At 34.0% G+C, this 72,089-nt stretch overlaps 1 protein-coding gene and 1 pseudogene across 1 annotated transcript; one reads left to right on the top strand and one right to left on the bottom strand.

Annotated features, from left to right (window-relative positions):
- The first annotated feature begins 8,737 nt into the window (after positions 1-8,737).
- LOC133321346 (limbic system-associated membrane protein) lies at positions 8,738-55,554 on the top strand. The gene is made up of 7 exons (XM_061530438.1): positions 8,738-8,762; positions 9,291-9,629; positions 30,279-30,548; positions 30,606-30,703; positions 30,774-31,076; positions 31,135-31,305; positions 55,393-55,554. Exons 1-7 carry the CDS (start codon positions 8,738-8,740, stop codon positions 55,552-55,554), a joined length of 1,368 nt encoding a protein of 455 aa, XP_061386422.1.
- LOC133321344 (RNA transcription, translation and transport factor protein-like) lies at positions 53,013-54,601 on the bottom strand (annotated as a pseudogene).
- Positions 55,555-72,089: the final 16,535 nt, after the last annotated feature.

A 72,089-nucleotide genomic window follows, 5' to 3' on the forward strand; every position in this document is an offset into this window, starting at 1 on the left:
ATGTCTCCATATTTCCTCACTCAATAAATTAATATTATAGTGAGCAAAATTTTGCACAATACTTACCAAATTTATATTATTACTGTCGACCTCAAACAAAATTGTATTTGAAAAAAATTAAGTTCACTTAATATTTGTATCACTTCACTTTTTCATGCGGTATACGACTTTACACTCTAATAAATATTGGTTATATACACTAAAATAGCTGTACTTCTTATATTTTTTATGTAATTACATTAAATTTACTATTTTCCCATTGTTAATTTCACAATGGTAAACGTTATTTTAACTAATCACAATGTTAAATTAATATGATTAATTTAAAATGTTGTTTCAATATGAGACAATGTTTTTTAATTGTTAAAATAGAAGAATGTCATTTCAATATTAATAGCTATTATTTTACTATTGTCACAATGTTAATTTAACATGAAATATTGTTATTTTTATTATTGTCAACATTGTCAAAAATCCACATTTTGCAATGTTGATTTTACACTCGCTTTTTTCTGTGTGTAGACACCTTGTTTCACCATTGCAATTTAGTAAATGTGCGGAACGTCGTACTTAGACATATTTCTATGCACAAACTTTGTTCCACGTAACCTAAAGTTGAATTTTCACTAAAATTTAGCACCCGGAGAAAAAAATGGCTCATTGTGAGAAATGTAGCAATACAACCTATAAGTACATTTACATATAATAGAAAAATCCGGATTTAGGACTTTTGCGTCATTTATTTCCTAAAATAAATGACGCATAAAAATGACGATTCCAGCGACATTTATTTACAACAACGCAAAAAAAACATCATACTATGCCTTATAATCTTGTTTTTGTGCCATAAAGTTGCAACTGTTCTCATTAACCCTATGGTCAATAACCGGGTACATTTGTACCTTTTTTAGAATAAAAATGCTGAGGAATCATACTTGAGGTATTTTAACCTATAATCGCCGTTATGTATTCTATATTATATAGTCGAATTCATATTATTAAAGGAAATTAAAAAACAACATATCTTCGGATTTCTCAACTTTTCATTTTATTGAGTTAACCGATATTGCACTGAGCGACTGAAAAAACTATAAATATCAAATTGCAATACAAAGATGGGTTAAAATCATACTTTTTGTACCCTCCACCATAGTATGGAGGTTATATTAATTTTGTCATTCCATTTGTAACTCAACGTAATATTCATTTCCGACCCTATAAAGTATATTCTTGATCAGGATAAAATTCTAAAACGCTATCTTCTGAAGGAATTGAGATAGATCGCCAAAATTTTTGCATAGAGTCGTCTTTTATCTGCAGGTGAAGTTCGAAGCGTTTTTTTACAATGGGTTATTATTGGGTAACAAATGTCTCCACTACAAATTTTAAATTTCGGTACACTTTTTCAGATTTTTCTGATCGGTATTTTGGTGGGTTTTAAGCGCGTTTTTTAACCAAATTCTCTGAATTTTGGTACAATGGTTTCTTATTTTAAGCGCGTTTTAAACCGAATTTACTAAAGTTTGGTACAATGTGTTTCCACTACAAATTTTAAATTTCGGTCCACTTTTTCTGATTTTTCTGATCGGTATTTTGGTGGGTTTTAATCGCGTTTTTAAACCAAATTCTCTGAATTTTGGTACAATGGTTTCTTAGTGAGTACCAAATTTCTTCACTAAAATTATATATATATATATATAGGCTAATTTGTTCGGGTAGCCCCCATATAAGACACTCTCAATTCCGGTATTTTGGGGTTCTTGAGCGCGTTTTTAAACCTAATTCGCTGTAATTTGGTATTTTGTACTCGCATATGGTAACAAATCTTCCTACCAAAAATTATTAATAGTCGCCTCCTTATAGGGGTAGTTCCCATATAATCTCCTTCTTATATTAAAATATTTAGCTGATTAGTTCCGTATGTAGAGGTTGTCCCCATATAGGCGTGTTCGATCATAGTATAAGGGATAGTCGTTACTCGAAATACAAATTATGGAATTCTAAGACGAATTTACTAAAGTTTGGTACAATGTGTTTCCACTACAAATTTTAAATTTCGGTCCACTTTTTCTGATTTTTCTGATCGGTATTTTGGTGGGTTTTAATCGCGTTTTTAAACCAAATTCTCTGAATTTTGGTACAATGGTTTCTTAGTGAGTACCAAATTTCTTCACTAAAATTATATATATATAGGCTAATTTGTTCGGGTAGCCCCCATATAAGACACTCTCAATTCCGGTATTTTGGGGTTCTTGAGCGCGTTTTTAAACCTAATTCGCTGTAATTTGGTATTTTGTACTCGCATATGGTAACAAATCTTCCTACCAAAAATTATTAATAGTCGCCTCCTTATAGGGGTAGTTCCCATATAATCTCCTTCTTATATTAAAATATTTAGCTGATTAGTTCCGTATGTAGAGGTTGTCCCCATATAGGCGTATTCGATCATAGTATAGGGGATAGTCGTTACTCGAAATACAAATTATGGAATTCTAAGACGATTTAGCCATCGGTTGTAATTCAGTCTCCCCCTCGGATGCTGATGGCGTCCCGACGAGCATCCGTATTAGAAGGTTGTTGAATGGGGCAATGACTATGATGTCCTATTTCATTCTGTGGAATGAAGATGGCGTTCGAGTATTCATCCTGTGGTTGTGGGAGTTGGTTCGGCTTTGTTGATCAGTATCGATACTCATCGGCGTCCTCCCCCTGAAGTAAAACTGCGAACTATGTGTCATTTGGAAATTCGGCAAAATAGGCGTATGTATGTCAATACTATATATAGCGGTATGAAGATACTGTCGAGATATTCGTCTCCTTCTTTCGGCTGTGACTTGACTGGTGGTCCAAACAATCTCGATGTATTTCCGGGTGTTGTCTCATTCGGTGGTATCGCTTCTCGGAAGATATTTTGAATTGAGTGAGGCGACTAATCATTGTTCTCTTGAATAACTGATGAGGTAGATGGTATCACAGGAACAGGTAGCTTTTGAGCGTTCACTTTCATAGAAGATGACGTAGATGGTCTCATAGCAGCAGGAACACGTAGCTTTTGAGTGTACGGAGGATTGTTTTGTATTTCTCTCAAAACTCCTGGTGACGATGGCAGGGGTGAAACCTTGTTTTTACCTTCCACAAATTCAACGAACTTCGATATTCCACTCATCGTTTTAGTTGTTGTGTTGTGAGTTGTTGTGAGTTCTTTCTTGGCTCATCTTCATAATACCAATATCGTTGTGCCATATTAAGTTTAATGCCACATTGTTCCATGAAATCCGTTCCAATTAGAGTGCGATTCTTAGTAGCGTTAGGTAAGCAAACAAATCGGATTTTCCTTCTTCTGCCACCAATCACAGCGTCGCATATCGTTGATTCCACGACCCAGGTTCGTGAGGAACCATCCAGATTTATTTATTTTCCCATATTCAATTTACAAAGTTATATTAATGCGGAATGAGTGACTTCTTGTTCAGATTCAGATTCAGATTCAGATTTATTTATTTTCCCATATTCAATTTACAAAGTTATATTAATATTAAGAACTTAAATAATAGTAGTAACTCTAACACAAATAATATTTGTTTATCTAGAGGTATAATATGTTATATGTAAAATAGGCAAGGCCAGCCAACCTTTAAAAGTGTATTTGTAAGCAGTTTTTTTTAATAGGTTTTCTCGAAAAAAGGGAAATAAAAACGAGATCTTCATTAAAATTTTTTTTTTATTTAAAAAATACTTAAATCTAGTGGGCTTAGCCCCTTACTACTAAAGCTAAAACTAATTAACAAAACAAAATAATAAAAGGTAATTCATTCATTTTTAATATATTACATATTTATATATTTATGTTGTTTACTTACTCTATATATTATACATTATTTCGATAAATCATTGATCAGTGGAATAGACTTTATTTTGAAGGTTATACGAACCATATCTCCTATGGTAAAATACAATTTTATCATTTTCATCATTTTAAATTAATCATTAAGCTTTAGGGATAAAAATAGTCCAAATAATGCCTCTGATTTTTCCTGTTCGGTTTTAAGGTTTTTGTAAGTTATCGCAAAATCCCCGATTTTTTGCATGCAACTAATAAAATTTTTCCCCAGGAGTCTTTGACATTCACTGTCGAAATTTCCTATGGCCTGTTTTATTTGTAGAGCCGTTTGTCCACTATTATTAGTAGTATTTACTGTATTATTTTTTACCACATTTGCATATGGTACGGTTTTTAGGACTTTTTGGCTGTTATAAATTGGCCTAGTTGTTTGAGAAATTGTATTTTTAGAAGTTTCCTTTTTTTGGGCAATTTTTTCTAAAATTTCTAGCCTTTTAGGGCATTTTTTGTAGCTTGCTACATGACCAAAAGCTTTACAATTTACGCATTTGACTGGTATTCCTCTTGATTTAATAATTTGGCCTGTTTTCGGGTCGGTTGTGACTGTTTCTTCAATGTTTTGTTCTTTTGGTGGTATGTGGCAATTTTTAGACTCATGTGGTCCTGCACATTTAACGCAGTTTGGCTGCATTCTGCAATTAACTGATATATGTCCATGCCTTTGGCAATGCTTGCATTGAACTAATTCTTCACTTTTATATTTCATAATGCTAACTCCACAGTTTAAGACGAATCTCAAACGAATGAGAGACTTTACATCAGAGTCATTTGTGATTTGCACCAGCCATCTTCTTTTTTGAAGCTTCACTATTTTTATAATTTTTAAATTTAATTCTGTTTCCTCTAGAAATTGTTTCAAATCTGTCTCGTCATATGTATCAGAAACACCTGATATAAGCATCGTATATGGTTTTAATTCTTTTGGTGTGTATGTAAAAAAAGAGATTTTTTGTGTTTCTAGGAATTCCCTAATTTTTTGATGGTCCTCATTTTTAATTAATTTTAAGTGTATTAGATTTTTGTTAATTATATTAATTGTGAATAAGTTATGTTTTAATATATTTTTAAGTTTGTTTGTGAAGTCTCTGACGTTAGTGTTGTAAATTTTAATTATTGGTGGGCTGGCCTTACCTTTAGGTTTGTTTGATGTTCTGTTGTTGATATCTTCTTCTTTCGTGTCATATCCTTGATCGGGTAGTTTAAGTATTTCATTGTTTTCGCCATTATTCCCTTTCGGTGCTATGGTCATATCTTCTTCTTCTTCTTCATCGGCTAACATGAGGTCTTCGGCTGCCTCTGTTGCCCAGTTGTTTTTGTTATTTTCTTCAGTATTTGTCCAATCCTTAGGGATATGGACATCCACACTCACATTGCCAGTGGCTATTTTATTTATCAGTTCTTGAATTGTATTTTTAAATTTTTCGTTATCTTCTCTTAACTGAATGTTTTCTTTTAAAAGATTTTCACATTTTATGTTCAGTTCGCACAATTGTTCAACGATTGGCTTAGTTGGTTTGTTTTTTCTTTTTCTTTTAATTTCAATGTATGTGCCATTGTTATTCGAATTTTCTCTACTTGTGCTTTGATTATTGGCACAATCGTCACTTTTTTGCATTAATTCAGTATTTAATTTCGTCTGTGTGTCATCAGCATTTACGCCGTGACCAGACATTTTTAATGACTTTCACTGGAGTTTATACTATGTTATCTCTTAAGTTGAGATAATCAGCAAAGCACTTCACTTTATTTTATTTCAATTTTTCACTTTTAATTTATTTTTATTTTTAAATTCACTTATCACTTCACGAATGCACAAATGCATGTGGAAAAATTGCTTATTATCCCAAATAACGATTTCTTCCGTATTTAGGGATTTCTTCCGTTTTTTTTAGTTTCCTTAGTATCAGTTTGTTTACTGACGAAAATTTGGGATTTTGTTGCATAATTATAATTTACAATATCGTTCACATATGCCGTTTGGTTGCATAAGTTATAATAGATATTTACGTTCTCTTTATTTTCAGATGAGAAATTCTTGGTATATTTGTCAGTATTCCAAGTATGGATTCTTACTGCTATTTGCATCTTTAATACAATTGCCAAAAATAGGTGAGTGGTGATAATGATTTTTGGTTATTTTATTACAAAACTTTTGAAAAAATAATAATAATGTGGAATTGGAAGCCTAGAGTTAGGAATGCATGGTTAAATGACGAAAACTGAATGACATATTACAGATTTTCCCAAATTCGAGTAGATAGCATAGCTGTTTTTTGCCTCATAGCAAAATTTGTATTACAAACATATATGAATAATCCATAAATTACATCCCAGTTGTTCATCAATATTTATAATATTTATAATTTTTGGTACGGACATGTGCTTTATATATATATAGAACCCAAAATACTTTATTCTAGCCAAGTCGGTTGAAAAACGTCTCCAAATCCATAAAATACCGAATATTGAGAGGTGACGTTATATGGGGGCTACACCAAAACGTGGACCGTTTGCAAACATCCTAGGAATAATGGCAATGTCTGTGAAAATTTTCAAAGCTTTATTGTACATATTGCAATCTCTATAGGAATTTCAACAGAGGGGCATACACATAAATCGATATACATAGATTTTTTTCTTATATTAAGATATTTAAAGGTTTGGGTTTGATTTGTTGGGTATCGCTGTAACGAATTGGGCTCTCATTATACGAACGTCAAAATAACTCACTTGCTTCATAGCTTTCGAATCGACTGCATATGCGTATTTTGTTTTTATTTTGCAGTCGATTCTCGTTTATAGAACGTTGTTGTAAAAATATAAGTTCAACATGGTACAGTTTTAATTTCGTGATAGAGAAACAGGCTGTAAATCTTTTTTATAATTTGTATGTTTTGTTTACATTTGTTGATTAAATGATATTGACACTATATTACTTGCAACAAATTTCTATGTGGTTGTTGTACAACAACACTTGTTGTTGCCTTATTTTATTATACCATGCTAATCAACATGATTATTGTTGATGTAGTTATCGAATGCAAAAAATTAAATAACTTTCAAGGTCAGCAGACCACACATATCCCGCTTCATTATTGTCGGAAGCGCAACCCATGATTTTCGTCTATTGAACGTGCCCACATTGACTGTGAATTGCTTGACATCCAAACTGCTTCGATCATGTTCTCTGGCACACATATAATTATTGCGAGGTTGTGCATGGCTACCATCTGATTACAATTTTTTCCTAAGGTGGCTTATTCTATCAAATCAAAATACATATTGAATACCATGCCAAATAAATTGAAATTTATTTAAATTTAATTGAAATGAAAATTATTTTTAGATGAAACAAAGATTTCATAGTATTCCCTACTGGATTTTGACGAACTTCCTTAGTTTTTTACTTAGTTTGTGGCGAATTTCCAAAAAAAATTTTCAAAGGCCCGCCATTTTGTTAACTTTTGAACGAAGTCAATAATCCTAGTTCATACGAGAGCCAGACATGTACTCTTTCTAACACCCTTGGAAATTCCGAATTGCGTTGTTCCAGTGAGGAGTTATCATACCGGCCATAAAAAATAAGGACTTTTCATTAAACACCAAAAACAACAACCAAATTTGGGAAATTATTTTTCTTGTCTTTTAAATCTTCAATTATTTATGTGTAAAGTTACAAACCATAACATGTATTGGTATTCATTTACCAGCCCAATGAAAATCTTGGGGGAGGTCCCCTTATTTCGTTTGGGGCATTAATATGGGGAGTATGTAATGGTGTTTTCATCATGTTTCATGTTCATATGGGGAGTATGTAATGGTGTTTTCATTATGTTTCATGTTCATCCTCCAAAAAATTGCGATCCAAATTACAGACTTTTTGATAGAAGACTTGAGATCACATATGTAAAAATATGATAAATCATATTTGAACTAATTCGGTTAAAAAACATGCCCAAACTCCCCAAAATACCGAATAATGGATGTACCATTATACAGCCTACCCGGAAAATTGGGCCAATTTCAATAACTTTTGGTAGGGAGATTTTTCTACTCAATGATAATCCAAAATATAATGTTACGTGTAATTAGGTTGAAGCATTTGATGCTAACACTTTTGTAAGCTGCAAACTTTACAAAAAAATGTCAGCTGTATAATCTGAAATAATATACATTTTCTATGCTTATATCTCCAGAGGGGTTGCAGATTCCAAGCTATGTGAAGAATGAATGGCCAGAAAAGAACAAATTTTTTGAATCTTTTAATTTGAATGAAATAATTTAATATCTATATAAAAAGGTGTACTCCACTGCATAATGAACATTCACGTGTTATAGTTCCAAATTCAATTCGTTCCTATGTTTTGAATATGCTGCATGACGGACATTGGGGTCAAGAAATTGAAAGAATTGCTAAATTTCTTGGGGTTCATGAAAATTTTATCCAGCTTCTAATGGATTAGCTGAACGGTTTGTTCGAACTTTCAATACAGCTTTTAACAAAATCATTAAGGAAAATCCGAATCATGAAAAGGCATTATGCGAGTGACATACAGACAGGAAAATCCGCTGGGGGAATTTTTATAAGAACGACAGCCTCGTACAATTTTAACGGCAATGTTTGCGAAAAACGAAAACTTAAATATTTCTTCAAAATTGTCTATTGTCCAAAAGGATATGTACGCTATTTTTGTGGTATGAAGCGCTTTATAGTGGGAGAAGTAAAGGGGGAAATTAAAATTTGTATGTGTTTGGTAGCAGAGAACAGCGCAGGGAGAAGTTTGAATGCATCAAAATCAAATGAAAATCAGAATAGAAACCAGTACTGATAGCAAAATGCGCAAACAATTCCAATTACCATGTAAAAGAAACCTGATGATATTGATATATTCATTCCGGATAACCAATTAAATCAATAGACAAGAGAATAGAGAGCACATACATGCGCACACCTTATCGAAATCACAAACAACTCGGCAAGAATCAAGCTATAACCAAAACTTTATCAGGGTAAACCCTCAAAATTTGCAAAAAACCGAACCCGCTAGGCAAGAAATTAATGAACCACCTAACAACCATGATAGCTTCATGCAACGACGCATCGAAATACGTCGGCAACAGTTAAAAGAATTCGTTAGAAATTTATAGGGAAAGCTAATTAGGAGCAAGGGAATGTTGGAAATCTAAAACTACTTTAGTACACGAAAAGTTATTTTCGTTTGCGGACTTAAAACAAATTTGAGGTTAAATCTGTTTTAATTAATTTATAACTTTTATTAGATTTTTTTTTAATTTGTCTTATGTTTTCTGTGAACGATCGATGACTGGTGCATATATTACAAATTAGTTATTTATGTCATTTCACATATCAAATTTTATATAATTTTAGATTCACATACTGATGGAACATATACTGCAGCAGAAAATGAAGCTCCTTCTGTGGCTCCAAAATTCTTATCTCGTGGACATCTGTACAAGGTTATTGTTGGGGAAACTATTGAACTACCATGTAAGGTCCAGAATTTGGGCTCATTTGTGCTTCTATGGAGGAAAGGATCGTCAGTCCTAACAGCTGGTCATTTGAAAATTAGCAGAGATCCAAGATTCAAAATAGTTGGGGATTATAATTTGCAAATTAATGGTGTGAAAACACAGGATGCGGGAGACTACATTTGTCAGCTTGGAGACCAGGAAAACCGAGATCAAGTTCATACAGTTGAAATATTAGGTATGTATGCAGAATAAAAGATTTTATTGCTATTTAACAACCACTTTACGATAATAACTACTCTGTTACTCTACTGATCCGCAAAACGTTGTCTACACTCAGAGAAAAAATTACAAAATGCGCACAAATGTTGCCAATAGTGTAACAATACCGTTTGTGAACACTACGATGCCAATTTGTACCGAGATTTTAACAACGGGTTCGATCACGGACGTGTGCAAATTGACAACGTCTGTGGTCATAAATTGTCACCATAGCGGTGTCCATGATCAGTTCGGGTGAAATCATTTCACCTCTAACATGGCCTGGTAATTGGATCATGGCGGTTTCGAATGGACATTCTTTGGTGGTGGTCAATTTTGAAATATTCATACCGTTCCATTCTCATTTTGTAAGCAATTACTTTAATTTATTTCAAACATATTTTATTAAAAGAAATACATAAAATTTAAAATTTTATATTCTATGATCGTGTATAACAACTATATTTAGGTTATTGTACCTTTTAGAATATTCCTTCGACCTTGAAACAATTTAAACCAGGCCATATATTTTAGAAGGCACTGACATTGTTTCATCGTATATTCAAAGCTATTAATATAGTAATACATTTCATAGCAATACAAATATACACGCTCATTCCAAGTGGTGGTATTGCCTCAAATAATTCTTTTTTATACACTCCACCATAGTATGGAGGGTATATTAATTTTGTCATTCCGTTTGTAACTCATCGAAATATTCATTTCCGACCCTATAAAGTATATACATTCTTGATCAGGGTAAAATTCTAAGACGATCTAGCCATGTCCGTCCGTCTGTTGTAATCACGCTATCTTCTGAAGGAATTGAGATAGGGTGCTGAAATTGTGGATAGGGTTGTCTTTTGTCTGCAGGCAGGTCAAGTTTGAAGATGGGATATATCGGTCCACGTTTAGGCATGGCTCCGATATAAGGGTACCCCCAATTTTCGGTATTTTAGGGTTCTTGACCGAGTTTTTCAACTGAATTCGCTGAAATTTGATACGTTGGGTTCTTATTGGATACTAAGTGTCTCCACAAAAAAGGTCCACTTTTTCTGGTAGCCCCCATATAACGGCACCCTCTAATTTTCAGTATTTTGGGGGTTTTGATCGTATTTTTCCACTGAATAGGCTGTAATTTAGTATTTTGAGTTCTTAATAGGTACCAAATTTCTCCACAAAAAATTATGAATATAGGTCCAATATTCGGTATTTTTGGGTTCTTGGGCGCGTTTTTCAACCGAATTCGCTGCAATTTGGTATTTTGTTGTCGTATATGGTAACAAATCTCCCTACCAAAAATTATTTATATTCGCCCCCTTTTTGGGGTAGTCCCTATATATCCCCCTTTTTTATATTAAAATAGTTATCTAATTTGTTCCGCGTTTTGGGTTTGGTTCTAAGAGTCTGTCGTAATCATTTAACCTGCGGAGGATATCGAGATAAAGTTCGAACGTAAGGTTCGATAATGAACTATACATAAACTATAACCCGCATTTAGGCCTAGCACCTGTGTGGGAGGTATCAGAGGGAGTGGACCGATAGTCCACATTTTCGAACCTGAACTAAGTTTGGAAGAATAATAAGATAGGCACAGGTTGGATGAAATCAACATTTTCTGGAACATGGTTCACATTATGGTTTTGGTATTTTCCCTACATTTTCATTTCAACTACCTTTTAGTATATCTATGGTGGAGGGTATCCAAAGTTCGGCCCGGCCGATCTTAACGCTTTTTCACTTGTTTATACTCCGAATGTTATCTGTGCTGCTAAAAGATTGAACAAAAAATGAATATAACTTAGTAAATCTAATTTACTAACCTTTTAAGTATTTATAAGCATAATGCATATTTATGCTTGAAAGAATTTTATAAGTTTACTAGCGGGCCCGGCAAACGTTGTCTTGCATAGCATTATTGTTGATGTATAATTCACAAATATAATATATAAGATAGCCCAATATTAAGCTACACTCCACGATTTAAGTGCTCTGAAATTTGCACATACATTGCTACTACTCCTACGATATTTGGTATTGAAAATGTTGAATATTAGTTCACTATTTAGGGTATCCCCATATAACGGTAACCTCCATATGAGAAATTGTAACGATTTTATCAACAGAATTGGTTGTAATTTAGCAGAAAGTGTCCGTACCAAATATTATCAATATTGGCATGTGTTTCGGAGTACCGCCTATATAATGGTAGCCCTAAACATTCAGCATTTTGAAGATCTTGGGCACGGTTTTCGACAGCATTGCTTTTAATTTAATATAAGGGATAGTTCTTGAGCAGAAAATCTCTCTACTTAAAATTATCAATATTATATCAGTATTTGGCTGTAATTTTATATTTTGGATGATCATCGAGTAGAAAATGTTCCTAACAAAGCTTCCGAAATGCCTCCATATAATGGCACTCCACATACGATCCTTTGGGGATTTGGACACGTTTTTCAACCTAATCAGCTGTAATTGGTTGTTTTATTTGGTAGCATGAATCCTACTAAAATTGTCAATATCAGTTCACTCTTCTGTATTTTGGGGGGTTTAGCCACGTCTTTCGGAGTACCGCCTATATAATGGTAGCCCTAAACATTCAGTATTTTGAAGATCTTGGGCACGGTTTTCGACAGCATTGCTTTTAATTTAATATAAGGGATAGTTCTTCAGCAGAAAATCTCTTTACTTAAAATTATCAATATTATATCAGTATTTGGCTGTAATTTTATATTTTGGATGATCATCGAGTAGAAAATGTTCCTAACAAAGCTTCCGAAATGCTTCCATATAATGGCACTCCACATACGATCCTTTGGGGATTTGTACACGTTTTTCAACCTAATCAGCTATAATTGGTTGTTTTATTTGGTAGCATGAATCCTACTAAAATTGTCAATATCAGTTCACTCTTCTGTATTTTGGGGGGTTTAGCCACGTCTTAGAACAAAATTGGCTGTAATTTTATATTTTAGATGATCAGTGAGTACAAAATCTACTTACTTAAATTATCAATATTGATTCAAGTTTCCGGGTAGCACCCATATAAGGGTATCCCCTCATTTTATCATGTGGCGTCAAATCTTCATACCAACAATTAATTAATCCCCATTCCCATTGTATGTCTAAATATAATAAAATATGTCATTTCGGGATATTGGGGGTGAAAAAGTATCTATTTAGGACCAAATTTTGATATAGCATATAAATACAGGTTTCGGTTCTATAAAGACATTGACCGGATTCCTGTGAATTAAAAACAGCATCCCAGAAATTATGGACTATAGAATAACGTTTTAGAAATAAGTCATAATTATTTCCCGTTCAATTTTCGGTATGTTGAAGTTCTTATTCCCGTTTTCCAACCTGAGTGTGATATGATATACTTCTCAATTATTTGTTGTATTTTCCTTAAAATGTTTTTGTACAATGTCAATCCAATTAAAAAAAAAAAATAATAAATATTTAGAAAATTTCCTATAATTGACAAATGTAGGCTTAAAGGAATGATACGCTACCACGACGTGGTGCAATTCAAATAGCTCGATACTAAATTCGTGAAAATGCAAATATGTTGCAAAATACTTTTTGCAAAGTTTTCGCGGTTTTTGACTTTTTCTCACCTTTTTAACCTTCCCTGGAGCTCCACGAACATTTCAACATTCAACATTGCCGGCCCGGCAAACTTTGTCTTGCATAGCAATATTGTTGATGCATAATTCACATAACGATAGCCCAATATTAAATTATCTTTAAGATAGTGCTCTGAAATTTGCACATACATTGAAATTGCGCAGAAAGTGTCCGTACCAAATATTACCAATATTGGCCCATGTTTCGGCGTACCACCCATATAATGGTAGCCCTAAACATTCGGTTTTTTGAAGATCTTAAGCGCGGGTTTCAACATAATTACTTTTAGTTTAATATAGGAGATACTTATCACTACATAAAATTATCAATATTGGCCCAATTATCCAGATAACCCTATAATATTCGGTATTTGGCTGTAATTTTACATTTTGGATGATCATTGAGTAGAAAATGTTCCTAATAAAATTTAGTCCAAAATCTCCTTACAAAGAATTATCAATTTTGGTCAAAGTTTGTGGGTTGCACCCATATAATGGTATCCCCCCTAATTTCTCATGTTGTGTAGAATCTTCCTACCAATAATTAAAATGTCTCCATTCCCATTGTTGTAGTTAAAATAGTTCATTCCGGGATATTGGGGGGAGACACATTTTTGCGACTAAGTATCTACTTAGGTCCGACTTTTGATATAGCATCTATATAATTAGGCATAACGAATTCCTGTGAATAAAAAACATCATTCCAGAAATTTTGCACTACAGCGTAACGTTAAAAAACGCCATAATTATTTTCAGTTCAATTTTCGGTATGTTGAATTAGCATGTTAGTTAGCATGTTCAATACGAATGGGTAACATCGGACGGAGGTTTTCGTATAACCTTCAAGTCGCTTCGTCATCGCTAATTTTTATAAAATTGCTGGTTTTTTGTATGTTGTTCTCTCTCCAGCTGAGCTTAATGATAGATTTTTGCAAAGAAGATATTTCGTATATTGCACTGTGATAAACATTTTTAGTGTCGGATATATGCGAGGTGTTTATAAGTTCAAAGATATTGAACAACGATTAGGCATATAACCGCCTGATTTGATATTTCCCATGGCATAGCAAAATTTCAGGAACTTTAAGGAACAACATGTTCCTATTATTATTATTTTCAAACAAATTAATCAAGGGCATGGATCTTAGAATCAGAATACCCGGAATGGACACGATCTCGATTCAGAATCTCTTCTGATTTTCCATCCTTGCATTAGTCCCAAAATGTACTTGCATTCTATGGACGATCTAAGTCAGGTCGTCATCTCCTCGGCATCTTAACGTTATTAATTAATGAGGTTAAGATGCCGAACAATAGTGTAACCATCACAGGGTCACTATCTCAAAGGATCACATAAGTAAAGAAAGTTCTCGCGCACGTATCGGTAATCGAAACTTAATCCTTTCAGAAACTTAATTTGTGACAAAATTTAAAATTTATCAAACTTAAAAAAAAAATTCTGACACCAAAAGCAAATTGAATGTATGAATCTACATTTTATTTAGAAAACATTTGTATGAAAAATATAAATGTCAGCTTTTTAGAGATTTCCCGGCATTTATTCGATCTTTTCTCACCTTTTAAACCTTCCCTGAAGCTTCACGAACATTTCAAGACTAAGATAACAAAAATCCGTTCAGCCGTTCTCGAGTTTTAGCGAGACTAACGAACAGCAATTCATTTTTATTTATATAGATGATCGTCATCACCATCCTCTGGAACTTTGGCGTTTGAAATACTAAGAATTGTAAACGCCTGCAGACAAATAAACAACAAGCGTTGTTAAAACCAAAGCGATAATGCATGATGAAAAATCGACAAGGAACGGTGTTAATTTCGCAAAGTGTGTTCATGTTGGCAATATTGTTAAAGAATATTTTTTAACGTTTTAGATTTGTTTTTCAATTTATACTTACACTTGCAAACACATTGTGGTAGGTAAGAACTATTCATAAAAATGGTTGGTAAAGATACAATTTTATATATTCCCAATACCGATATTGGTTGTCACAACAGAAGGTCGAGAATTTAATATTTTATTTAGTTGTATTTATTAAATACAATACTGTTATCTAATGGAACAGAATGTCTTTATCAGATCAGATATTGACGTATTTGTAATTTTATTGTCACATGTTCAAAACGAATTGGTAACATTAAGAGACTCTATGCTATAAAAAATGTTTTTGACGGAGGTTTTGGTATATCATTCACATTAAATATTATGCTTATTTTTTAACTCTCCAACATATGGTGTGATGTATATTCAATTTGGCTTTCCGTTTGCAACACCGCTTGATAGGAATGCAGGATTCGTGGGGAGTCCACTTGTCCTAAGGTTTAGGGGTTCGGATGTTTTATTAAATTATATTGAATAATATTTTATTTATGGAAATATGACGTTACAGACGTTTCCGTCCAATAACGATTTTACTCCCTTTCAATAAAATATTATTTTATATAGGGTCAAAACGACAGCAGATGTCCAATTTCGTCCTCTCTATGTGCTAATTAAATAAAACTTCGGTCTTCTGTTCTTATGATGTTTAATTTATCGCTTCAGCTAACAGAATGACAATTTTTCGTTTATGCGTCTTATTAAATAGAATCAAAAAAAGAGATGATGGAGATGAGGAATACAAAATCGAGAGTGATTGAGTTAAAACAAAACAATCACAAAAACAATACCACATGCACGTGGAATAAAAACAATCACTCAAACGGTACAAAATAGAGTAGAGATATTATCATTACAATAAAGCATTATGCGAGAGCACAAGAGATAATTATCACTCAACAAAAAATGTGATCAGTCTCATTAACATAAATTATAAATTACTCATTGCAAAATAAACACTCGATTATTACATTGAGTTTACAAAAGTAATTTTATATGAGAATTTCCATAAAAATAAGTTTGAGTTAAATAATAAAATATTTATATATAAAATAAATACATTCAATATGATAATAAAAATAATATTGTATCCGCTGCAGCCTCCCACTCAGCCTCAGAAATCGTCCCAGATGATGTGGCTGCAATTTATATCTTCTGAATGTTTTCGTTTCCTTTTGGACCTTCTCAGCGCTATACGTGTGGTATTAGTTTCTGGATTTCTTGTATCTGGAGCATTTTCTTCCGTTGATGCATTTGTATTTTCTGTTGGTATTTTCGTTATCATTGGTATGGTTTGTGTTGCGTTTTTTCGGTTTTCCTCTTTGTCGTAAGGGATGTAATGGAAAATCTTCACGTCCATCATACAAAAATAAATCTGACGAATGGTACGTTCCAAGTGGAACTTCTGGATTATCTAATGAGCAACCACATATGAGTTAGATCCCTTTTTCTCGTTTATCACATAGGGGCCTTCACGACGTGGTACAAATTTCGACGATAAACCTTTATCCTTCTTACTTAGAATATGAGTTGAAACAAGAACGCGATCACCAATATCAATTTTCTTCTGTGGGATTCTTCTTGCATCTACGCATGCTTTATTCTTATCCTGCACAATTTCTTCGTTTTCCTTAGCTCTTTTCAATGTATCTGCCAATGTAAGCAGATGTGTTGTTATTTGTGGGATAAAATTCTCTGCATTTATTATGGCACGAAGATCATGTTGGACATCCACTGGTGTTCTAAGTTCTCTTCCGAACGTCAAATATGCGGGAGTATAATTAGTAGTAGAACATTTAGCAGTATTCATTGCAAATCTTATTCCTGGCAGATTTGTATCCCATAATGAGTGATCTTTGCCAACATGAATAGACAACTGCACTGTTAAGTCCCTGTTTCTCCTTTCTACAGGATTAGCTTCCGGATGGTAGACAGGTGTAAAACTTTGTTCGATTTTTAAACAATATGTCAGCTTCTGCATTACTGATGATACAAACTGAGAACCATTATCTGAATGGATCCTTCTTGGAATGCCATATCTTAGGAATATTTCATTCAGTAATGTCAACGCGCAGTTTTTAGCTGATGCTTCACGAAGAGCAAATAATTCTGTCCAGCGGGTACATATGTCTTCAATAATCAGTATCCATTGGTTTCCTCTTTTTGTGACTGGCAAGGACCCAAAAAGGTCAACAGCAACAATTTCAAATCTTTTGTTACTTGATACTGTTTGTAGTAAACCAGATGGTTCCATATTTGTAGCTTTATATTTCTTGCATTCATACGACTTATAGTCCGTTCAATACCATAGTGTCCAGCTGTCGGCTCATCATGGTGATTATATAAAATAATATTCCTCATTGATTTTGGAACAACTAATTGCCCATTTTCAGAGTCTTCTTCATGGCAAAATCGATATAAGACTCCATCTTGATGTAACGAATCACGTTTTGATCGTCTTTTTCAAATGAATCTATTATATTTTTTTAAATTTAAATCTTCCATTTGAGCTTTTCTTAACTCTTCAGCCCTTTCCTGGGAAAATCAATTCTAATGAAACAAATTTCACAAGTGTTTTCATTGTGATTTTCTTCATGGCATGGAGGTCTCGATAGAGTATCCGCAACAGCATTTTTACGTCCAGGTGTATAACCATAGGTAATGTTATACATTTGGAGTTGTAATGCCCACATGGCGAGACGTCCTGTAGGACTTTTTAAACTGAAGAGCCATTTTAATGGTTGATGGTCCGTAAGCACTTGTACTTCTGATCCTTCAATATAGCCACGAAACTTTTGAACGGCCCAAACCACCGCCAAGGCTTCACGTTCTTTGGTTGAATAATTTCTTTCGGCCGGAAGTAACAATCTGCTGGCATATTCTTTAGGAAGTTCCTCATCTCTCTCCCCCTGGATTAATACAGCCCCCAAGGCATAGTTACTCGCATCTGTCATTATCTTAAAGGGTTTTGTCTCATCTACTTGTTTTAGAATTTGAGGAGAAACTAGAAGATGTTTTAGTTTTTCAAATGCATTCTGTTCTTTTTCTCTCCAAATCCCCTTCGCATTTTTCTTTGTGAGATCCGAAAGAGGTTTTGAGACGTCTGCGAATTCTGGAATAAAGCGTCTGTACCACGAACATGTTTGCAAAAAGGATATGACTTGCTTGGGATTTAATGGCCGTGGACGACTTATAATAGCCTGGGTTTTCTCGGGGTCAACTTTTAATCCTTCTGTAGTTAATACATGCCCAATATATTTAACTTTTGGCAAACAAAAATAACATTTTTCTCGATTTAAAAGGAAACCAAACATTTTTAGTCTTTGAAATGTTTATTTCAGGTCTATAATATGACTTTCTAAGCTGCTTGAGCATATAATATATCATCAAGATATGCAAGAATGGTGATGTTTGGTAATTGTGTGCGAAATTTGTCTATCAAACGCTGGAATGTCAGGGGCGCGTTCTTCAAACCAAACGGCATTCTATTGAAGACAAAAATTCCAAAAGGTGTGGTAAATGCTGTTTTCATTTTGTCCTTTTCAGCAATTTTAATCTGCCAATACCCAGATCTGAAGTCAAGAGTGGTCATAAATGGTGTTGTTTTTGCGTTATGTAAAAGATCATCCATTCTGGGAAGAGGATGCGTATCAGTTATTGTTATAGCATTCAAAACGTCGGTAGTCTACACATAGTCGAATTTTATCATCTTTCTTCGGTATAAGGACCACTGGAAATGCCCAAGGAGACTCCGTTTCTGATTCTTCCTTAACATTTCGTCCAACTCTTATTTCAATAATGCTTTTATTTTGGGAGATATGCGATATGGTGCTGTTGAAATGGGGTTATGTTCGCCAGTATTAATATAGTGTTCAACTTCTGATATTGGAACATCTATACCTTCAAATATTCGGTACTCTTCTATAAGCAGATTTTCAATAGATTGTTTTTCCGAATTATTCAGATTAGTCGCCTCATTGGATCTCAAAACATTATCTATTGAATTTAATTCTATTGATTCGAAGATCTCCTTACAGTAATCTTCCATCATTTGTTTCTTTAAAGGAGGGAACAAATCTGAGGTGATACATGTATTAACTTCTTGAGACACTGAATCAGCGAATATTTTATTTGTATATCCTGGAGAATATTCATTATTTTGGGAATTCAAGGATTCAAAATGTCTAAAGAATTCTCTTACATCCTCTCTATACTTCCTCTGTGGGTCTTCTATCATAACATTGTTTATTTGTGCAGCTTCTTGCGTCTTGAATAGGGAATATTTGTCAGGTTCGTCTTTAAAATGTCACACTCTTTGGGCTAAGTCAAGAACAATGCCACATTCTTCCAAGAAATCTATACCAAGGAGTGTTCTGTTTTCTCTGGCTTTGGGCAGACATATGAATTTAATACGTTTAAACCTTTTTCCTATTATAATGCTGGCTGTGGTTGAAAAAACAACTTCGTTACGGACGATTCCATCAGCGAGGACAATTTGAGCGCAAACCTTTTCGAATGGCATTCCATTTGCCTTAAACTTTTCAAATAAAATATGTCCTGCTACACTTGTTCATGCTGCCGTGTCAAAATATGCCTCTCCATTCATAGCCTGTATATTAACTTCTACAACTGGGACGTTTCGACCTGCTAAACAGGTGCATAGGGAATTAAAATCCAATTTCTCGGTACTACTGCCACCCTCTTCCTTATTACAAAAAGGACAATTTGATCGGTAATAGTCAGCAGCACCGATTCCATAGCAATTCAATTTTGTTTCTGGAGCTTTTACATTTGAATGCTTATCGGCCTCAAGTTTCTTGTAGCAATTTTCAGCAGTGTGGTTGTTTTTGCGACATTATGAACATTTAACTTGTCTCTTGTTGGAATTTTCGTTTTCAAATTTCCGACCTGTTTGTTCTTAGACATTTTCATTGACCAACATTTCGATTTCTCTGGCTTTTGACAGCAGATCTTGAAATGATACAACGCTGTTCCGAGGTATTCTTTCGCGAATTTGAATTTTAAGTTGAGAGAAAATCATATCAATCATTATCTTTTCGGGCAGTTTATCAGATAACTGTGCAAACAAAGATATTTTTCTGCATACAAAAGCATCGGTATTTTCTACCACTTTTTGCTTGTCTTGAAAATTTTCGCTATAGATACGCCAATCTGGCTTTGGTGGAGCAAAATCTTTTTTCAGAAGATCTATGGCCTCTTCGAACGTTTTAGATTCGTCTTTAACATCCTGCCACCTCGTGGAAGCATAACCCTCGAGAGGTAAGGGAAGACTATTTAAAGCATTGGCATCAGTAATACCTTCCGATTCTTTATATACCAAAATAGTCACTATAAAATCTTAAATTTTTGTAGAATTTCTTTCTCCACTAAAACGAGATGTACATGTGCTAAAGGTAGTATTTCTTGGACGCTCTCTAACAGCTAAGCCACCCAGAAGATTTCTAAACATTTCTTCTGTGACATTGAAAAATTTTGATGATGTTGACGAGCTTGCAGGAGTACGTTCGTTTAATAAAGGTGCATTACTAACATTTGTACCATTTCTATTTGGATCTACATATTGTTGAGGAACAGAATTTTGAATAACACCTGACACACTGGGAACTTCACCATCCGCTTGGCTCATTACACCTTGACGGACCGGTGGTGTATTTCTAGGGCTTCGTCTCATATCCCACAATTTTCCAAAATAAAAGAACTTGGCAACCCTTTTTCAAAAATTTTTGACGCAGATTTCTCAGCAACTTCTCCAACGACAACACAACAACCAAATGATACCTTAACCAACAACAACAACCAATCACCTGCACCAAAATTACGTTTGCCGACGGCAAACTTTAATTACGTTCAATTTTATGTTATATCAAGACCAGAATTTGTATAAAAATTTGAATTTTGATTTCTGGAAATATATGATTTTGACGTATTTATTTTAGTTGGGCGCCACTTGTAGGATTCGTGAGGAGTCCACTTGTCCTAAGGTTTAGGCGTTTGAATGTTTTATTAAATTATATTGAATAATATTTTATTTATGGAAATATGACGTTACAGACGTTTCCGTTCAATAACAATTTTACTCCCTTTCAATAAAATATTATTTTATAGAGGGTCAAAACAGACAGCAGATGTCCAATTTCGTCCTCTCTATGTGCTAATTAAATAAAACTTCGATCTTCTGTTCTTATGATGTTTTATTTATCGCTTTAGCTAACAGAATGACAATTTTTCGTTTATGCGTCTTATTAAATAGAATCAAAAATAGAGATGATGGAGATGAGGAATACAAAATCGAGAGTGATTGAGTTAAAACAAAACAATCACAAAAAGAATACCACATGCACGTGGAATAAAAACAATCTCTCAAACGGTACAAAATAGAGTAGAGATATTATCATTACAATAAAGCATTATCACTCAAAACAAAATGTGAGCAGTCTCATTAACATAAATTAAAAATTACTCATTGCAAAATAAACACTCTATTATTACATTGAGTTTACAAAAGTAATTTTATATGAGAAATTCCATAAAAATAAGTTTGAGTTAAATAATAAATAATATTTATATATATATCTATATATAAAAATTACGTGTATGTTCGTGATCGCTAAACTCAAAAACCACTGCACCGATTTCCACCAAACTTTATGTACGTGCTCTATGGGGCATGAGGAGTGTTTCCGCCAAATGGCGCAATATTTATTTTTTTATGTTTTTGCACCGTAACCCAAGGTCTACTACACCGATTTTGACCAAACTTTATGTACATGCTTTTTGGGACGTGAGGACTGTTTCTGTGTAATTTGCGAAAATACACATCATGTTAACAGAATAAACATGTTTGAAATAAACATTTCTCGTTTATGTTTATCATTCATGTTTTTACAAAATAAAATTTGAAAAAAAAAACATATACATATCAATTTTTATTTGAAAATTTTTTATACTCAATCATTTGATTGTATTTGTGTATTTTGTTTGTATTGTTCATTCGATTCTTATTGATAGAACATAACTTAATTGTTATAACAATCTGATTCGAATTCGAGTAAGTACCATTCGTTCAAATATACCCTCGATCGTCTTAGAGAAACAGGCTGTTATATTGAAATACAATGCCACGCCCATGTGCAAATATAGGTCGTCGTTTACGACACGCAAATCGTATGAATGTGCTGTGCTCCATCGGTAACATGGATCAATTATGTGTCCATTGCAAAGCATTTAAATATAAAAAGGGAACACCTGGCTTATGTTGTGCAAATGGCAAAGTAAAGCTGTCAGAACTAATTCAAACGCCGGAACCATTGCTTTCATTGGTGCCTGGAACAACATAACAATAAAAACATTTCCTAACCTATATACGATATTTGGTAACAATTGTTACCAAATGTTTTCTGTTTACACAAAAATCCAGTAAAAGAGAGTCAAGTGAGAGAGCAAGTTTGACAGTTGAACAACAACAAAGTTGCTGGAGTTTACTGAAAGAATTTTATTCAGTAAGATTTTGCAACTCAGCCATTTTCTGATCAGCTGTTTTCTGACCAAACACAAAAATTATTTAAAATATTTTTTTTTAATTTGCAAAGTTCAATTTGAAGTTAATTACAGAAAATGGAAGAAAATTCGTAAGTAATGCAAAGTTTCATTAAATTAGAAACTAATTCCTTATATATTTTTAGGCAAGTTCTAGATAGAGGGCAATGTATTGATGCAGGGAGCTTAAATGTTCCCGGGGAACATACCAGATAAATTTTTCTTTAATTATTCATTTTATTTTTAATATTAAATGCAATACAAATAATTGTGTTCGTCCTTTGTTTGATGTTTATTTTGGCGCAAATCAAATGTTTTCTTGAATCAGCTGTTTATTTGCTAAATCTTACTAAATGTTGTCTGTTTACTTTTTCAGTATTATCGCAAAAGAGAGTAAGAAAGGCTTACTCTCTGAACTAGAACTTACTGAATAAATGTTACTGGAAAAGTAACCAGACACACTTATTGTTTTCCAATAACGTCATTTGGTGCTGGCAATATAGTTAGTGAAAGCCAACATTTAACGTCCAAGGACAAATATACCACAAAGCGGGATCCTTATTGCCTATTCCTGATGAAGAATAAAAATTTTTGCACATATATTTCCTTGGTATTTCTGAAACAGAGATCACCACCAGAAGTGCAATTGCCATGGGACTACGCCGCAACATTGTACAATTATTACAATATTTATTCCATCAGCATAACGAATTGGTGAAATTATTTTAAGTTGCAATAGACCGAATGCCATCCGATAATCATAAAATAGTTATAAAACACCAGTAGGTGAGCCATCCAACGAGTACCTAAAACACATCGCTCATATGATGCGCTCCAATACCCAATACTGTTTTGGCAAGGAGAAGATGGCTACCATTTTCAATTCAAATTATTAAACTAAACTACTGGTAAATTTTAAAAAATGTTATTGCTGACAAAAGTTTTATTTACATAGGTTATTTATTATAGGTGGAGGAACAAATAAAAAAATAAGTAGTGAAGTGAATTACCATGCGTACAGAATCATGATTCGGGAGAATATGGAAAATCATATTTTCAAATGCCGCCAACTGTATCTATTAAAAAATCATTATTTCTGCTTCAGTATACGGTATTTAAACAACAATAGCTAGCTCGATTTAGTTCACCTTTCGTTCTTCTTCGCCATGACTTTGCAACTTATTCAGACTTGCAATGAAAATAAAATTTTAAGGCAAAACAACGTTTGCCCGGGTCGGCTAGTATATATATATATATATATATATCACATTGTTATTATTTATACGATTAAATTGAAATATAACCATAAACATGCAGGGTGTATTGTGCATCAACGAATCTATTTAAAAAAATATTATACTCACTATTTAATACAAAATATTTCTAATTCCATAAGAGATGATTTCAAAAAATCGCGATAATTCGAAAAATCTAATACATTACGGTCCTATCGATAATTCGTAATATTTCTCCAATGAAATGCATAAATACCTGTTATAATTCGTAATTTGTCATCGGAAACTGCAAATGTTTTGTTCATGTTTTCACTGCCTTCGTGCGGGGGTCCATTATTTGAATGAAAAAAATTCAAATGTCACAAAAACTGTCGCATTACAAGGTGCTAGACATCGTTATGCGAATGCTACCACATCTCTCATATTTATTCTTTAAAATAGAGGCAGGTTAATTTGTGGAGGTAGAGCAATCACTTGTTGCCAATTGGAGGACTGCTTATGATAGCAGTATATTCACGAGTGAATAAAAACCTCGGTAATGCGAATTTTTTCTTTCTTCCCCCACTAATTCGTATAAAACGATCGGTTCCTTGACATTACGAATTATAGAGATATTACTGTATATGTGATATTTCAGTTTATCAATATAGCATATAGCTATAAATTATCGACGATAGATCAAATATCTATGCCTTTTTTACAAAGTCAATACGTTTCTAAAAATCTACGTAATTTAAGATCAATTAAAAGTCGAGGTCCGGTTGGCATTCCTAGCATAATTCTAAAGTACTGTTCAGATACATTAGCTATCCCATTAACGCTGCTGTTTAATTATTCCCTGAAGTATGGTCATTTTCCTACCATCTGGAAGTAATCCTATATAGTTCCTTTACACAAATCGGGTAGCTTAACTAATGTCTGGAATTATAGAGGAATTGCTAAATTAAGTGCAATTCCACAATTACTCGAAAAACTAATTACTGATGTAATTTCTCATAAAGTTCAGCCAATCTTAAGTCCATATCAACATGGTTTTCGTAGGGGCCTCTCAACCATTACCAATCTTATTTAATTTTCCTCAACCGTCATAAAAGGTTTTATTTAGCGTAATCAAACAGATACAATTTACACTGACTTCAGTAAAGCTTTTGACAGGGTTAACCATGAACTTTTATTATATAAATTAAATCAAATTGGTTTCAGTATAAATTTAGTTAAATGGATATCATCTTATTTGCGAAATAGATCACATGTAGTTTTGTTTGATGATTGTCTCTCCAAATCCATTAATGTTCCTTCCGGTGTTCCCCAAGGAAGTCATTTAGGTCCACTCCTCTTTCTTCTATTTATAAATGATTTACCAAATGCAATAATCCATTCCATTGACGATGTCAAGTTGTTTATCACCCATAATTCCATGAAGCAAGCTGATTTTCTTCAAAATGATTAAAATAGCCTTTTTCAATGGTGCGAATTAAACTGTATGGATTTAAACCTAAACAAATGTAAGCACATGTGTTTTTCCAGATCTTCTACTTTAATAAGGCAATACAATATTAATGGTACTGTTTTATCAATTGTAGATTCATTTGTTGATTTTGGTATTTTAATGGATCCAAAATTAAATTTTAATAATCATGTCATTTCTATGGTAAACAAAGCCCACGGTGTCTTAGGATTTATAAAACGATGGGCTAAATAATTCTCTGATCCCTACATTACAAAACAACTTTTTACATCTCTTGTGCGACCCATATTAGAATATGGCTCTGTTGTATGGGATCCCCAATATACAATATATTCCGATAAAATTGAATCAGTGCAGAAACAATTTCTAATTTTTGCACTGAGAGGTTTACATTGGAATAGTGACTTTGTGTTGCCTTCTTACTCTAGCAGGTTAAAATTAATTCGATTGCCTACATTAAAAAGTAGACGTATTATGTTGAACACTATGATGGTAATTAAAATACTAAACGGCAATATACCCTCAGACTTCCTAATTTCATCCATTAAAATATATGTTCCTTTTCGATTAAGTAGATGTTATCAACCATTATACGTAGATTTTCATCGCACAAATTTTTCTGTGGGAGATCCACTTAGTAAAATGTGTATTGATTTCAATTATGTGTATTCTAACGTAGACTTTTGCATAAATATAGAACTAATAAAATCTAATATAATTATATTTTTAAATTAATAATACAACTTAATAACAAACTGCCTGTTGAAGTAGATTTCTGTAGCTGGATTATGGTGTGTACGCGATCCCTACGAAAGGGGAGGTCGCCCCCTCGGTCGGCAGGGGTGGGAAATTGAGGCGTGGGAACGAACGTAATAAAAAAATCAGTATATAACTCGCTATATTTAGGTTGGACTCAGTTTTAGGTATATTGAATTTCTAAACCATTTATTGATCATTCGGAGTGTTATTCAGAATATCTAGTAAAAATTAAATGTAGATTACAGACTAATCCGAAAGATTTTTTAAATTCTTTAATACTAAACGTAAAGTTCGGGCATTTTCCAGCTATATGAAACTTGGTAGTATAAGATCATATAATAATTCTGATATTGCAAATATGTTTGCCAAAAATTTCCAGAACAATTATTCAAACCCTCCGTTTAATTTTAATTATAACTACCATATGGATAAGATAAACCATTTTCAACATTTTTACTTTCGGAGGATGAGGTATTAACTGCCCTGAAATCACTAAAAACCTCTAATTTTGCTGATCCAGATTGTGTCCCATCATCTATACTAAAGTCTTGTGCTTATGAATTGTACTTACCACTAACAGATTTATTTAACTATTCCTTATCTCGTGGGGTATTTTCCTCTTCACTGGTATTTTCCTCGTCACTTTACACAAAACTGGTAGTCGGTGAACTATTTAAAATTATAGAGGCATTGCCAAATTGAGTGCGATTCCAAAGTTATTTGAATTTTGGTTTCTCGAAGAATTTCTTACTTTGTCTCATCTATAGTATCTCCTCTCCAACATGGCTTTTTAAGAGGGAGGTCTACATTAATTAACCTAATGGGGCTTATGTGTCACGTTCACAATAGGTTTATCAATAAACTACAAACTGATATAATTTATACAGGTTTCAGTAAAGCGTTCGATACTGTTGTTCACAGTTAGTAAATTTATAAGCTTGATATTATGGGTTTCTCGACAATCCTCCTTCACTGGATTTCCTCTTATTTACAAGATCGTACTCAAAAAGTACATTTCAATCAATTTCTCTCAGATGACATCAGTGAGTCATCTGGTGGTTATCAGGGTAGCCATTTGGGCCCATTACTCTTAGTCTTTTATTTAAATGATAGTTTCCAGTCCGGTTTTCTAATATTTTAATGTTTGCAGATGATGTAAAACTTTTTTGTAGTCTAAATGCACGTAACTCCTCACTAAATTTGCAACATGACCTACACTCATTCGTAGACTGGTGTACAGCTAATGGTATGTCGCTGAACCTTAAGAAGTGCAAAAAATAACTCTCTCTAAGACCAGTCCCATACCTATTGATTACTTTATATGTTCTCATAAACTTGACTATGTAGACTCGTTTACAGATCTTGGTATCATTTCATTTACATATTGAATCATGTGTTAATAATGCTTGGTTTTATAAAGTGATGGTGAAAGGAATTTGATGATCCGTATATAACTAAACGTCTATTCATTAGCCTTGTTCGTCCCACATTGGAATACGGCTGTGTACTTTGGAGCCCATTTTATAACAATTATTCTAATAAAACAGAATCGGTTCAAACCCAGTTTCTTTTATGTGCTCTTAGGGGACTACCTTGGAACCCACTTGAAGCACTTCCGCCGTACGTTAATCGTCTGATACTAATTGATCTTCCAATTCTTAAAAGAAGACGATTAATGCTTAGAGCAATATTTATAATAAAATTGATTCTAACTTTTTAACCGGTGAAATAAAATTTAATATTCCCTCCCGTAGAACACGTAATTATTTACCTCTTAATTATGAACTAACTAATCCACTTCGAGCTTTATGTGAAATTTATAATAATTTATATAACAGAGTATCATTTTCTGACCCCATTCATGTAATAAAAAAATTCTATTATTCGTCTATAATTGTGGTTTAGTTGCCAGACAGTAGTGTATGTAATGTTTTTGTTTGCATGTCTGTCAAAACTATTGTGTTTATTTATATAAGACTGGCTGATGTTAATTCTGCAGCCAGTAATTTCCCTCACTACTAACCCTCCATAATCCGGACTATGGGGTGTACGTTCTTTCCAGGGGAGGTGGCCCCCTCGGTAGGCAGGGGCGGGTGTGAGTGGCACGGGAACGTTCGAAAAAAATTATACAATAATCCTATACTTGATTTTTGGAAATTCCTGATTGTGCATCATCATTTAAAGTTAGATGCAGACAATTTTTGAAAAATGATTCAGTGAAATGCATGGGTTAGTCACAAATCGAGAATAACCATAAACACTGGATTGCCTTTAATGTTTACCTATTAAAGTAAACACAGCTTTCAAACAAAAAACTTTAGAGGTCAATATCAAGAAAATAAAATATACAAAACTTTTCAATTCGTTTCACATACTTTAATAATTTCTGACTTACAAAGGGGTGAACTTCATCTTCAGCTATGTTAACATATTGGCCATATTGCCCATATCTGGAGAATATATTTTATTACCCTATCTGAAATTAAGACATTTCATATCAAAGAACTCCCGGAAATACTATTACGAATTCGAAGTCATGCTCAGTTACAGCGTGCGAAATATAATAGTTTCTTTCAAAATGTAGCGTACGCACGCGCTACAAAATTTTCCCTTTGTACATTTGATATTAGTTTCCATATGAAATTTCTGCGAATTATCTTAAGGTAGAAATATATAAGATGCTATTTAAGGTTATATTGACGTTTAATTTTTTTGAGAAAAAATCTTCAAACATATATTTTTTTAGCTTTGAACACCGTCACGCACATGTTACACTCGTAACGCACGATTACACATATGTACTAAAAAATAAAATTCAAAACAGAATGTTTTAAATATACTAATTTGTATACCCTACAGGACTATATTGTGAAGGTATTAAAGCTTTGTGTGGCCCCAAGATTTTGTAACGCCGCGAAATATTGATTTAGTATATCAATATACAGTTATGGACGAATCGTCAACAAATGTTTGCATGTAAATCCGGTTCTGTCTAAATAAGACCCCTATTGTTTTTGGTTATGAACGGTTAATATTTAGGGGGCCAATGGGAACAAAAACCTTGTTTTTGTGTGGTCACTCTAAAAGCCACAATTATGTCACGAATACCACAAATATTTACATCGGAAATAATAACCATGCTGTTTTGATAAAATTAGATCTATATGTAGAAGGTCAAATGAAATCCATTTTTTATGAAAAATGGAAAAAAATGTATGGAATATATATTTACCGTGGATTTGTTAGTAAGGCGAAAACAAATGCTGTGAAAATTCCACACAGTGATTTTATTTGAACCTCGTAAATAGTATATTTGTTTAAAAACAATGACTATATAATTGTTTACTTATTGAAGAAAAGTGTAACATGTGCGTGACGGATAAAAATTCTTCGATAGAGATAGAAAACAAAATTTGTTTTATTTTGGTTTGCCATCTCAAGATCCAAACATAACATCATTATCCGAAAAAATTCCTGTATTAAAGCATATATGAATTTTGTACCGCACGCGTTACATATTTTCATACACTATTTAACTGCACTTATCACGGGATCGCGTTGATATATGTAGATTTATATATATACTTATACTTTTTGTAAGAGATTAGAATATATTATTAGCTATTGATATTGTTTTAGCTAACAGCGTTCACACTTAACACAAATGGCACTATAAAACTAATAAATAATTGCCAAGTTACTCACAATGCGAAAATAAGACAACAGAAAGAAACATTACGGCTATCCTACAAATAATAGATATAAATATGTTGTCCGGATTGCAAAGAATAATTCCTATATAATTTCATATCTCTCTTTACAAATCGACTCTTCAACTATGTGGTTGACGTTTTTGTGGGATTCGTGTATTACGTATTGATATACTCGCCAAAGCCTTTTATCACGAGCTAAAAGTATGAAAATGCATGCCATATTCCGATTGCAGTTTGGTTATTTGAATGAGCATTCATAAGTCATACTTATCATTCAACAATGATTCTACATCGTGAAAATATATTATTAAATGAATAGCAAATTATAACACTTAAAGAATTGTTAAATATTATATTTTTAGTTCCACCAACACTACGTGCTCTCCCACATAATGGACAAGTAACTGCAAGAAAAGGTAGCACAGTAACATTAGAATGTAAAGCATCAGGAAACCCTGTTCCAACGATATATTGGTTTAAGAAGGATATGTTTTCTGGCCCAACACATTTATCGGACAGTTCGACACTAATATTGGAAAATGTTGATAGGCATCATGCTGGAATTTATCAATGTTCTGCCGATAATGGAGTTAAAGAGAGGGTTTCAATGGATATTCAATTGACAATTTTATGTAAGGATGATATTAAATGTGACGTTATACAATGATTAATATATTTTCGTTTCATAGCTCCCCCAGAAATCACTGTCGAAAAGTCTTGGGTTCATGCTGCCGAAGGCTACGACATAGAATTAGTCTGTGTTGTTCACGGAGATGTAAATTCCGAGGTTTGTTAATGTTAAATTTTATAATAACTTTTTTGGTCCATAACTGTATATTTTATTCAATATTTTGCAGATGCTTTGGTATCAAAATTCTTTCTTGCTAGACGCTACTGACAGGCGGTCAATGTACTCACGAGACGACCGTTACAGTTTAATCATACGAAATTTCCAGTCATCTGATTTTGGAAACTACAGTTGTGTAGCGGACAATGCACTAGGAAGGACCAAAAAATATATTGAAGTTTCAGGAAGACCTGGACCCGCTGATTTCATTTCTCCCGCATTAAGTGGATCGTTAGATCATTATAACCTAACATGGACTATTGAGTCGATTCCAACTCTTGAAGAAATCAAGCTTTTATATAGACGACTTTTGGTAAATATTAATGTCTAAATACCCATTAAATTTTTTTATAAGAAAACCTCTTCTCTAGATGAATGAAACCTATCAACACCCTGGAAAATGGCATGAATTTCATATTAAGCCTACAGCTGTCAGAACGGACAGCACACATTACATTATGTCATACGTTTTAAAGAATCTGGAACACAACGCTGTATATGAAGCCATTGTTCAAGCCAGAAATAAATATGGATGGAATGAGGTAAGTTAAAAAATGGAAAAGAAGTAAAAATGTCAAAGTAAAGGACAATATTTCAAAACCAAATCAACAGCCAGAAGTTGGCATTTCTGGTTAACATTTTTACTTGACAGAATTTCTCAAGAATTGTACAAGAGAACGCAATTTTGTTTCATGTTACCTTACATATGTTTGAAAGTTTGCTAGTTTTGTGGGTTCCGGAAAGATTTTTCAGTAAAAAGTTGCAAAATAGTAGATTCTTGCAGGTTCTGGTACGAAACGCATTTTTAATAATAGCTCTGTCTGTTTACTCGATATTTAGTAACAATTGTTACCAAATGTTACTAAATGTTGTCTGTTTACACAAAAATCCAGTAAAAGAGAGTCAAGTGAGAGAGCAAGTTTGACAGTTGAACAACAACAAAGTTGCTGGAGTTTACTGAAAGAATTTTATTCAGTAAGATTTTGCAACTCAGCCATTTTCTGATCAGCTGTTTTCTGACCAAACACAAAAATTATTTAAAACATTTTTTTTAATTTGCAATGTTCAATTTGAAGTTAATTACAGAAAATGGAAGACAATTCATAAGTAATGCAAAGTTTCATTAAATTAGAAACTAATTCCTTATATCTTTTTAGGCAAGTTCCAGATAGAGGGCAATGTATTGATGCAGGGAGCTTAAATGTTCCCGGGGAACATACCAGATCAATTTTTCTGTTATTATTATTCATTTTATTTTTAGTATTAAATGTAATACAAATAATTGTGTTCGTCCTTTGTTTGTTATTTATTTTGGCGCAAATCAAATGTTTTCTTGAATCAGCTGTTTATTTGCTAAATCTTACTAAATGTTGTCTGTTTACTTTTTTCAGTATTATCGCAAAAGAGAGTATGAAAGGCTTACTCTCTGAACTAGAACTTACTGAATAAATGTTACTGGAAAAGTAACCAGACACACCTAATAACAAACTGACATTCTTTTGAATATTGAAATTCAAATTTAACTTGCAAATACATGACTCTGCACATTCTCTTTGTAAGCGTCGTTGAGTAAAGTTCGAGTTACCCGAGCGGAAAAAACCAAGCTAAAGAAAATATCAATTGGAAAAAAACAACAGAAAATAAACCTATTAATCAAAATAAATTACTCAAAACTCTACTAAAAAATTTTTTTGTGAACATTAATGAAAAAACTTTGTGAACTTTCCAGCATTTTTGATGCATAAATGAAAAATAATTTCCTACTAAACAAAAATCATTTTTGGTGTTACCCAGAATTCCCTTTTCTTTTTGTTCGTGTGCTCTGCTGCTGGTGCAACGTTAATAAACATATGGTTAATAAACAGTTATTTCTCGAGAATAATCTTGAGTTTTGTGAATTTTTCTTTTTATTTTTTGCTGTGTGATCAAACAATTACAACATATATTCAATAAGTTTCAATATTATCAAACATGGAGGGGAGAATTAACAGCCCCCCCCACCAGCTCCGCCTGAAACCAGGCTATTGCAAAAAAGACGTGATAGAAGTCGTAGCAACACGCGTCAAAATAACACTAAAATAAGTCGTTCCGACACAAGTCCAAATATTTTAAGTGACAATTTAAATAATATTGATCTCACCATGACATCGCAAGTGTCACATAACCTATCACAAACATACAACATAGACACCACAAGTGCCAAAACCAAGACTGACAATCAAGAATATTTTTATGACACTGGTCACCGGGGTCCATTTATCGTCTACATTGACAGATTAAACGAAGAAGGTAAGGCTATTCAAGTAAATTCAATAGCACTATCGCAAACCCTCAAGAACCTGAAAATCCCAGGAATCTTAGACACCTTCAAAATTGGATTCGGAAGAGCTAAGGTGGTATGCAGAAGCGGTTCAGCTGCCAACCTGCTGGTCAAAAACAAAGACTTAATCAACAAAGGGTATTGTCCCAAAAATTTCTCGCATTTCGTATCGAAAGCAGGCATAATATTCGGAGTACCAATAGATATTCCCTTAGAAGAGCTGGAAGACTCAATTAAATCAGATGTTCCTATTCTTGGCATCACTAGACTAACTAGGATGGACAAGGGTGAAAGAGTGCCAACTCCCAGAATCAAAATCCTTTTTAAAGGTGCAGACCTGCCCAAGGCAGTCAGATTGTTTGACTATACTACACGCGAGGTCAAACATTTTATCCCCTTTTCTCAATGTTACAAATGCTTTGGTTTCAACCACTTCGCAGACCATTGCAAAAAGAAGGAATTAGCTTGTCGCAAATGTTATTCAATACATCAAAAAGATGTCGCTTGCGCGAACAAAATCTTATGCACAAATTGCAAAGGGGAGCACCCACCAACCAGCAAAGAGTGTCCCGCAAGAATACGAGCATACCAAATTAAAAAAGTCGTGGTTATAGAAAACATCTCACACACAGAAGCCCGAAGGAAATTTGCACCGGCATTCGCAAATCGGTTTGACTTGCTCGATGACGACGCACCAGCCGAGTTCCCAACATTGGAAAGATCTCATCGCAGACCCCAAGTAAACAGCAATAACACAATCAACAACGCCAAAGAATCCGCCAGACTAATACACTCTATGAGCTCTTATTCGCAAGTAGTCAAAATCAACAAAAATAGACAGAGAGAAGCAGAAAACGCAGCCAAGACCATGCGGGAACACCAAAAAGTACTCCAAAAAGGCGAAACATACAACTCAGAAAACGGATCGGCCCTAAAAAGCCTAGAGAAATTTAGAGAACTGCAAGGTTTCCTAGCCAAAATTGCAACAGACCTTCAAACTATTAACTTAAATGAAAATAAAAATCTACCAAACGAACATATTCGTTATTTAGCAAACCTCAAAAAACAAATCGACGGAAGAATCGTCGACATTGATGCATATGAATTGGAAGCACGCACCCAGAACCCGGACCACAGCCAAACAATATTTTGAAAACAATCCTTAATCCATCCATTAACACAAAACAACATGAAAATCCTGCAATACAACATTCAAAGTATTCATAGACTCGAAAACAAAAACCTTCTGGAACTCTTTCTTCACGAAGAAAAAGTTGACATCGCAATTCTATCTGAAACATGGGTCAAAGACAATTCAAACACCAGTTTTCAAGACTACAACTTTATAAGCAAAGGCAGAGCAGATGGCTACGGAGGTGTGGGTATATCCATAAAAAGAAATATTGCTTATAGCATCATCAGCTTTAACACAAGTTACGAAATAATGGGTATCACCACTCACAATCTACAGAAAAATTTAAATATCATTGCAGTGTATATTCCACCCAATTCAAGAAGGAACGAGTTTAAAGATATCATTAAGGAAATTTTCAATACCGCAACCACACTTAAGGGAATCACCCTAATAGCCGGCGATTTTAATGCAAAATCCGTTTTGTGGGGAAATACCATGACGGACGCACAAGGCGACTTTTTATCCAACTTCGCAAATGACCATGATTTCATATGTCTCAATAAAGGCGAGCCAACTTTCTCGTGAAATAACACCCACTCGGCTATCGACATCACTTTTATCAACACTTCAAATTATAACGTCTCCTGGAAAACGCATCCAGCGAAGCTAACAAACAGCAACCATTACCCTATCTTCATTGAAATTTTTAATAATGCAAATCAACCAAGAAACCGTAACAAAATCCATTTCAACAAGCATAAGCAGCATGAAAGTGGGAAACAGTCTCAACGACTTCACTACCAGAATTGGCGAAATAATTAAAAAAAACACAACCATCATTGATCCACACAACAAACACACCCCAAAAGCTTGGTGGGATGACGAAATTAAAAATCTATATCAAATCAGAATGAGAGCAAGAAACAAATACCAAAGAACCAAATCGTGGGAAGACTGTTTGGCCCTTGGTGCGGCAGAAAAAAAATTATACAAAAAATTGAAAAGAAAAAGAGGAAACAATTCAAACAGTTTCAATGCAACCTCAATAACCCCAACACCCCCAAGGAAATGTGGAATATGCTGATTAATGTCAAGAAATACCGTAAAGAAAAACCTATAAACAACATATGGAGTGAAGATCAAAAGAAAGAATACCTGGACTTTATTTATCATCAACAACCATCAAACACCGGCACATCTCAAATCATTTTTAGCAACATCCTTAGTGAACGTCCATCTCTCGATCCTGAAATTTTACAGCAGTTTCTCAACAGTAGAAATCCCTCGTCCGCCGCAGGTCCCGACGGGATTACTTACGGTATGATAGCGAGCCTAGAAGGTGTCTTCCCCGAAGAATGGAGACGGATCAAAATCACGCCCATCCCCAAAAGGGTACCCGGCATTGGTACAAAATTATAGACCTATTGCACTCATGTCCACCTCTCAAAAAATCATTGAGAGCGCTATCAAAGACAAAATACTACAGTTTATTGAAACAAACAAAATCTTACCACCTCGGTCTTACGCTTTCAGACCCGGAAGAAGCACGACGACCTGCATCAACGATGTCACAAACTCAATACAAATCTTAAAAAATTCCGGAAACCATGTGGTAGGAGCATGTGTCGACGTCGAAAAAGCGTTCCATAATACAGGTATTTCCAAGCTAGGCCGAATTCTATTTGGAAATGGTCTAAACACTCATATAATAAAATGTATAGTGGATGGAATGAAATACAGGAAACTGGAACTAGGAAAAAACTCAATAATTGTTAAAAATGGATTGCCACAGGGCAGTGGACTTAGCCCAATCCTTTTCAATTTATATACTGCTCAATTACACAAAACTTCATCGGACTGTGCCATAGTGTACCAATTCGCAGATGATTTTTTATATTATGCTACGCCAAAACATACCTCCAAGCAAGGAACTTACTAGCAGCGGAACTAAACCATTTTAGCTCCAACTGCGCAAATCTGAGTCTAAGTTTTAATATGGAAAAAGTAAGCAAAATGCATTTTTGCAGAAGACCACGGCAATTGGACATCACCATCAATGGAATCACCCTCAAACAAACAACCAGCATCAAGTATCTAGGGGTTTACATAGCATCCAGTGGATCAGCCAAAATTCATGTAGACAATGCCGTGGAAAATGTCGATAAAGCCTGCAGCTTCCTCCGTATTTTAAGCGGCTGTAAATTCGGAGTATCTCCTTCAAAAGCACTACACTTCTACAAAGCATTCGCACGCTCAAAACTGGAATACGGCGCAGCGGCCATATTCAATCTTACAAAAACATCGGAAAAAAGGATCAAAACATGCGTAAATGGTTTCCTACGAAAGGCTCTGGGACTAATCAAATCCACTCCAATTCCCATAATCTATCAATTGGCAGCAGAATTACCACCCAGCTACAGGTTTCAACTAGCCACCGCCAAAGAGCTCATCAAAGCCAAAGCATACAGTCATCCAGGTCTTAACAACGTCAGGATTCTATCCACGCACAACACCAGCTATACTCAAGTTCTCGACAAATTTGGTGACATTATATATAACGTCGCAGAAACCAACATTATCGCAACACCATCTCGTAATATCATTACAAAACCAGACTTCTTCCAAGGGGCTGTATCCAAAAAATCGGATGCTAGTCCGGAAACTATCAACCTCCTGGTGAACGAGAAAATTAACAAACTAAAACTTCAAGGATATAACATTTTTTTCACCGATGGCTCAGTCTCAGATCACACATCTGGAGCAGCATTCCTCCATATAAACTCAAACTCACTTGAATCCTTTTACACAAACAAAAAATTGTCTTCAATGTCAGCCGAAGTGTTAGGCTTTCTCCAAGCACTAACGTATGCAAAAGAGAAAGCGTTCAACAAAATCGCCATCCTATCAGACAGCCTCAGCGGGATAAAAGCAATTAATTCCAAAAAACACAACAATTACTTAATCGACAAATTTATACAAATCGCAAACTCAACTCGTTTTACAATTGAATAACACTACATTCCCGGTCATTCAAACATCGCCTACAACGAAACTGTTGACCAAGCAGCTAAAAACGCAACCACACAAGGCTCACTTTTACATATCAATTGGCCTATAAATGATGCCATTTCAATAATTCAAGATTCACTTTGGGACGAATGGACTAATGAGTACTCCAACATTACCCTTCAAAGCAACTCTCATTTTTACAAAATTTTCCCAAAACCCAACAGAACAACATGGTTCAAAAACTCAAAACTTACAGCCGGTGACCAGAAAATCATAAATCGCATTTTTAGTAATCACTCATTCAGTAAGAGCACACTCTCAAAATTAAAAGTTATACAATCTGGTAACTGTGACACTTGCAATTCAGAAGAAACCGTCTCTCACATACTTTTCGAATGCACCAAATACAGCAGCACAAGAGCAACCTACCCAGCCTTCAGTGACATCCTCTCAGTCGAGGATTTCATGAATAAACACCAAGGAGACCATTTATATCAACTAGTTAAATTCATAAGAGAAATCAAAATTGATATTTAATATTTAAGGCACATAGACCAAGTCTATACAATTTGTCGTGGCTCTAAAACGGATTGCAAGTCAAGACGGCGGGCCATCCCTACACCTTTCTCTAATCAACAGACAAAGGCTGATGCCTTTGTCCAGAAAAAAAAATACATGACTCTGAAATGTTTCGTGTTTTGTAATCATATCGGTTCGCGTTAAAATAAAAACTGCATTGTTTCATCTTTTTCTAAGTCATTTACAACAATTCCTAACAAAATTGCAACGGCTTTCTCTTACATATAAAAAATATAAATAATAGAAAAAAGAGCAGCACAACACTGTGTATCAGTGCTTGCATTGTCCATTAAACTGACAAACAATAATAGGTGCGTCTGGTAACTTTTCCAGTAACATTTACTCAGTAAGTTCTAGTTCAGAGAGTAAGCCGTTTTCACTCCCTTCGCGATATTGCTGAGAAAAGTAAACAGACCACATTTAGTATGATTCAGCAAATAAACAGCTAATTCAAAATTTTTATTTGCGCCAAAATAAATAAACAAACAAAGGACGAACACAATTATTTGTATTACATTTAATATTAAAAATAAAATGAACATTAAGCTTCCTGCATCAATACATTATTGCCCATTTTCTGGAACTTGGCTAAAAATATAAATATTTAGTTTCTAATTTAATGAAACTTTGCACTAGTGACGAATTTTCTTCCATTTTCTGTAATTTTTATAAATTTCAAATTGAACTTTGCAAAAAAATGTTTTGGTAGTGTTGGCGGTTTATTGGGATACCATTTGTATTTTGTTTTTGCAAAATAGTCAGGCTGAATCCCAGTTTGTTGTTTTTATAAAAAACAACTATTTATTGTTGTTGTTGTTGTAGCAGCCCTATTGCTTTTACACAATGGGCTGAGGTGACAGACGTTGGCCGAGTAAGACTCGGGTCGTTTCGGATCGTACACCCCTCTGTCGTGGAAACTACAACTATTTATTAGTTGGGAAAGGTGTGGTATTGTTTGTAAATGCCTTGTTAACCTCGAAGTGAAGCTCCAGCGAAATTCTCATGCAGTTTATGTCGTTGGTCAGCTAAGTACTTCGCTTTGTTACAAGAGACATTTGGGTATGAAAGGTTTTTTTGTATAGAGGCAATAGCTTCTGGGGAGAATATCCCAACAAAAAACTAAGGGAACTGAGGCGGATCAGTGTCGTGATCCGAAACTATAGTCTTCCCTGCCTTACCCCTCGGCAAACAATGCCATACATTCCCCACTAATAAATAGTTGTTTTTTATAAAAACAACAAACTGGGATTCAGCCTGACTATTTTGAAAAACAAACAAAAATGATTTGAATAATTTTTGGGTTTGGTCATAAAACAGCTGATCCAAAATCCAAAATCTTAATGCAAAAAATTCTTTTTTTTACAACATGTATTCTTGTAAACAAACCGCTAAAACAAACGTTAGCGGTTGTTGTTTTTTGACACGGGAAATGGAGGAAAAATGGTGAACGGAAAAGTAAGTTAGTAGTTTAGCGATATCCTTGAAGAATTTCCACATTTTGTGAACAAAGATAAATATCAAGAAATTGTATTCAGATTTTTTTTATTTTGCTAAAACTTTTTAAAAATATTGAAAACGATTTATTTTGTATTTGGAATTTATTTGATTTGAAACGTGGTGGTTGTTCATATCGCTGGCCTAACTTGAAAAGGACACAAGTCCATTTTTCTAGAAATTGAGATTTTTATAGTTATGTATAATAAGGCAAAATACAACGTCAGCCGTCGGGATTTCCCGTTGTCATTAAGAACCACACGGTAAACGACACAATAATGCATTTTGACAGCAAACTTGAGAGGTAGCTGATATCTAGCTCGTCTCATTGAGTGACTTTATTTATAGGCCTTGCACTCTATGTCAGCAGAAAAACGCCTATGCGTAAGCAGTTACGCACCCACACAACACACGACGCGGCAAACAATCTAACAGTGAGTGTTGGAGAGACAATAACCCAGTGGGAATTAAAATATTTAGGCGGTAAATTTTTTTCCTAAGTATTTAAAAAATGTGAACTTATTTAACAAAATAAATTTTATTTTAATATATCATTAATAAATAAAAATCATAAATAAATTGTCTTATTAAAAGAGGTTTCTATCTCGACTTTTCCGTACTTAATACATGATTGTGTGTGGAGCTCAGCAGGTTCTAATAGGTATATACTTCACTGGAAAACGTCTTGTGTGAAGTTTTCTTAAACTGTCTTTCACTACTTATGAGTGGATCTGAAGTAAAAAATACGGTTGCATTATTCCCTTGAAAGTTTTCTTGAAAAATTCTTACAAATCTTTGAAGTGCAATAATGATTAATATATAAAACAATATTGCAAAATTGCAATAAGTTTTTATATTTAGTTATTTTTTACTAAATGTATATAAAGGGAAAATCGAAAACAATTTCGTTTAGTTCAAGATTCGTGCAGAGCAATATATCTATATATATATAAAAATGGAGCAAGAAAAATGTATACTAACGCATCAATTGAGAACGGCTGGACCGATTTCACTCAAAAATTTCTTTCAGTTGTCGGTAATTACAGTGGGAAGGTTTTTATGAAAGAAAATTTTGAGAAAAATCCGCGAAAAGAAACGGCTGGACCGATTTGACTTAAAGTATATATATTATTATTATTATTCACGTCAGATTCACGTCAGTTTTGTCTTATTTTCTTTAGCTGTTGGATATGAAATCCTATTTTCATATTTGTGAAAATTGTATTATTTTTATACCCTTCACCACACTGTGGTATAGGGTATTATGTCTTTGTGCAAACGTTTGTAACAGGCGAAAGGAAACAAGATAGACACATGGTTCCTTTTGAGAATATGCACAGAATCACTTTTTAAGTCGATTTATGCATGTCCGTCTGTCCATGTTAAATTGTAAACAAAGTACAGGTCGCATTTTTGATTCGAATTGGATGAAATTTGGCACAGCTCATTTATTTGGCCCAAGGACGACCCCTATTGAAATTGGGAAAAATCGGTTCAGATTTAGATATAGCTCACATATATATTTTCGTCCGATTTTATGTAAATGGTGCGCCAAAGTCCCTATATAACTTTCGATTTACATGAAATTTGACATAGCGCACTAAATAAAGCCTAGGGCGATGTGTGTAAAATTTAGGTAAATAGTGCACGAAATTTGGTATAGCGTATTTAATTGAGTCTAGAATGATGTGTGCTAAGATTCGTGAAAATCGGTTCAGTTTTAGATATAGCTCACATATATATTTTCGTCCGATTTTATGTAAATGGTGCACCAAAAGTCCCTATATATCCTTCGATTTGCACGAAATTTGGCTTGGCGTACAGAATTGAGCCTAGAATGATGAGTGGTAAGTTTCGGGGAAAAAATAGATATACCTACCATATATATTTTCTTCCGATTTTATGTAAATGGTACACCAAAGCTCCATATAGCTTTAGATATGCACGAAATTTGTCTGTCTGCCCATGTTATATTGTAAACAAAGTACAGGTCGCATTTTTGTGGCGTACAGAATATTATGTATCAATTTACTATACACCGTTTTCCATAAATGTGTCCCATGGTACGCAGACGACACTAAATTTGCCCGAATGAAATTCAATTTAGCATAGGTTGTAGAAAGACATGAGTATGTTCCTTCGAGTGAACATTGACATGCAATTGTAAGGGTACCTATGCACAGATTTAATGTAACTATCCTAATAGGATATGAGCAAAATTTGACGTCGCTACATCGTTGCATTCGGGAGATACGGTACCTTATTTCCAATAAATAAAAGTCCAATATCAACAAAAAAATGCATTTTTTAGATTTTCTATAATCAGCTCATAAAATATGTAATCCAAAAATATACATTTACTTGCCGCGTATTAAATAAAAGCTCTAGAACATTTTGTTGTCTGTGGGCAACATTGGGCCATAAAGGTTTAAACAGCAACTTACTCAAATGTTAAATTAAAATCAAGTTGTTAAAAATATGAGAATATAGCAAATCCCGTTACAACATTTCACTATTTAGAGTTAAGATATAAAATAGGCATTTACAATTAAAAGACGGTCTACGTCGTCAACATTGGCCAAACTCTTCTCCCATAACTGTAAAAAACTATTTATAAAGTATATAGCAAACATATACAAATCTATAACGGCAATCTGAAAACTAATTAACAATTTATTTAAAAATGAAATATACCTATAACTGAGCGAAAACCACTAAATTTCTATGCCAAATCTAAAATTTTTCGAGTTATATACTGATTTCAATATAAAAATCAAAAGAACAGTTGGACATGAACAAAATGTCACTGTAATTAAGAATCCTTCAAGAAGGGACATATAAGATAATGAAAAAACGTCGGAGCAATAACAAAACATGATCTTCTATTAAAAAACATTTGTTATGTGCTTGAGCCTGCATTGGGATACCAGTTAATACTTTTTATTTACATAAAATTAGTGGCAAATGTTTTTTACCAACCATATATTGATGCAATATTGATAAGGCAAAACAACGTTTGCCGAGTCAGCTAGTTTATATTATTTTTATTATCTTATTTTTATTTATTTTGCATACAAACATATTTTTTCCCACATTCAAGCTACCTATATCCGCCGTTGTATTGGGCGGAATTGAACATGGATGGGCTCATTCAAACCGGCACGTAAAAAAACTAAAATCACGCGGGGTTCCACGGAATTTGAATGGACTTTCTTAATTTTAGACTCAAAAAATATGTTTTTCATAAAAATTTACGCACCAAATTTCAGGAAGAAACTAAAAAAACTTGTTGGCTTCAACACTTTTTCACCCATTTTTTTACATTGCCACCATCACTGCTTCCACGCAACTTATTGTTTATTACCAATATTTTAAGATTTTGACAAGAACACTTCATTTTATAGAAATGAATTTAAATAATATGCAATATGTTCATATTTCGCGAGTTATAACCTTGCAAACCTCAGTTTCAAGGAATTTAAAAGATTTTTGTAATTTCCCATATATTGTTATTGTTAGGATTTGTTATGCAGTCCAAAGCTGATAATGAGTCAGATGCTATGACAAACTTGCCTCTTAAATGCGTGGTATATGTAATCGCTTTATAAATGGCTATAATTTCCGCAGAAAAGACAGATGAATATTCTGGAAGGAGTGATGACATAATAATGGCATCATTGTTTACTATGCTGTAGCTGACATAGTTTTCGGATTTGGATCCATCTGTATATATAAATTCGTAATCTGTATTTTTTTCTTGGATATTCCTAAATTCGGCTTTATACATTTCTATTGAGGTGCTTTCCTTTCGATACTTCCGAAGAGATGTATCAATAGGATAGGAATAAGAATTCCAAAATGGGTTAGTGCAAGTAACGTTTGTGCGATTATAAGGAAAGTTGTATTCATCACAATAACTTTTAATTCTGTTTAAGACTGAATCTAATTCAATGTTTTTTTCGATTTAACAGCGTTTTTTAATAGCTCAATTACAGGTGATCCATCGTTTAGTAATATTGTTTTGAAAAGTTTCGTAGTTGAGAGGTCCCTGTAGTTTTCAATAGGCATTAGACCAGCTTCAAATAACATATTGTTAATCCTAGTTGTGCGATGAGCAGAATTTAATATGGTATATCCATAAAAGGAGGATTTGGAAGTATATCCATATAAATAAAATCCATAATTTATCTTGGAAATAATAAGAGAACTGATAATTGAAGTAAGCGTATAAGTGTTGCATTGAAACTTTCTATGCGATAAACACTTAATTATGTTCAGTTTACTATTAAGAGAATAACCTAATTCATCAATATGAGAATTCCATCTATATTTTTTGTTAATTGTTATTCCAAGAACTTTTAACTTTTCAACTAGCGGTATTGTGTTATTATTACATATTAGATTGGGAGCGCAACTCTGTTTACGGCATATATGTAAATGTTTACACTTCTCCGAGGATAGTTGAGCTCCTAAAAATTTGTACCACTTTTCCGTATCATTCATTAAACTATCGGTATTGATTATAAGTTGCTTTTTGTTGCACAATTTTTGAAGTATTACAAAATCATCGGCGTAGGATACAAATTTTATTTCTTTGTGAGTTTCTAGTATCTTTGAGAGCTTGTTATAAGAAATTAGGAATAGGACAACTGAAAGTGGTGATCCTTGTGGTATTCCGTTGTGAAGATTCCTTGTTTCAGAAAAATAAGAATTTACTTTTACCTTTATTTTTCTATTGGTCATGTAGTTCCGAATATAGCTATGAATTTTCGAGTTGACTAAGTAATAGGCTTACAGAATCGATTCGCTATTTCTGTAGAATTGGATGTAGGATAGAAGTTCTAAAATTCATACCGCAAAATCTGCGAATATTATTCCAAATTTTTTCTGTTGGACTTAAATTGTTAATCTGAAAGGTGAAATTTTCAACTGATAATTTTTTGAGAGTTTTAATTCTCTTCTATATTGAGCATTAATTTTGCGGTAGTTGATAAGATTTTCTGTTGTAATATTTGTCTAAATCTATTAAAAAGGGATTTACGTTTTCTTTTCAAGTCTTCAAGATTACGATTCCACCATGGAACAAAAGTCTTGTTGCGAGGAACTTTATGTTGAGGTATTGACTCATTAGCAGATTGAATAATTATTTTCTGAATATTAGCACATTCTTTGTTAATATTATTACTGTACGGTCTTTCGGAGCATAATCTTTCAGATAATCTTTCAGTGTTGAAAAGTGGTTTCATATGAACTTCAGTTGCATGGTTGTTTCCGGAAAATAATGTTGTAATGATCGGGAAATGATCACTACCAAAAAGATCGCTTTCAATTTTCCAATCTACGAAGGTAGACAAAACCGGTGAAATTAAAGTAAGATCTATGTGTGTAAATGTTTTGTGAGTAGAAAAATGTGTTGGAGATCCATTATTTAAAATCATCAAATTTGATTGAGTAATAAATTTAGGCAAAGTATTTCCCCTACGGTTGCTAGTTGCTAGATCCCCAAAGAGGATGCCAGCTGTTCATATCTCCTGTTATAATAATTGGTTTAAAGGGAGAGTAAAGACTTTCAAGGTCTTTAATATTAAAATTTATAGAGGGATTAAGATAGGTAGAAAATAAATAGAATGATTTATTTGATACAATTTTGACCAATACTGAATACTGAATTCATGTTGTATAGAGTTATGAATTAAAATACAAGAATTTTTAGAATTGTTTATTTTAAAGTTAATAGGAACCGGAATATTATTTGTTGTTTTAAAATGAGTTTCTTGCAAGGAAATAATTTTTGGTGTATATATTTTGATCAAGTTTTGCAGTTCAGTGTAATTATTGCAGTAACCTTTAATATTCCATTGGAGAATATTTAAAACCATAACAAAAATAGAGAAGCAAAGAACGTGTGCAGAGCAAAAAAATAAGTGATCAAAATAAATAAGAGAATGATGAGATTTTGTTTATTTAGATATCACAATCCATCTCTTCACTTTCGGTGTTGTAGATGCACACTTTTTGTTGTTGTTTGCTGCACTCCTTTTCCACTCATTTCTCATTCGTTTTGATGTGTTTCTCGGGAGAACAGTAACGGTTGATTTTTTAAAATGGCCGTTGTTGTTGGTAACTCGGTAGTTTTTTGTTCCTCTTCTTTTGAGCGGCTTTTTTTGTTGATATATCGTCATATTTCACAACGTTCCTTGTTGTTTGTGAGAAAGAGTTATCATTTGGATGTCGTTGCTTGTATATTTCTATTGCTGTTTGTTGTCCACCTTTTCGATTGTTTTTGTTTGTATCTTTTTATGCTTAAGAAATATTGGACATTTTTTGTCGAGAACTGAGTACTTGGTATCACTCTTATTCTCTTTAGCACAGTTAACATATTTTGTTGGTTTTTGACAGAGTTCATTGTCGTTTAAGTGCTCTGGTTCTCCACAGTTTTTCGTTTTGGCAAACACAGGTGATATGGCTGTAGTAAAAGCATTGACGGCACCTCATAGGTAAGGGGATGTAGGGACGTATTTTAGTTCTCTCGTATCCAATGTTAATGTTCTCGGGTAGATTCGATAAAGAGAAAGTTAAAATGATGAGCCCAATTTCCACCAGTCCGCTGTCAATCTTCTTCATTATTTTTTGTACTTCGATGACGTTTAGAGGTTTTAATTCTCTTAAAATTTCCTCTTCTGCTATTCCGCGCAGATCATTGTTGTAAATTACACCTTTGCTGTTATTTCGTTAGAGAGCGAAATAAGTTGGATAAGTTTAGTGGCTTGAGTTGCAGTTTTGGTTTTGATGAGAAGCTCTCCATTGCGTAATTTCTTGCACGAATCGACTTCACCACAAACACTGTCTATTACTTTTTTTTATTAAAAAGGGGGAAACGTTTTTTAATGTTTCATTATTATTAATTATTGACATAAGTAAGAATTTGGGTCCGATAGTAATGTTTTTAAACATCTTGGTTTTGTCAAGATCAAAATTTGCGGATTTAATTGATGTTTTCATGATAAATTCACAGACTAAAAATCACTGGGTAAACTGACGTTCGTTTGATTTCGCTGTCGAATGACGACTGGAAATCCATTATTTTTGGCTCTCCACGTTATGGGAGTTGGCCCCTCGGTCGGCAGGGGCGGGTGTGAGTGGGAACGTTTGAAAAAAGAAAACGCTAGGCCACACACACCTACAGTGACTCGCCAGAAATGTCGGGAGCTTAATGCATCCGCCATAAAGTCCGGACTTGGACCAAGCGATTATCTTATTTTTCTTGCATTGCAAAATTTCTTTAATGATAAAAAATTTGTTCATCTAGGGAGGATTGTGAAAATCGACTACTAGAGTTTTTTGGTTGGTAATGTGGTATAGTCCCTTTCTTGTAAACTGAAAATGTTAGAATAACTGAAACATATTCAGTAGTTCGCTTTTCTCAAAATAATAAGATAGCAATGATCTGTTTAATTTATATAAATCACGTTGGAAATCAGTAGCAAAAATAAATTTTTCATGAAATTGACTTTTTTGATTGAAGTTTAAAAATAAATTTTTGTTTCACAGATGTATTTTAATTGTTATTACTAAATCAATAATTAGTAAGTACTAAATATCAAATCATATGCGCCATTGTACCACATATAACTTGAGTCTGTATGAAAAAAGCCAGCAAAAGACGAAATTTCATTACTCTTTGAAATATTTGTCCTTTACGAAAGCCTCACAAATGATGAAAAATGAAGGATACAACATCTAACAACTTCTCCGTACAAACATTAAATATTGCTATGCGTCGACACGATTATATAATAAAAATTGAAATTCCACTCAACGTATCCGTTAAGATGTTAACTGACATAAATCTCGAGCTAAATCACATTCATTAAAAACAATAAATTACACATTAACGTCGTATGGTATACCACATTACCTGCACATTTTTTAAAAATACTTTTACTGGAATTTCAAATATATTCTTAAATATATTTTAAATTGTTAGCATAATATTATTTTCAAGTTGATTCATGGAAAGACAACACATGAAGTTTTCAATTAAAACTTATAATTAAATCGGATAAAAAATAAAAATTTGGCAATCTAAAAACAAATCACTTACTCTATATATTTCGAACGGGTGTCTGATTGGGATTAAATTTTGAACAGTGCGGCATACCGAATAGCGTGTATCAAGTTTGCTTAAAATCTATTAGCTCCATTGTACGCAAACGATTCTAAATCTGCCCGAATGAAATAAAATTTAGCATAGGTTGCAAAGAGGCATCTGTATGGATTGATGTTAGTTTATATATTTAAGTTTATTCAATTTCGTTCGTTACCTCGAAAGAACATTGACATGAAATTGTTAGGATACATATGCAGAATATACCCAAAGTGTTGAAGGTCTGACTTTACTACTTTCTTGTTAGTTTTTGGTTTTCGAAATTTACTGAAAATAGTAAAAAACATGTTTGGGTACTAAGGTGGATTCCTTCCGTGAAATTGATAAAATCATAAATACAAATGTAGCGATCAATAGAAAATATGAAAATTATTAATACATATAAATAAATAGAAACCTTTATTAAAATTGGCCCAAGCGTCGATATGCATCGTATTAATCATGGTAAGAGTATTATGAATGGCTGAGCAAAATTGTTTGGCATATATGTATGTCAAGACGCAACTTATTGTTTATTACCAATATTTTAAGATTTTGACAAGAACACTTCATTTTATAGAAATGAATTTAAATAATATGCAATATGTTCATATTTCGCGAGTTATAACCTTGCAAACCTCAGTTTCAAGGAATTTAAAAGATTTTTGTAATTTCCCATATATTGTTATTGTTAGGATTTGTTATGCAGTCTAAAGCTGATAATGAGTCAGATGCTATGACAAACTTGCCTCTTAAATGCGTGGTATATGTAATCGCTTTATAAATGGCTATAATTTCCGCAGAAAAGACAGATGAATATTCTGGAAGGAGTGATGACATAATAATGGCATCATTGTTTACTATGCTGTAGCTGACATAGTTTTCGGATTTGGATCCATCTGTATATATAAATTCGTAATCTGTATATTTTTTTGGATATTCCTAAATTCGGCTTTATACATTTCTATTGAGGTGCTTTCCTTTCGATACTTCCGAACAGATGTATCAATAGGATAGGAATAAGAATTCCAAAATGGGTTAGTGCAAGTAACGTTTGCGCGATTATAAGGAAAGTTGTATTCAACACAATAACTTTTAATTCTGTTTAAGACTGAATCTAATTCAATTTTTTTTTCGATTTAACAGCGTTTTTTAATAGCTCAATTACATGTGATCCATCGTTTAGTAATATTGTTTTGAAAAGTTTCGTAGTTGAGAGGTCCCTGTAGTTTTTGATAGGCATTAGACCAGCTTCAAATAACATATTGTTAATCCTAGTTGTGCGATGAGCAGAATTTAATATGGTATATCCATAAAAGGAGGATTTGGAAGTATATCCATATAAATAAAATCCATAATTTATCCTGGAAATAATAAGAGAACTGATAATTGAAGTAAGCGTATAAGTGTTGCATTGAAACTTTCTATGCGATAAACACTTAATTATGTTCAGTTTACTATTAAGAGAATAACCTAATTCATCAATATGAGAATTCCATCTATATTTTTTGTTAATTGTTATTCCAAGAACTTTTAACTTTTCAACTAGCGGTATTGTGTTATTATTACATATTAGATTGGGAGCGCAACTCTGTTTACGGCATATATGTAAATGTTTACACTTCTCCGAGGATAGTTGAGCTCCTGAAAATTTGTACCACTTTTCCGTATCATTCATTAAACTATCGGTATTGATTATAAGTTGCTTTTTGTTGCACAATTTTTGAAGTATTACAAAATCATCGGCGTAGGATACAAATTTTATTTCTTTGTGAGTTTCTAGTATCTTTGAGAGCTTGTTATAAGAAATTAGGAATAGGACAACTGAAAGTGGTGATCCTTGTGGTATTCCGTTGTGAAGATTCCTTGTTTCAGAAAAATAGGAATTTACTCTTACCTTTATTTTTCTATTGGTCATGTAGTTCCGAATATAGCTATGAATTTTCGAGTTGACTAAGTAATTGGCTTACAGAATCGATTCGCTATTTCTGTAGAATTGGATGTAGGATAGAAGTTCTAAAATTCATACCGCAAAATCTGCGAATATTATTCCAAATTTTTTCTGTTGGACTTAAATTGTTAATCTGAGAAGTGAAATTTTCAACTGATAATTTTTTTGAGAGTTTTAATTCTCTTCTATATTGAGCATTAATTTTGCGGTAGTTGATAAGATTTTCTGTTGTAATATTTCGTCTAAATCTATTAAAAAGGGAGTTACGTTTTCTTTTCAAGTCTTCAAGATTACGATTCCACCATGGAACAAAAGTCTTGTTGCGAGGAACTTTATGTTGAGGTATTGACTCATTAGCAGATTGAATAATTATTTTCTGAATATTAGCACATTCTTTGTTAATATTATTACTGTACGGTCTTTCGGAGCATAATCTTTCAGATAATCTTTCAGTGTTGAAAAGTGGTTTCATATGAACTTCAGTTGCATGGTTGTTTCCGGAAAATAATGTTGTAATGATCGGGAAATGATCACTACCAAAAAGATCGCTTTCAATTTTCCAATCTACGAAGGTAGACAAAACCGGTGAAATTAAAGTAAGATCTATGTGTGTAAATGTTTTGTGAGTAGAAAAATGTGTTGGAGATCCATTATTTAAAATCATCAAATTTGATTGAGTAATAAATTTAGCCGAAGTATTTCCCCTACGGTTGCTAGTTGCTAGATCCCCAAAGAGGATGCCAGCTGTCCATATCTCCTGTTATAATAATTGGTTTAAAGGGAGAGTAAAGACTTTCAAGGTCTTTAATATTAAAATTTATAGAGGGATTAAGATAGGTAGAAAATAAATAGAACGATTTATTTGATACAATTTTGACCAATACTGAATACTGAATTCATGTTGTATAGAGTTATGAATTAAAATACAAGAATTTTTAGAATTGTTTATTTTAAAGTTAATAGGAACCGGAATATTATTTGTTGTTTTAAAATGAGTTTCTTGCAAGGAAATAATTTTTGGTGTATAATTTTGATCAAGTTTTGCAGTTCAGTGTAATTATTGCAGTAACCTTTAATATTCCATTGGAGAATATTTAAAACCATAACAAAAATAGAGAAGCAAAGAACGTGTGCAGAGCAAAAAAATAAGTGATCAAAATAAATAAGAGAATGATGAGATTTTGTTTATTTAGATATCACAATCCATCTCTTCACTTTCGGTGTTGTAGATGCACACTTTTTGTTGTTGTTTGCTGCACTCCTTTTCAACTCATTTCTCATTCGTTTTGATGTGTTTCTCGGGAGAACAGTAACGGTTGATTTTTTAAAATGGCCGTTGTTGTTGGTAACTCGGTGGTTTTTTGTTCCTCTTCTTTTGAGCTGCTTTTTTTGTTGATATATCGTCATATTTCACAACGTCCCTTGTTGTTTGTGAGAAAGAGTTATCATTTGGATGTCGTTGCTTGTATATTTCTATTGCTGTTTGTTGTCCACCTTTTCGATTGTTTTTGTTTGTATCTTTTTATGCTTAAGAAATATTGGACATTTTTTGACGAGAACTGAGTGATTGGTATCACTCTTATTCTCTTTAGCACAGTTAACACATTTTGTTGGTTTTTGACAGAGTTCATTGTCGTTTAAGTGCTCTGGTTCTCCACAGTTTTTCGTTTTGGTAAACATAGGTGATATGGCTGTAGTAAAAGCATTGACGGCACCTCATAGGTAAGGGGATGTAGGGACGTATTTTAGTTCTCTCGTATCCAATGTTAATGTTCTCGGGTAGATTCGATAAAGAGAAAGTTAAAATGATGAGCCCAATTTCCAGCAGTCCGCTGTCAATCTTCTTCATTATTTTTTGTACTTCGATGAGGTTTAGAGGTTTTAATTCTCTTAAAATTTCCTCTTCTGCTATTCCGCGCAGATCATTGTTGTAAATTACACCTTTGCTGTTATTTCGTTAGAGAGCGAAATAAGTTGGATAAGTTTAGTGGCTTGAGTTGCAGTTTTGGTTTTGATGAGAAGCTCTCCATTGCGTAATTTCTTGCACGAATCGACTTCACCACAAACACTGTCTATTACTTTTTTTTATTAAAAAGGGAGAAACGTTTTTTAATGTTTCATTATTATTAATTATTGACATAAGTAAGAATTTGGGTCCGATAGTAATGTTTTGAAACATCTTGGTTTTGTCAAGATCAAAATTTGCGGATTTAATTGATGTTTTCATGATAAATTCACAGATTAAAAACCACTGGGTAAACTGACGTTCGTTTGATTTCGCTGTCGAATGACGACTGGAAATCCATTATTTTTGGCTGTACTGATAGATTTTTCGTAAAGATCGAACAATTTCAGATTTATGCTCGTTGGAAGGCTAACATATTTTGCAGTAAAAAAAAATATTTTCTGTTTTTTGTTTGGAGCATTCAGTTGTGAGTTTCAGGGTGTTAAAAGAGTTTAAAATTTTTAAACTTTTTGATAGTCATTTTTTGATAGTCATCAACTCCACGTGATATTTCCTCATTTAAACTAATTATTACTCAAAAATATTTAATATTTGAGTAAAAAAGTTTGAATTTAAGGAAAGTCGAAAGTCGGAAATGGCGAGTATAAAATTTTTTCCTTCTCTGATACATGGCTTAAACCTGAGATTGTTGATACTGAATGATTTTTTCAGATCAATATCAAGTCTAACGTTAAAGATAGAATATTAGATTTAGTATTTCTGAACCGGAAAATGAATATCACCCAAATCTTAATGTCAGTCTGGGATTCCAGGATAATTTAACTAATGTTGATGCAGATCAAAAAAAGCTTAAATTAAATTTTTATAAAGTCAACTTTTATGTTTCGCGTTCCATTTTATCCAACACAGATTGGGGTTTTAAGGGTAATATGGACTCACGCATTTCTTATTTCTACAAAACCTTTAATGAAGCGTTATCATTATCCATTCCCTTCATAGAATACAATCCTGATAGTGAATCTAAGGCGCTTGCGTAATGTAAAGACTAGATTGTTTAAAAAGTTCAAAAATTATAATTCTCCAGTGAATTACAGAAATTATTCTTTGGCTAGATATAAGTATAATACTGAATATAAGAAGTGCTATTCAGAATATCTAGTAAAAATGAATATTAGATTACAAAATTATCCGAAAGATTTTTTTTGTAGTCTAAATACACTTAACTCCTTATTAAACTTGCAACATGACCTACACTCATTCGTAAACTAGTGTAGTGCTAATGGTATGTCGCTAAACCTTAAGAAGTGCAAAAAAATTGAATCTTTATGACCAGCCCCATATTTATTGATTACTTTATAGGTTCTCATAAACTTGGCTCTGTAGACTCGTTTACAGATCATTTTTCATAACATTTTACATAACAAATTGTGTTTTCATTTACATACTGAATCATGTGTTAATAAAGCTAAATCGTTGCTTTGTTTTATAAAGCGATGGTCTAAGGAATTTGATGATCCGTATATAACTAAACGTCTATTCATTAGCCTTATTCGACCCACATTGGAATACGGCTGTCTACTTTGGAGCCCATTTTATAAAAATTATTCTAATTAAATAGAATCGGTCAAACCCAGTTTCTTTTTTTGCTCTTAGAGGACTACCTTGGAATCCACTTGAAGCACTTCCACCGTACGTAAACCGTCTGTTTTGGGATTCGCTGTAACATTTTGTACGGCAACAATAGTCTCATTGATGCGTGTTTGTAGCTCACACATAAACTTTGGATTTGTAGCAGACGTAATATTCTCACCGTATAATCAAGATTGCCATCGTTGGGTGCCCTTTTCAAAGGGAAATGGTGTACCAACAACAGCTGGCCGGTTTCGAACATGGGGTCCATGCGTTCCTTAACAATACGAGATATGGCTTCAAATTGTAGCAAATGATTTGTGTGGTGAAGTATTTTTAATTTCGCAGCCAATGATCGTACACCGGCAATAACATCTTTGTATTGAAAGTCCATATTATCAAAAAAGTTTTCATTTTGTATACTGGGTTTAATGGATTTACTGCTCTGTTCGGCCACCTTTTCACCAGTCAGATCTTTGTAATTTTCTGGTGCATCCAAAAATTCCAAACGTATGGCATAGCTCAAAATACAGGGGTGTCTGAAAATTTCAACATATTTCAAAAAGATTTTCAATGCGTGATGTGTGTGCTTGTGTCCTCTGCGTACAGTCCAGCCGGCGAGATGAAAGAAACTAATAAAAGATTGTTGTATTAATTGTGGTTTAGTTGCCAGACAGTTGTGTATTTAATATTTTTTGCGTGTTTGTCAAAACTATTGTGTTTATAATATAGGGCTGGCTGATGTTATTCTGTAGCCAGTAATTTCCCTTCACTCTCCGCGTTATGGGGAGTTGGCCCCTCGGTCGGCAGGGGCGGGTGTGAGTGGGAACGTTTGAAAAAAGAAAACGCTAGGCCACACACACCTACAGTGACTCGCCAGAAATGTCGGGAGCTTAATGCATCCGCCATAAAGTCCGGACTTGGACCAAGCGATTATCTTATTTTTCTTGCATTGCAAAATTTCTTTAATGATAAAAAATTTGTTCATCTAGGGAGGATTGTGAAAATCGACTACTAGAGTTTTTTGGTTGGTAATGTGGTATAGTCCCTTTCTTGTAAACTGAAAATGTTAGAATAACTGAAACATATTCAGTAGTTCGCTTTTCTCAAAATAATAAGATAGCAATGATCTGTTTAATTTATATAAATCACGTTGGAAATCAGTAGCAAAAATAAATTTTTCATGAAATTTACTTTTTTGATTGAAGTTTAAAAATAAATTTTTGTTTCACAGATGTATTTTAATTGTTATTACTAAATCAATAATTAGTAAGTACTAAATATCAAATCATATGCGCCATTGTACCACATATAACTTGAGTCTGTATGAAAAAAGCCAGCAAAAGACGAAATTTCATTACTCTTTGAAATATTTGTCCTTTACGAAAGCCTCACAAATGATAAAAAATGAAGGATACAACATCTAACAACTTCTCCGTACAAACATTAAATATTGCTATGCGTCGACACGATTATATAATAAAAATTGAAATTCCACTCAACGTATCCGTTAAGATGTTAACTGACATAAATCTCGAGCTAAATCACATTCATTAAAAACAATAAATTACACATTAACGTCGTATGGTATACCACATTACCTGCACATTTTTTAAAAATACTTTTACTGGAATTTCAAATATATTCTTAAATATATTTTAAATTGTTAGCATAATATTATTTTCAAGTTGATTCATGGAAAGACAACACATGAAGTTTTCAATTAAAACTTATAATTAAATCGGATAAAAAATAAAAATGTGGCAATCTAAAAACAAATCACTTACTCTATATATTTCGAACGGGTGTCTGATTGGGATTAAATTTTGAACAGTGCGGCATATCGAATAGCGTGTATCAAGTTTGCTTAAAATCAATTAGCTCCATTGTACGCAAACGATTCTAAATCTGCCCGAATGAAATAAAATTTAGCATAGGTTGCAAAAAGGGATCTGTATGGATTGATGTTAGTTTATATATTTAAGTTTATTCAATTTCGTTCGTTACCTCGAAAGAACATTGACATGAAATTGTTAGGATACATATGCAGAATATACCCAAAGTGTTGAAGGTCTGACTTTACTACTTTCTTGTTAGTTTTAGATTTTCGAAATTTACTGAAAATAGTAAAAAACATGTTTGGGTACTAAGGTGGATTCCTTCCGTGAAATTGATAAAATCATAAATACAAATGTAGCGATCAATAGAAAATATGAAAATTATTAATACATATAAATAAATAGAAACCTTTATTAAAATTGACCCAAGCGTCGATATGCATCGTATTAATCATGGTAAGAGTATTATGAATGGCTGAGCAAAATTGTTTGGCATATATGTATGTCAAGACATAAATATGATACACTTCCCTAGTTTTAACGTTGTTTATTATATTTTCAGATCAGTGACATACATCAATTTTACACTAGGAATCATGACTTGCTGCTTGATTTGGATATGGAATATAAGATGGGCATTGCTGGTGGAGCAAGAAATGAAATAGAAATTTCATGTGCAATTATATCATTTTGTGTATTTTTAATTAGAACAGTTTATAACTAAAAGTGTTTATCTTTGTATTTAGAGATGAGAATTATAATTTATGTTTTGATTATAAAATGTGCCTTACATTAAACATTTATTTTTTACTAACTATTTAATTTGAACACCTGAAGGATCATATATTTAAAATTTTGTTTTAAGAAATTTAATTTCCATTGAGTCCATTGTTTAAATGCCATATTTATATGTAACATGTAATTGATTTAATTAAAAAATGTATTATTATAAATAATATAACTATATGTACGTTGAAGCTGGGATTCTATTATCCGTTGACATCAATAAGCCGGGGAAATAAATATATATATATATATTTAACTCAAACGTAATGAAAAAAAATTCATTATCGTACTAAGAGTGAAAATTATTATAACGCATTTATATATATATATATATATATATATATATATTTAACTCAAACGTAATGAAAAAAGAAGTTCATTATTGCACTAAGAGTGAAAATTATTATAACGCATTTATATTTCTATTGTTCAAGATCAACTTGGTGAGAATTAATTAATTTGGAAATAACAACTTAACTAATGTCCACGTCATAGATGTACAAAACAATTTCATTTTATATAAGTTCCATATAATATAAATGGTAAACATAAAAACCCGATAGAGTTCGTTATAAGGAAATAAGTAAAATGCGCTATTAATTTGATTTGAATTTGATTTGAAAGCTCTTAGATATATGTAGTTTTATTATAGGTCAGCATAATGTTTTAATTATCTATCAAGTAAAACTCGAACAAACACTATCATCTTTGCCATTGTGTAAGAACATTAGGACAGTAATAACAGCAATTAAAATTAATATATTGATAACAGGTCCAATATGACAAAGCTAATAATTAATTTGTTTCGATGGAATCTTAATACCAATCCCCTACAATATTGTTGACACTTACGGATAATCGAGGCATCAATGTATAATAAGGATATTGGGCTGATCATTAGTTTGCCAAAATTCAAAGAATAAGAAAATCATTCAGTTTTTAATATACTCGTCTGTAGAAAGACGGTCGGCCAGGTAGTATTCTTAGATGGCAATACTTAAGTACTGTAAGCACAAATGTGTAACTAAAGATATATTATATTAACGAATATTTAGTACGTATATACATGTGTGTATTATATGGGCATAAACATTCAAATAATTTAGTAATGTATAAATTAATTGTATATAAATAAATATAATATGATTTATTCATAAGTTTTAACTAACTATAGTGAAGTAAATGTATTCGATTTGCCCGAATCTTATATACCCACCATTTAATATACGCAGACGATCTAGATCAATAGTTTTACACGAAAGCAACACAATCGTAATACTGCTTTGATAACGGTTGGTTTGTTAGTTATATGAAATTTTGTATAAAATCAAATTCCTACCACATACATTTTAGCTAATATGTTAAGAGCAATACAAATAAGTTAAATTAATATTGTATCTAGATATTAAAGCAAATCATACGAAATGATAAAGCATAACATACATATTCTGCTGTAAGTAGTACTAATTTTTTATTTTAAATAGTTAAAAGCAGTTCAGAAGTTAATAAGAAATAAATATTCATTTGTCGATTACAAAATAAAATAAATGTAAATAAGGATTTTAAAAATATAACTCTATACTACTTTGTTTGTAAATCTATCGAGTGTTATGTAAATTATTAGAAATTTACGGAAATTATGCAACTTACCAGATTGGCATTGTTAGTGCTTTGGCTTACCGGAATTCGTACAACAAAAACAATGTTCGGTAAGCTTGTACTCAGAACAATACCGCTTCTTTGCTCTTTTTCTTAAACATAAACAAACACAAATAAAAAACGGCGTTAAGTGCGACCGGGCCGAATTTTTATACCCCCACCACGGAAGTGAATTTAAACTTCCTTAAGTCGATCGGGATTCATTCATTCATGCATTCATATGGGGACTATGTTATGACGTAATGTGATAGTAGGTCGTTCATTCTTCGAAAAAATTGTGTTCAAATTACACACTCTAATTGGAAAACATAAACGGGACTTTTTTAATTTATTTCTTATTCAGCACGAACATACCCACCCCAATGAGAAAATTCGATTAGAATTTGGGCCCATATTAAAAAGGAAAATTTCATTCAGAACCTTTTATACCTTATTACAGTCCCATCGTTTGGAAAATGCGGCTAAAGTCTTCAAAATAACGAAAATGGGATGGTACTATTCTCTAGGAGCTATACCAAACCATAAACTGATTCTTGTTGGCATTTCCATCCCATAATAATTTGAAAAATTAAAGCGAATTCAGTTGAAAAATACTTTACGGTGTATCCGGTGAATATTTCGATGTGTTGCAAACGGAATGACACATTCATGGTTGGGGATTTATCTACTCAGAAGAGATAATTTCAATCGGGCTAAACATTAGACGATCGAAATACAAAATGCAACTTACATCGACATAAACAAGGTGTTACATTAAACTATTTAAGTTGACCAGGGATTGCATTGAATAAACGAGATACTGCTACATGGAATGACTGCCCTTGTGAATATCCAAACTGGGTATTATTAAATTTGAATTCCTCGTAGAGCGAGAAAAATTAAAAGATCTAGCCAAAAATAAAGGACCTTGGATACATAATCATTTTAAAACAATAAGAGGCATATCAGATCGGCGAATCTATAAAAAACAACCAATAAAACGTTCTACAAATGGGATGATTTAATTATCTTTGTACTTTTCTCATATTTGGCATGTTAGCAGCAGAGTAAACTTCCAGGCTCCCTCTTTCATTTGGTATCCTTACTTTGTTCGCTTCCAGAGGCTGTCTTGATTCTGTGGATGTTTAAAAATGTCCTTATTTGATCTGTCCACATTCTGCTAGAATCTACTAGATTTTACTATTTTCTTCGATATCATAATGAAAAATTCGTTATCGTAGTAAAAAGTAGTAGATTATTATAGTACGAGAACAGACCAATTTCTTATTATTTTCCATTACTAATTGTTCTGTTCGAAAACTTTTTAATAGAAAAACGGCATTTACATTAGAACTTTTTACCGGGTTAACCTATTCTATGAAGATTTATTTGACATGTATACAATGAAATTGACCATTGAAACACATTGGGCTAACTAAATCCGGTACTATGTAAACGTACTCTTAAGCAAGTAAAAGGGAAAAATGTCAAACTCGCTCTCAGAGTGCAAAACTATTTGAAAAGTTCGGGAACTGAAATCTAGTAAATATGTCAATATTAGGTGGCAATACTTCAAAATCAACAAAACAGCCAATCAGAATTTGGTATTCATGTTTACCATTTTTATTCATTCAAATTTTTCGATTAAAAAGTTTACAAAGAGAAAGCCATTTTGTTTTGTGTTCTCTTAAATTTGGTTCAAAGTTTTACTAGTTTTGTGGGTTGAGCAACGGGTTTCGAGTAAAAAGTTGCAAAACTTGTAAATGTAGTAGAATCTTGCAGGAACTTATGTTTATGTTTTGGTTAATCATTTTGAAAAATTATTATTTTATAACAACGTTACCTAAATTCAACGAGGCGTACAGAAATATTCAACTTCCCCGCTATGGCAAAATGTATTGTATGGGCGTATTACCCAAATACGTCGAAAGCATTTCTCTTAGTGAACTAATCAGAATCGCGAAATAAAATTAAAAATTTTAAACTGTGTTCAAACATTTCACACAAATCTTAAAAAAATCATATTTTCTTTGTGTTTTGTTTATATTTCCAACAGAAGAAAAAAAAAGAAAACTGCGTTCTGTCATAGTTTAATTTTTACAACATTGAAAATTTGTACGTCGACATATTTCGGTAACATTCATATAAATACAGTCGAATTCGGATAAGCGAACGCCGGTTTATCGAAAAAATCGGTTAATTAAAACTAAAAATTTTAAACTATTTTTTCGGGTGAATTTTGCAAACTCTCTACTTTGCTTTTAAGAAAACCCGGTTAATTGAAATTCTGTATAAGAGATGTATTTTTTTGTTGCCAAAACACAATTATATATAAAACGAACACCGTTTAATGAAGCACGCATTCGCCACCTCTTAATCGTATCTTCTTAATGAAAGTTGAAAGTAATTAAGGCGATAATATTTAAGGTAACAAAACAGTGTCATTTTGGAGTGTCGCTTTATTAACTTCAAATTGTGACAAAGAAGATATTTTTCAAAGGTAACGAGTACGTGGTTCATTTCTTCCCAAACGGTATAACTTATTTGTTAAAAATACGATATCGCCTACGAGTGTTTTCATTGCCTGGTAGTTACTTTTTGGATATTTTTGGATAGAAAATGCTTGCTGGGACGTGTTCAAAACAATACACACACACATACACAAAATATGTAGTTTGATTTGATTAAACAAGCCAACTTGAGAAAAAATTGTAATCAGTTGGTCGCTGTGCCCTACCTATTAATAATTATACCATGGGTAGTACCTAAATTCATGGGTATGCGTACGAATTTATTCACCTCAAAAGTTAATTACATGTTTTTCAATGAATATTACCCAAAATTTTCAACAATGAAAATGCGTATTTTGATTTTTTTGTTTTTTGAAAATTGAATTTCGGACATTGAAAAATGTGTGTTTCTATAAAAGTAAACATTTGGCGATCAATTAAAAAAATGTTTTCATCAATTTTCGCCGTTTTCAATTGCCACAGATGCAAATAAAGTCCTTGAGTATTTGGGTAATACGGACGTCTAACAAACCCTATAAAGGTGAGAAGGTGAATATGACCCTTAAGGGCCCCATACACCTTAGGGTATGCATGACAGCATTTGAAGTAGTATTGGTAATTTTATGTCATTTTGAGAATGTATGTGTGAGAATTTCACGCAGTACGAACATCAAAGTTTTGATTCTATCGACGTCCTAAGCCTATCATTCCCACCACTGCCGACCGAGGGGTTGTTGTTGTTGTAGCAGCTAGTACTGCTGTGTATTTCCAATTTGTCTTAATCTGGTTCTGCCTCTAACTCCAAATTCAGAAAGGCTGCGACCTGTACAGGTTGAGTCCAGAGAGAAGATGGGGTTAGGAGAGTGGGCTTGGCTGGGCAATTAAACAGATGTAGCGTATCATGTGGTCCGTTACCACATGCCGGGCAGACATTGTCGACCTCTCCATCAATCCGTGCCCAATACGAATTGAGGCGGCTACACCATCCAGATCTCAGCTGTGCCAAGACCACTCTAGTTTGTCGAGGCTGCTCTTCTGCGGCTATCTCAGGCGGATGGTCATCCTCAACTGCGTCCGTGTGAATACTGTTCAATCCTGCTTGATAGGCCTGTTGATCTAGAGGCTCCCTTTTGTATCTCTGGACCTCTCTCTCCAGATCATGGAGATCCTCCCTGACATGCCTGGGTGGTGGGTGTCTATCCATTAGGTAGCGGTTCGGATGGCTGCTCCTATAACACCCAAGCAAGTATTGCATCGACAACATCTTGTTGTGTTGACGCACAGGAAGGATCTTCGTCTCCTCATGCAAGTGGTCTATTGGAGTCATGAGGAGACACCCTGTTGCAGTCCTCAGGGCGGCATTTTGGCAGGATTGAAGATTTTTCCACTGCGTTGCACTAACGTTAGCGGACCACACTGGCGCCGCATAGTTTACCACAGACCGGCCTATTGCCTTATAAGTCGTTAACAAGGTTTCCTTGTCAGCTCCCCAAGTGCTGCCGGCTAGCGACTTGAGAACCTTGTTTCTGCTCCTGACTTTGTCGCAAATAGCTGTGGCATGCGCGGACGACTTGTATAGGCTATCGAATGTGACCCCTAGAACCTTGGGGTAATTAGTGGTCGGAATTGTGGACCCCTCGACCTGCACATTCAAAGATAGCCTCATTTCCGCTGTCCATGTGGTAAACAGTGTGGCCGTTGATTTAGTGGCGGATATTTTCATATTCCTCGACCGGAAAAAATCTGCGATATCTACGAGATAGTGATTCAGCCTCTCGCAAATGTCATCAATTTTTGGTCCTGACGCCATAATCGTGCAATCATCCGCATATGTCACGATCTTTATGCCGTCCGGTGGGCGTGGAATTCCATAGAGGTAGAGGTTAAACAGTTCCGGAGATATCAACCCTCCTTGGGGAACTCCCTGTTTAACTCTAAGGGCCTTCGATTTCCTGTCTCTGAATTCCACGCACGACTGGCGTCCACACATATAGTTCACGATCCAACGTTTCAAACTTGGCCGGAGGGTTGTTCTCTCGATGTCCTCGAACAGCTTGGCGTGACTGACGGTATCAAATGCCTTTGATAGGTCTAGCGCCACCATGACTGTCCTGTTACACGGCCTGTTCTGGTTGAGTCCTTCTGCTATGTGTGCGGAAATGGCGTGCAAAGCTGTTGTTGTGCTATGCTGTTTCCGGAATCCATGCTGATGATCAGCAACCGAGTAGCATTCACGAATGCTGGGGAGTAGTAAAGCCTCAAGTGTCTTGGCTACTGGCGACAAAAGTGAGATCGGCCTGTATGACTCACCTTTGCTGGCATCCTTGCCCGGCTTCAGTAGCGGGACCACCCTGCCCATTTTCCAGGCGTCGGGAACTACTAGGGTGGATAACGACAAGTTGAGGGCTTTGGTGAGATAATCTACTCCTGGCTCATCAAGCTGCTTCAACATCACCATTGAGATTCCATCTGGACCAAGCGCTTTGGATGATTTCGCGTTCCTGATGACATTTGCAACATCCTCCAACGTAAATTGTGGTGGTTCCTCCTCCACCTGAAGAGAGCGCATACGGCGCAATACTCTTCTCTTCGCCCAGTCACTCTCGGGGTGCTCTATAAACTGCCGGTTGAAATAACACGCGCACCTCTTCGGATCTGTCACCTCAACGCCGTTAAATGAGACAGAAGTCCGATCCTCCTTCTTTCCAGGGTTCGAGAGCGACTTAACTGTTGCCCATAATTTACTCACTCCGGTACTGATGTTGCAACACTTCAGATGCTCTAGCCACTTTTTCCGCTTATGCTCGCCGACTAACCTGTTCACTTCCAACGTCAGTTCTCTGACTCTGGGGTTAGTAGGGTTAGAACGGCGAAGCTCATCACGCTCATTCGCTAGTCCCGCTCCCTCTGCTGGGAAGTTCGGTCTTAGTTCGGGTATACGACCCGCAGGTATATAGCGAGCGGCTGCAGCAGTGATGATGTCCCGGAAATTCCTTTCTGCTACCCGAGCGTCAGAAGGGATGGGCAGTTCTCTGAAGCGACGATTGGTGAAATTTCTGAACTCTTGCCAATTGGCTTTCCCATTATTAAGGAAAGTACGGCGTTCAGAAGTTATGAAATCGGGTGGTCTGTTGATGGATATGATGATAGGGAGGTGGTCTGACCCCAATGATATGACGGGTTGCCAAGCCACGTCATTCGTCAGACCCGGAGACACGATGGATATGTCCGGTGAGCTTTGGCAGTCTCCCCTCATCCTGGTGGGTATGTCCTCGTTCACCGTGCAAAACGTTGAGCTATCAATTTGCTCGGCCAGCGCCATGCCCCTCTGGTCATTACCTAGGACGGAATGCCATAACTCATGATGTGCATTGAAATCCCCTAGCACCAGACGGTTATTGCCTTCCAAAAGATGACTAATGTTGGGCAAATAACGCGGGGCACAGCTATTTAACGGCGGAATGTAAACGTTAAGCACCTCTACCTCGGCGGTACCACATTTGACCGCTACTCCCATACATTCCATGTATGGGTCACTAGAGTCTAGCTCAAACGAGATAGGTCTGTACTGGACAGAATGGTGCAATAGGAATGCTAATCCTCCACCTCCACCTCTTGTACGATCCTTTCTAATAACGTTGTATCCATCACAACTCTGAAGACTACAGGTGTCGTTCAGCTTCGTTTCTTGGATCGCAGCGACCATAATACTTCTTCGACTCATAAAATCCACTATCTCGTTGATTTTCCCTCGAAGTCCAACGCAGTTGAATTGAAGAAAGGATACATTATCAGGAGTTGCGACAGCAATGTGCGGTGTTAGCGGCTGCGGCGCAGGTTGCTGCTGCGGAGATTGCGGGGGAGTCACGTAATCCGAAGACGACGACGATGATGACGTGGACCACGGTGACAACGACGACTCGCTGGGGACTGCATTGGCGCAGCAAGAAGCAACGTAGTCCCTTTCGCTATACTCCTGTATCCGGCTATGACCGGAACAACTCCTGAAATGTACCCATTCTCTGCATCCGTTGCATCTCACCGAGATAGATCTGTGGTGGATGCTGTTGTGACAAACTGAGCAGAACCATGGTCCGGGGTTTGTCTCAATCCCGGCACGGACCAAAAGAATCCGGAGCAAGCATTCCGGGTAATGATGCTCCCATGTTGAAAAAATACACGTAGTATTTGCTGGGTTGACAGCCCTTGGTCGGAAGTTGATTCCTCCGAGTCAATCCGGTGCATAGAACCGGATTTTTTTTTTTAATTTTGATTGAAGAGAGATTTGAAGGGTCTACTACACACGATTCAAGCACACACGTACACAGGGGTTCATCGGCAGTAGCAGTGCGGCAGTATAGTGTGTGGAGGCTATTATTTTTGTGGTGAATAAAGTCGAACGAGCTAGTTCAAATTTAGGTAGGGCTGTAATATTCTGGACTACCTCTTTCTGAAAGCACTGTTGATAAATAAGTACTAAATGTAAAATTGTATTTTTTTCTATGTCACCCTGTAATTTCGATAATAATTTTATTATCGAAAGTTAGCGACGATTGCAGTACGGAAACAGGGTCTTTCTTTACTTTATGCCATGTTCTGCCAGGCATTTGAACAACGTTGTTGATTCTCACATGAATTAACCCGTCCATCTATTCTTAATTCATGTCATCAGAGTTCTTTTCACACTTTTTGTTTCTTGTTTGCGTGAATCACATATGGATCTTAATAGAAAAAAATTCTCCTGACTATAGTATGTAGCTTATACAGTATGTCAAGAATGACTTTACACATGCATAATTATTAAACATATATAGATGTAGAAGCTTGAAATAACACTTATTATATTATTTTTAATATTTATTGGTTATTTATAGTAATTGTTATAGTAATTTTTAAGAGGGCGCAACATACCTTGAAATAAAGTATTAAAAAATTCCAGGCAAAAGGTTATCATTTGATGTAATTCAGTTGATTTATTACAACCGCCAATTGGGAAAAAGTGTGATCGAATTGTCGGAAATGTTTTCAGTTACACGAAAACATTTCCGACAAATTTATTAAAAAAATAAATACTCATAAAGAGTAGCACGCAAAAACCCTTAAGGGCTAAGCAGAATGCTCGCGTTGAGCCATCCGTCGCGTTATATGTTATCGAAAATACAACAACCACAAGGAAACGATAACACAAACGCATATCGTTTCCTTGTGGTTGTTGTATTTTCGATAACATGTAACGCGACGGATGGCTCAACGCGAGCATTCTGCTTAGCCCTTTACTATCTGCAGAAAATATAGAAAAAAGATTTTTCTTCGCCAATACGAACGTTTCACACCCGACGGAATATTGGGACAACGTTATATTTTGCGATAAAACTAAAATTATGTTATAACGATGGGCCAACCAGAGTATGGCGTAAGCCTTTAACAGCACTAGGAAGGCGGAACATCATTGGCTGTTGGCACATATTCTTACCAAAAATGGTTGATTTTGGGGGAGGTACGAAAAATGGAAAGGTGGAAGAAATTCAAAAGATAAGGGCTAAGCAGAATGCTCGCGTTGAGCCATCCGTCGCGTTATATGTTATCGAAAATACAACAACCACAAGGAAACGATATGCGTTTGTGTTATCATTTCCTTGTGGTTGTTGTATTTTCGATAACATATAACGCGTCGGATGGCTCAACGCGAGCATTCTGCTTAGCCCTTAAGTAGAAAGCTCGCGTTGAGCCATCCGTCGCGTTATATGTTATCGAAAATACAACAACCACAAGGAAACGATAACACAAACGCATATCGTTTCCTTGTGGTTGTTGTATTATCGATAACATGTAACGCGACAGACGGCTCAACGCGAGCATTCTGCTTAGCCCTATAATCGTAAGGAGCAGCAGCAGAGTTGTTGAAAAACAGTTGCATGTGTAAACCCCGAGTGAGCGCTGTCACCCTGTAATGTTGATAAAAAATGTTATCGATTGTTAGTAACGTTGCAAAATTCTCGTCCATAGAACATATGTTTTGTTTACTTCGCATATAAACATTTTACGTAATTTAGTATTTGTTTGTTGTGTTTCTGCCAATAGTGACACTAAAGTAAAAATAATATAATATGGTTAAAAGCAAATTAGACAGCATTTACAGAAGAATGCTTATAACACGCTTCTTTGAAAGAGGATGGGGGAAACCCGAAAATTTGCAGAGGTATGGTATTAATGATGCATTGATAAATCCTAATTCATTAAGATTTATGTGTCCTATTTGGCTTAAGTATGTTTGCAGCCAGCCCAGAAAGTTTAAATTTCCTTTAGTTCAAAAGAAATTCCCTTCGCCCAGCCAAAATTGTAATTTGTGCATATGAGAATGTTTTAAATCCATGGCCGAAGTTCAGCTATTTTGAAACAATTTAGGCTTATATGTATATCGTTGTAACCTGGGCCTCAAGCTCTACCTATGGTCAACATTTCAGCATACTTTGAATGTACCACAGATAGGTTTTGGTCTGCTGATTATTTCAATATATATATATATAGTATGTGGGGGAAGTGCAAAGTTTATTCATAAGGTTAACCGTAAGGCCAGCTGAAGTCTTCATTGACTGAAGAATAAATGAACCAAAATATACAATGCCGGTCACCTGAAGAGAAGTGTTCTGATTAAGGGTCGTACCTAATTTATTGCGCTCCGTACAAAAATACTCACCTTCTCACCTTTATAGGGTTTTTTGAACGTCCGTATTATCCAAATACTATATTTGGACTATATTTGCATCTGTGCCAATTGAAAACGTTGAAATGGATGAAAAAATATTTTTAACTGATCGATAAATGTTTACTTATATAGAAACAAATTTTTCAATGACTGAAATTCTATTTTCAAAAACAAAAAATTCAAAATACGCATTGTCAATGTTGAAAATTTTCAACTTTTGGTCTGTTCCCGTACTGCAAGAATCTACTCAATTTTACTGTTTTCTTCGATATCATAAAGGAAAAAAGTGTTATCGGAGTAAAAAATAGTAGATTCTTGCAGTACGGGAACATACCATTTATATTTTTATACGAAATTCGTATTTAGGTAACATCCATTGAATTTAGGTACGACCCTAATGCCATGTTCTGACGGGCAATCGAACAACGTAGTTCGGTCTCAGAATTACGTACATGAATTAACCCGTTCATACAACACTATTCTTAATTCATGTTATCAGAGTTTTTTATTTCAAACTTTTTGTTTCTAGTTTTACGCCAAAATTCTAACATATTTACATGAATCGTATATGGATCTAAATAGAAATATTAATTCTCTTTCTCCTGACTATAGTATGAACCCATATCTATTTACTTTTAATTCATGTTTTCCATTTTTTCTGAAAATATTGTTGTTTTCATACATTTTTATATTTTCTAAATTCAAATGTCACATATAAAAATTTGGAGAATTTTTTGTTTGAGTGTCCCCAAATTTGTTTCTTGTTTTGTACGCTAATTAGAACCATGGGGAAAGATATTCACATTGCATTATGTAGATAACAAAATTTACATCCTGCTGCATATATAAAAACTAGACAATTTTTTACTTTTCATTCATCATTTTCAATATTACTAAAAAAGTTTGAAAAATTTATAAATATTTTCAAGCTGTCAAAATTAATTTATTTTCGATAAATGCTCTCAGTTGTTAGGGATGAGACAAATTTCTTGGTGATTCAGAGAGTGATTCGAATTGAACAACGTACAAAAGTCGGTGTTCGCTCAGACAATTTTGTATGGGGAACTAAGTAATTACTTCATAATTAAGGGTCGAACAACGAATGAGAGAGCGATCAACGCTCGTCTGTACATGGCATAACCCTCGATTCGTTTGAAATATTTTTTAATATTTTGTTATCCAAAACCTTTATGTGTACTAGAGCGAAATGATTACTATTGTAGAAATTAACGAATATTTGGGGTTATAATTATATGGGGCTATGCCTAATTAATAACCGACATATGTCAATTTCGAAACCAATATTTTTGTTTTGTGTCTCAATTCTTTCTTTCAGGTGGTATAATTATATGGCGCAGACGGCTAAATGCTGGCCGATATATTTCATCATTCGAGTTTTTTTATCACGATTTCCTTAGAAAGCGGAATGATTAAAACTGATGGCTAAATCGTCTTAGAATTCCATTATTTGTAGGGAAAAACTGACTATTTCGAGTAACGACTATGCCCTATACTATGCCTATATGGGGACAACCCCTACACACAGAAGTAATCATTGTACCAAATTTCAGAGAATTCGGTTTAAAAAAAAACGCGCTTAAAACCACCAAAATTCCGTAAATTGGGGGCTACCAGAAAAAGTGAACCGATATTTAAAATTTGTAGTGAAGACATTTGGTACCCAAAAAGAACCCAATGTACCAAATTTCAGCGTATTGAAAAAAAAACGCCCTCAAGAACCCCAAAAATACCGAAAATTGGGGGTGCCCTTATATGGGGTCTACCCGAAAAAGTGAACCGATGTTTATAATTTTTAGTGGAGAAATTTGGTACCCAATAAAAATCCATTTTACCAAATTTCAGCGAATTCGGTTTAATAAGGCGCATAAAACCCCCAAAATACAGTAAATTGAGGGGTACCGTTATAGGGAGGCTACCAGAAAAAGTGGACCGGTATATATAATTTTTGTGAAGACATTTGGTACCCAAAAAGAACCCAATGTACCAAATAGGTCCGTTAAGATAAATTCAGTATTTATCTAGCAAAGACACAAACTATCAAGTTAGCTTCCCGATGATACCCATGTTGTCCCGGCAGAATTTTCCTGGAAGGAGCAGTGGACAAAATAATTATCCTTCCCCCAGGACTCCGCCAGTTTTTGTTGAATACCCCCAACTCGGGCGGAATTTTTCAATAATTTTATTAGCTAGGATGAAAGTACTCTCCATTAGCATTCCGATGACACCCATGTTGTCCCGGCAGAATTTTCCTGGAAGGAGCAGTGGACAAAATAATTGTCCTTGCCCCAGGACTCCGCCAGTTTATGTTAAATACCCCCAACTCGGGTGGAATTTTTTAATAATTTTATTAGCTAGGATGGAAGTACTCTCCATTAGCTTTCCGATGATACCCATGCTGTCCCGGCAGAATTTTCCTGGAAGGAGCAGTGGACAAAAAAGCATACGGAATTGTCTTACCACATATGATGCCATTACGAGTGAGGGGTTTTTCTTAGTATGGCGTAAATCTTATAAATAGTTTATTTTTGAATGTTACGCATGTTTTTATTAAAAATAAGTAATAGTTTTAATACTTAAAAAAAATAGTAATTTTTATTAGCTTTTTAAAATTAGCATTGCGCTGTTAACGTTAACATTGATCTGTCAATAGCTCTGTTAATTTGATGGTTTGTATCTTTGCTAGATAAATACTGAATTTATCTTAACGGACCTTTACCAAATTTCTGCGAATTCGGTTGAAAAGCGCGCTAAAATTTTGAAAATTGGGCGGTACCTTTATATGGGGGCTATGCCTAAACGTGGTCTGATATAGCCCATCTTCGAACTTGACCTGCCTGCAGACAAAAGTCGAATCTATGCAAAATTTTGGCGATCTATCTCAGTACATCTTGGAATTTTTTTATTAAATGAACTATAGGACTTTATTTAACATGCTTCGGAATATCCAAATATGCACCGTTTGGTTGTATGATTTGTTGCCATTTTAAAGGTAACTTCATAATGCCTCTCTCATAGAAGTCCTGCTCTCTATTTGCAAAAAAAATCTAGTAGTCGATTTTCACAATTCTCCCTAGATAAAATTTGTTTATCATTAATGAAATTTTGCAATACAATGTCAAGTCCGGACTTATGTAGATATGTGTGGTCTAGCGACACCTCTCCTGTTGGCCGTTTCTGGTCATTTTAAATAGTTTAGAACAGTTTTATGGTCGATTTTTAGCTCCTGAGCGATGTTACGACTGCTAACATGCCGGTCAACTTCGATTTTATCGACATTTTCGACGACCGGCCTACCTGTGCGAGGTGCATCTTTAACATCAAAAATTCCTGAACGGATTCTACGAAACCAAAATTGCACATAATTGGCTGTTACAGTATCGGAACAATAAACACCATTCACAATTTTAGTCTATTGCCTTGCATTTTCGCCTTTGTCAAAGAAAAACTGTAAAATGTACCGAATTTTCTCTTTATGTTACCCTTCTATCGAGCATAAATCTGAAATTGTTTGATCTATACTTTACGAGAAATCTATGAGTACAGCCATCTGAAAAAAATGGATTTCGTTTCCTCCAAACTAATATTAAAAAATATATTGACAATATTGCCAATTTTTTAACATAGCTGAAGTCGAGGTTCAAACCTTTATAACTCGGGAATTATTAAAGTATATAAGAAAAATTTTATAGTTTTGGAAACTTTTCATGATAATGACATCCAAACTTTATTTGGGTGGAAGCTCTGTCTATTTTAATGTAAAAAAAAAATGCGTACAACAGGTTGAAGCGAACCACGTTTTTTATGTTCTCTATCGATTTCTGACAAAGCCACACATTTCACGGTCTTCGTGTCAAAGTAAAACTTGAAGCCTACAAAATAAGGAATAGGGACTACGGTCTTGCTATAATCCGCATGATGTATACTTATACGCAAGAAGTAATTATTTTTATATACGTAAATTTTTCGATGAAATTCTAGTAAAATAGAAAAATAACCCCAAACATTTTTTTTTTTGAAATTCTTCGAAGCCAAAACAAATATTTTTCCTCAGTATGTTGCGAAAATGTGCAACTTTTTCGCTATTTTTAAATATCTCCATATTAATATTTTACGAAGGAAGTCATATATCAACGTTTTTGGTCAATATAATAAATGGCGTAATTTTAAGATTTTTTCTTATGTCCAAAATTAAAACCTCGATAACTTTTGTGCGCACCAACCAAAAATTTGATCGCGAATGGATTCGGAGTCAGGAAATATTTCTCTATATGTGTACCAAAAATCATTAATGTAGTACGAAAACAAAAAAACTTCGTGTTAACAAATTAAGTCTGACGAATCATTTTCAAAAGAAGAAGTTTGAAAAAAATCTGTAAAATCTATTTAAATTGGCAACCACCTAAAATTGGGAAAGTCAGTCTTTGTATAGAAAGTAAAGATGCGAATGGTCCAGAAATTGCTAGAATAACTAGAGATCGAGAAATATTTATTAAAATAAACACAAACTCGAAAAAACTCGAACATTAGAAATTCACTTGAAGGACACCTTTAACTTCAAAAGTCTTAGAGGAAGAAAACCAGTATATTTTTGTAGTATTTGAGAAAATATAAATTTGTAATGGAATTAGTAAAATCAATTCAGGTCTTTGAGTAGAAAAAAAACTTTATCGTTTTCATAGATATTAGAGAGGCTCGGCATCCTCAAGAATTTTATATAATTATAAGGCATTGAATTTAGTATGGTTCGAATTTGGTGAACGATGCTGTTTTGTTGGAATTATCATCTAAACTTTCCAATGAACTTTTGCTGTCAGATATAATTACTATGTTTACCCCAAAATAGTTTTCACATATTTTTCTAGACATTCCATTATTGCTAATAATTCACAAGTATAAATTGAGGAATAGTTATTAATGCGAATTTTCGTTGCAAAATGTTCCCCAAAATAAGCAAATCCAGATTTTTCCTTAATAACTCTGATTTAATTCGAATCTACTTTAATTCTAGAATGTCCCTACAAAATTTCATGTGAAAATCTCAAGTATTCTTCAAGATATAGCCGATTTAATGTGTCAGCATCAAGTGACGGCAATAGTGATTCTGAAACTTTAAACGCATTTCTCGAAGCAGTGTTTCCATTATATCTGAGTGCATTATCGCCATATTATCAATCGTTCCTCGATTTTGTCGGAAACCTGATTGGTTAATATTTGATACGTTATTCGTTTCTGTGTACCAGATAAGTCTCCTATTTACCATTCTCTCCATCGATAATTACTTTGAGAATAATCTGGCATCTCTGCAATGAAGTGCCATTAAAAATATTTTGCTCCCGCGAAAATAAATAGCTACTGAGCAGTATAATAAAGAAATGATTTTATGTGCAATTAATTATTCCTTGCAAGAAGATCAAGTGTAGTTGAAGGAGTAAACTTTTGTTTGTTAATAACCAAGTTTGCTGCAAAAGTCATAAAATTATTTTGAAGAAGAAGACGACGAGTTGATCTGCCGCTTTATGCTCTTTGTGCAAGAGGTCATCATACACTAATTTTTGCTGAAGAAATAAATTAATATATATATATATATACATATATATA

The sequence above is a fragment of the Musca vetustissima genome, unplaced genomic scaffold (genome assembly GCF_032173495.1).
Source record: "Musca vetustissima isolate MV318-11 ecotype Yass unplaced genomic scaffold, APGP_CSIRO_Mvet_v1 utg41420, whole genome shotgun sequence".
Classification (NCBI taxonomy): Eukaryota; Metazoa; Arthropoda; class Insecta; order Diptera; family Muscidae; genus Musca; species Musca vetustissima.

Bases quoted from the DNA above. Each gene is read 5' to 3' on its own strand.
- LOC133321346 (XM_061530438.1), top strand. From the start codon at position 8,738: ATGCGCAAACAATTCCAATTACCAT. The intron at 8,763-9,290 runs GTAAAAGAAACC...ATATAATTTTAG, and splicing joins CAAACAATTCCAATTACCAT to ATTCACATACTGATGGAACA. The intron at 30,704-30,773 runs GTTTGTTAATGT...AATATTTTGCAG, and splicing joins ACGGAGATGTAAATTCCGAG to ATGCTTTGGTATCAAAATTC.